Source organism: Canis aureus, chromosome 11, assembly GCF_053574225.1.
Source record: "Canis aureus isolate CA01 chromosome 11, VMU_Caureus_v.1.0, whole genome shotgun sequence".
Classification (NCBI taxonomy): Eukaryota; Metazoa; Chordata; class Mammalia; order Carnivora; family Canidae; genus Canis; species Canis aureus.
Window position 1 is genome coordinate 48,453,024 of NC_135621.1, and position 70,774 is coordinate 48,523,797.

At 52.2% G+C, this 70,774-nt stretch overlaps 2 long non-coding RNA genes and 1 pseudogene across 4 annotated transcripts; 1 reads left to right on the forward strand and 2 right to left on the reverse strand.

Annotated features, from left to right (window-relative positions):
- Positions 1-17,154: 17,154 nt before the first annotated feature.
- LOC144324404 (mitochondrial import inner membrane translocase subunit TIM14 pseudogene) lies at positions 17,155-18,638 on the reverse strand (annotated as a pseudogene).
- On the reverse strand, positions 18,638-24,941 carry LOC144324037 (uncharacterized). Its single transcript, XR_013389412.1, has 2 exons — positions 22,670-24,941; positions 18,638-18,923 (listed from the first exon to the last, which is right to left on the reverse strand). It is a non-coding gene; the product is annotated as an uncharacterized LOC144324037 (long non-coding RNA).
- A 21,531-nt stretch (positions 24,942-46,472) lies between these two features.
- On the forward strand, positions 46,473-55,878 carry LOC144324038 (uncharacterized). 3 transcript variants are annotated; one of them, XR_013389414.1, is made up of 5 exons: positions 46,473-47,594; positions 47,876-47,974; positions 51,139-51,272; positions 52,181-52,295; positions 55,602-55,878. It is a non-coding gene; the product is annotated as an uncharacterized LOC144324038 (long non-coding RNA). The 3 variants fall into 3 exon arrangements; XR_013389413.1 differs by having other exon boundaries at positions 46,473-47,974; XR_013389415.1 differs by lacking the exons at positions 46,473-47,594; positions 47,876-47,974 and adding an exon at positions 49,409-49,518.
- The last annotated feature ends 14,896 nt before the right edge of the window (positions 55,879-70,774 follow it).

The window sequence follows — 70,774 nt, forward strand, 5'->3', positions numbered from 1 at the left end:
CAGTAACTATTGGCAAAATGAATGGCTAAGCAGTAGATGGATACACACACATACAGACATGCACGTGTGCCCAGGCTCTCTTCTTCCTGGAGAACTGCAAAGTCAGAGAATACCTAATTCCACAGCCCAGAGTCTTCACACCGTGAACCACACCTGGTACTGGTTGAGAACACATCATCTGGAACCTGCCAGTGAAGATGGTCATTGTCAGTTCCCAGGAGGCCAAGATAGCCCTTCTTCTAAGGCCTCAGCAGATGCACAAACCCATCCCACCAGCCTTGCTAACCTCAGTCCTAATATGATGTTCTGGCCAAGAAAGCCTGAGGTAGTTATGCCAGGCAAACAGTTTTCCAGGAATGTTTTCTGGGGGCTGCCCCCACTCACCCACAGATGGCTCAACCACAGGTCCTGGTACAGGGTCTTGGGCAATGCCAGCCCCCAGGCTCCGTCTGTCTTTCCTTCAGCCAGTGGCTATGATGCAGGCTATGCAAGGCCTGTGAACGTCTCCCTGGGAGGAGACTGGACCAGGAGGAGGGCAGGTAGGCCGTCAGGGGTGGAAAGCCCAAGAAAGAATTGCTTGACTCTGATCTTTGGATGGGGCACCCAGCAGCACCATGATCCTGACCCTTAAATGTCCCTAAATGCCTCCCCCATAGAGAAGGTGGCCTGCTGTGGTCGAAAGAGCTCTGGGCTGGAGTGAGGCCCTCCTGGGCCCGACAATCCTCCTGGCCACATGCTGCCCGTGTGACTTTGGGCAGGTCGCTAACCAGGAAGCTTGATTTCTGCTGGCATCTTAGGTAAGGCAATCGCATCTTTCCCGCCTGGCTGCCCTAGATCCCACCCTCCTCAGCCCCCAAAGGGGAGCCCACAATGTCCTCTGTAGCATTGTAGGCCTCTTCATGTGACTCTTCAAGGGTCAGAGCCTTCCAGGATGGCTCATCCAGTTCCTCACACCTGGGCGTGTATAAGACCTTCCCAGGAAACTGCATTGGGGAGGCAGGAGGGCACTGGGAGGAGGGACAACTTATTTACTAACACTGCTGTGTCCTGAGGTCTAGCAACTGGGAAGGAAGGACCATAATCTCTCAAAACTCCAAGCCACCCAGCAAGCCCGCTCCTGCCTAGCTACCTGGGATGATCAAGGGCACTTGTCTACAAATACATATGCATGTGAGTGCTTAATTCACAGTACCCCAAACTGGACGACCCAAATATCCACCAATAGGACAATGGGTAAACAGACTGTAGTGTACTCATTTGATGGAACATGTACACGGTGATCAAACACAACAAAGAAGTTCTGCCTCACACAGCAGCATAGACAAATCTCCTAGGCATTGAGTAAAATAAGATGCGAAAAGACTACATGGTACAATTTGTAGAAGGTTAAGAGGAGGCTAATTGAATCTATAGTGATAGAAAGTAGACTACTGGTCACCTCTAGGGGTGGCGTTTACTGAGGAGGGTCACGAGAGAGCTTCCGAGGAGCTGAAATTTCTTGATCTGGTGGTTTGTTTCTTTCTTTCTTTCTTTCTTTCTTTCTTTCTTTCTTTTCTTTCTTTCTTCTTTCTTCAGATTTTATTTATTTATTCATGAGAGACAGAGAGAGAGAGGCAGAGAGAGAAGCAGGCTCCATGCAGGGAGCCTGACGTGGGACTCGATCCCGGGTCTCCAGGATCAGGCCCTGGGCTGAAGGCAGCGCTAAACCGCTGAGCCACCTGGGCTGCCCCAATCTGGTGGTTTCAACATGCGGCAATTCATCCAGCTGTCTCCGTAAGTTCTGTTGACTCTGTCGTACATCAGTTATACTAAGGGAGTGACCCAAATCCAAAAGAGTCTAACCCACAATAGAAGGAGGAGTTCTGAAGGGAGCTCACAGGGTTTGCAGGAGGAAGGTCAGAGAACAGGAATAGTGTGGAGCCAACAGTGGAAAAGAGAAGGCCTAGAGCATTATCCCTGGAGAAGCTGAGGGACTTGACCAAGGACAGTTTGCCATCAAGGAGAGGGTAGGGACCCAACCCTCCATCTGACCCAATATGTGCCAGACCAGGTCAGGTTACCTTGCCATGGGTCTCTGAAAGGGCTAAATGCCAATGCATTTGGCCTGGGCCCAAGGTGGAGGCCAATCTTGGATCATCCATCTTGCCCAGGTTTCTCTCCTTCCCATAGCCTTGGGGCAAGGAAGAAACTAGGAAGCATGCCTGTCTTTTAGCCCCAGTTAATAGCATGGATGAACTCCCCGGATGTGCTTCCATAAAAGGTCTAAGGAAAGAGCTAACTCTTGCTGCCTTGTTTTATCAGAAACTAAACTCCTAGACACAATCTCTCTGTATAAAGCATTTCAGAAAACTGCATGCTGGCCCACCACCCAAGCCTCTTGACAGTCCGTGGATCTGTGAGTGGGCAAGGGTGTACATCTCAGTGTGTGTCTGCCTCTGCATATTGTGTTACCTTGTAAGAGGGTCCTCTGGTTTCCTACACCCCAGCCCCTCCTCGTTCTGCTCTCTTGCTCCTGTTCAGCGTCCCCTGCCCCTCCTTACAGATACCTTAGTCTTCCTGCCCTGGCAATGGGCAGCTGATTATCTTTTCACAATGATATGGAGAGACTAAGTCCTTATTCTTCATGGGCATTTTTTTTTTTTTTTTTAAGGAACCCAGAAAGGGCAAGACTTAACCTTAAGGCACTATTTTCAAGTGTCATAGCAGGCAACTCAAAATCTCTTCACACTTTGGGTCTTGAGGGCTGACCATGGGCAGGCAGCTGGTGGCATTTTCAAAACCTGGGAATCAAAAGGCAAGTCACCCTCCCACCCCTGGAGGCCCAGCATCCATATGAGTCACCTAGTAGGTTCAGTAAAGACAGTCTGCCAAGTCTTGGGCAGCTCTGGACACATGAACCACATCCGACTCTCCAGAATGTTGGAGGACACCAGAGACCAAAGGCTCCAAGCACGGGGGCTCCCTTCCCCCAGGCCCAGCCTCATCCCCTCCTTTCCTGGGGAAGCAGCTGCTCCAGGCAGGCTGGTCTCCTCACGTAGCCCACAGGGGGCCATCCCCATTCTCCCTCAGTCCCCACCCAATTGCAGACGTGTAGTACATGCTTTTTGCAGAGCTCCCTGGTGCTGTGCAAAGTAAGTCAGGTGCTCATGGGGTGGGTGGTGTTACTAGGCTCAGTCCACAGATGAGAAAACTTCTGGTGAGAAATCAAGTGGCTTCCCTGAAGTCACACAGCTGGAAATGGGGGGAGCTAGGATTTGAACCCAGGTAGTCAGACTCCAGAGCTTGGCCCTATGGACCCCTGACTGTTAACTCCTCCCCAGAGCCCAGTCCAGCTCATCCCTTCACAAGAGGCTGTAGAGGATGGTGATCAAGGGCATAGGCCTAAGGAATCTGGCCACCCAGTTTATGTCCCAGCTCCTCCTCATCCTGGGGGGACTCTATAGAGCATGTTACCTCACCCCTCTGTACTTCAGTGCCCTCACCCCTGTCCTCTGGACGGGGATCAGACTGGGTGGGGCCGTTGCTCCTGCCCGCCCAGAGCTCTCACATCAGCTACCTCTCTGAAGGCTGTCTTTGGCTCTGGCCCCACGCTTGGTCTCATCTGTCCAGGCCAAGAGCAAGTCATGGCACAATTCAAGGCAACTACTTGTAGGGCCTACTCCCAAGATAGCCACAGGACCCAGGGTTCTGTAAGAAAACTCAGCCCTCCCAGTGTCGGGGACCCCTCTTCAACACAGTGGGCCAGCAGGTATGAAGCCCTGTGCCAGGGACCCCTGTGTCACTGCCTGTGCTCCTCCAGGCGCTCTGAGTTCCCAGCCCTGCTTCCAGCACCCCCACCACTTGCATCAACCACACATTTGAACACTTCCCAGATCCCACCGTGAATTTTGTCTCCCCAGCTAGTCTGTGAACACCTCAATAGCAAGGATTCGATTTTTCCCAACTTCTATCCCCTGACAGCTCAGATACAGGCCTGTGCAGACACCAGGTCCTCAAAACACACTCAAAATGGATGGAATTGGGTTGAAGATGTAGACACTACAACCTTAGAGTTGCTGGTTAAATATTTAGTCAAACTAGAGGTGGAAAAAGAAACAGCATGGGGTGGGGTGACTATGGACTTAGATGCAAATGAATGCAAATCATTGTGCAATGATACGCAGATGTGCATGTTGGATTTGTGGGAAGGAGTCCCATGACTTCAGAATCTGGTCCTGGTGGGCTTTACCAGCTGAGGGACGCCGTGTCTGCTGCAGATCTTGTGTGACAACACCGGGAGCAGACCCCTGTGCGAGTCTCCAGCACCAGTGGAAACCAGCTAGTGGGCTGCAACCACCCACCAGGAGAGCCTGGCCGGTCGGGGGGTGTGTAATGGCAGAGGCCTGTCCTGGGAAAGAGCTGGAAGTGTAGCCAGAGCTGGGGATCCCTGGGATCTGTGGACACAGCTCTGAGGGAGCACAGAGGGCTGGGCCAGGAAGGAAAGACTAACTTGGTGTCATTTCCAGATTTTTAGACTGTGTCCCCGCTCTCTGCCCTGACCACCACCGGGGAGCCCCTGGCTGCCTGCCACTCGCCACTGTTACTCCCAGCCCTATGCTGGGCTGCCCAGCATCCTCAGCCCATACCCCAAATGAGTTGGCAGGCCAGGGCAACTGGGGCATCTAGGGGCTTCCCAATGCTGATGGGCACCTTCTCTGGCAGGCACTGTGACTATGATTCTCACAATCAAGGGAGCTGAGGCCCAGAGAGGTTGTGAGTTACCCAAGCCACACAGCGGGTCGGGGCAGAACCCACATCTCTCGAGTAGGGGTGACGTGCAATGACAGTCTGCATGGACAGGAGCCCACATGACAACGCAACCCCAGGGGGCCACCTTCTTCAGGTGTGTCTTGGCCAGGAGGCTGAAGGAGAAGGAAAGGATGAGGACAGGGCCAGAGAGAGCCGGGCTGGGTCAGCATCTGCGAATCTTCAGGGGGTTTGCAAGGCAACCCAAAGCCAGGGTTCCCACAGCGGCAGGTGGGCATCCAGCGGGCCAGGCCGAACAGGGCTGGCACCAACTCTAGCGGGGTTGGAGGTGCCAGCTCTCATCCGCCAGCCGGCCTGCCAGCTGGGGAAGCTTAATTAGAATTCCTCAGCCCTCCAACCCATTTCCTTCCTGGTGAACAGGACAGCTAATGGCCCCTGTCGCCTGCTGCCAGGGTGAGGTGGGCCAGGCTGGCAGCTTCAGGCCGGGCTGGGGGTGGGGATGACCTAACAAGCTCAGGAAGCGTGCCTCTCCCAGGCCAGGAGTACAGAGATGTGACCCTCAATTTCCCCGAGTCAGAGACCATCTGCCTGTCTGTCTATCCATCCCCCCGGGGCCCAGGGCACTGGTGAGTGTGGACAGACAGACACAGGCTGTGAGAAGCTTCGGTGATTAATGGGTGATGAAAACCAGACTCCGTCAGGATGGGGGTGGGAACCGAGAGGCAGAGAGAGGCTGTCTGTTTTATGCTTGGCTCAGGGAGGGATGTGGGGGTGGAGGGTGGGGGGGAGGGGGAGAGCAGAGTGGGGAGGGTGGAGGCAGCTGAGGGCAGTGCCTGGCCCCGGCCTCGGCATCCCAGCCGGGGCAGCGGGCCCCACTTCACCCAGGCCCACCTGGCGCATCCTGGGCAGGAAAGCACAAACGTAGTCACCCCATTCCTCCTCCATCCCTTTATCTTCCTCCCTGCAGACCCTGAAGCTCCTCTTATCTCTCACCCCCACCCCCCCACAAACACATGACAACCCCATGCTCTGTTCTCAGGACCTGCTCCGCCCTCGCTATGGAAACTTTGAAAAGTTTCAGTTGAGCAGATTTTCCCCCCAGAGATTCCTTGACAGCAAAACCTACATCTAAGAGGATTTTGATCAAATCTCCAAACTCCAAACATGCAATGGAGAGGAACCAAGCCGGAGGAAGCCTTGCACGGCCACTTCTCACAGTGCCCAGCAGACAGACATCTGGAAGGACCTGGCAACACTTCCACCCCACCCCAAAATGTCCCCTGGCTGCCTGGCTGCCCCGGGCCTGGGATTCCACCATTTAGATCGTCCCCCAAGACGAAGGATTGCCCTCCCTCCCGAATGCTGAACTGTGAGAGTTTTTCAAAGGCTTCCCAGGGTGTCCACCCCCAGGGCCCTGGGATCCGGCCAGGCTGAGCCTGAAAGAAGGAAACGGGATACAGATCGAGGAAGTGGCTTTGAGAAGGTGGAGCACACAGGCCGACTTTGCTGACGGAAGATTTTTGCTGCGGGCCGACCAGGCCTGCCTGTCCTCAGAATAAAAATTATTTTCTAGCTTTCAAAAAATATTTCCAAGGGAGCTGTTGTGTTGCGGTAAGACAGCCTGATAAGGAAAGCAGTGGTGACTCCTCCTTTCTTGCCTACCCGGCACTGCATTTTGGGGGCCCCCCTGCATCTCATAAACTGTCTATCTGAAGAAGCTGAGGCCGAGGAGGTTGCCTGCCCCCACCCTCCCCTCAGGGGGGAAGTGTCAGAACTAAGATCCTGAGTCTACCAGACACAAAACCCCCCACTTTCGAAGCCCCACGCTGCCAGGGGCTGTGGGGAAAGAGCTGGACACCATCTGGGAAGAATCAGAGATTTTTAGAAAAGGCCTCCTGTGGAAATGAGAAAGCCTTCATTAGGGCTTTTTAATTAATAAAGCAGAAACATAACGTCCCTCCTCGCAAATATTTCTGGGCTCCCGGGGGTACCCGATGATGTGTCCAGCAAATGATTAGGAGAGGAAGTATAAAATTTAAAAATCCCCACGACCAAGCAGTCAGAGAATGCTTCTTCTGGGGGTGGGGAAGGACACAGCCAAGCTGTATTGCTCCTTGCCTCCTGGCCCCTGTCTCCTGCCTTGACAGAGCCCAGACTTGTCATCTGAGAAGCAGGGGGAGGGAGAGGTCACTGACTTTCTCTTCTCTCTGCCCAGAGCTCCGCTCTTCTGCAGGGAATGCAGGGCCAGGACAGCTCTGCAGCCTGTGGGCCACATGATAGGAGGCGCTGCTGGGTGATTCTCATAAAGGGAAGTGGAAGACGCAGCTCTCCTCCTCTGCCCTAAGTGAGAAGACAAGACACCACTGGCCAAGGCCGAGTGGCTGGGGTTCAGTCGGGCTCAGGCCTGAGCTCTGGTCTGGACACGTGCAAACAGAGCGGCTCACCCAGCCAGCCCCGTCTGCAAAAGGGGAGTCATCGTACCCTCCTCCCAGACTTTCTTGGATGAAACGAGAAAGGGGGGGTGTATGCATTCTCTATTGCTTCATAGCAAATCATCACACAGCAGCTTAAAACAGCATCTGTTTATTTTCTCACGGTTCTGAAGATTGGAAGTCAAGGTGGGCTCCACTGGATTCTCTGCTCAGGGTCTCACAAAATCAAGGCCTGCGTCTAGAAGCCTTGGGAAAGCATCTGCTCCTGAACTCATTCAGCTTCTAGTAGAACTCTACTCCTGCTAAGTGGGATAGAGGTGCTGTCTCCTTGCTGCTTGTCTCCTGAGCCCCTCTCAGCTCCTAGAAGCTTCTCTCCTCATCCCTTCTCTTCCACATGGCCCCCTGCATCTTCAAGTCATCAGTGTACATAGAACTCTTATGCCCAAAGTCCATGACCTCCTCTCCTGCCACCAGCCAGAGAAAACTCTGTTTCTAAAAGGCTTGTGTGATTAGATTAGGCGTGGGGGGGGTGGGGGGTGGCGGATAATCTCCCTTCTGATTAACCCCAAGTCAAGTGATTCAGAACCTTAATTAGGTCTTTAAATCCCTTTGCCATATACTGTTATAGAATCCGGTGCTTGATATTTCATCATGTTCAGGAATTAGGGTGGAAACCTGGGATAGGGGTCATATTTGTATTTCTCCCTGCCACAGGGCGCAAAAAGCATGTTGGCATTTTTGTCTAAGTGCTGGATGAGACTCTTAGGTCAGGGTTTCCTTTCTTCTGCCCCCGGGGCTCAGAGGAAAGGTGGCACTGGACTGGGTGGCCCTTCCCCCTCCTCCTCTTAGGCCAGCCTCTGGGGCTTTTCCAGATCTGAGGAGGGATTCCTGCTTCAGGATCCCTGGGACTTGGCTGGTGTCCATCACCTCCTCCCTTCTCTCCCTTCATCCACCCTGTGCCTGGGCTCGGCCTTTCCCTTCTCATTGCTGCCCCTCTCTTCCATCCGCATGATCTATGGTGGCATCTACACTTGCCTCCTCTCTGCCCACCAGAATCTGCTGCCTACCACTCCACAGCTCCTAAATCTGCTCTCTCTCCCTCATCCCAGTGGGTACCTTCCAAGCTCTATTTCCCAGGCCCTATTACAAAGGCAGGAGGGAGTATGTGTTATAGCCTTTGCATTTTCAATGCCCAGCCCAACACCAGAGGCATAGCAGATGCTCAGCAAACATTTATTGCAGTTTTTCTGGGTTCAAGTATCTGTAGGGTTCACTTGCTAAGTGCAGCTTTCCCTGCCCCAAACCCAAACACTCCCCGCTGCAGCAAATGAGGCCCCAAGTCCTACTCTCCCTCAGCCCAAGGGCGGTGATCAAAGCGAGGGGCTGAGCATGTGGGACCCTCAGAATGAAATGCCACTGCCAATTCTGTTCTATCTCGCACGCACGCACCAGAAACTCTGCGTCCCCCTTGCCCTGGTCAAGAGTCACCACCACCCACAGGCTTCCAGCCCTCACCAAACCCGGGGCCTCGTCTCGGTGATCTCTCTAGGAGTTTACTTGTGCTGGCTTTAATCTTTTTTCATCCTGCCCCTGAATTTGGGCCTGTGTTCTCATCCCCCAGGGACCCACCCACTTCCTCTTGGGATTCCAGCCGAGGACAGTGTGGTTTGAAGAACGTTCTAATCCCAGCCCCAGAGCTCTGAGAGAAAAAATGACTAAAAGCCCTGGAATGTGGAGCCTGCTGCTTCCTGCAAAGCATTTTGAATGAACCACGTAACCAGCAGCTGCGGCACAGAGAATGGAAACTGAGAGGGACGTCATGGCTCCAGGCCCTCAAATAGCAGGCTTGTGAGCAGAACAAGCTCTCTATTTCGGCCCAGCTCAGATGCCCTCGGCACTGACCCCCTCCCCCTCTCCTTCCAGGAACTAGACCCATCGTGCCAAGGATGTGCTCCTCTTGCTCACTTTTTCTGAAAACCCAAAGTCCCAGATTCTTTGCAGAGGACGGAAGGAACCCCTTCCCACTCAGCAGCCCCCGACGGCACCTAGGACCCCACAGCCCAGCCACTCTGTTCTCTCCAGAGCAGAAGGTTAGCAGTCACCAGCCCAGCCCCATCCTGGAATCAGCCCTAGGCCAAGCATGTTAGTGCTCACCACCTCCTGCGTTATCCAAGGCTGCTGTCAGGGTGGAATCGGGGTGAGGAGGGAAGGACAGATGGTCCCAAGGGGAGTAAAAGTCCTGGGAGTTAGGGAGTTCCTAAAGATTGCTCCTGCAGGAAGGGAGGTGACACTAACATTTTTTCAACTTCTTTGTTGAGATGTAACACACGTACAGCAAAGCATGTTAATCTTAGCGGTGCAGCTCGATGAATCCTCTATGTATGTATATACCGCCTGAATCAAAACACAGAGCTTTTGGAATACTCCAGCAGATTCCCTCAATAGCCGTCCCCCTCAAAGGTAGTCACTCAGAAATTTCTCCCACCAGCAAGATTTGCTCATATTTGGATTTCATTTAAATGAAATCACAAAGAGTATGTGCCCTTGCCCACAGTGTCACATCCGTGAGATCCCCAGGGGGTGGACATGTTAGCAGCCCCATGGCACCTACCATGCTCCAGGCCCTGAATGACTAGATGGCATGTTGACTTTTTGCACCGAGGCCTTGGTCTTGAGTCCATTTTGCTGGTAAGAAAGTTAGTTAAATCAGCAGTTCATTTCCATAGTCAGGACACAGAGAAGCTGGAACCCAAACCCAGAGGCCACTCCCTCCTCTCTTTTCTCTTTACAAAAGTAAGGAGACCTGCTCCTATTACACCAAGAAGTGGGGAAGCATTGCCTTAGAAACCCATGGCCTGGAATGTCCTCACAAAGGAAACTGGTTTCAAGCTTCTGTGCACTCCGTTGCCCAAACGGGAGCCCCATTTTACTTCAGTCCTCCTAGTGCATGAGGATATAGGTAACACAGAGGGGTGAACAGCGGCGGAAGGGCACTCAGAGCACCAGGCCCAAGAGGAGGAAAAGAATGAAGAGGTTCATTTATTTAGCCAGTCAATATTTATTGAGTAGCTACTATATGCCAGATACTACCCTGAGCGGGTACTTTTTGGTTATCTATCGCTATATAACAAACCACCCTAACCTAGTGGCTTAAAATGCACAATAAACACTGATTATCTCTCATGACTGTATATAAGTTGACTGGATCTTCTACTGATTTCACTGGGGGCCTCTCACGCTGTCATAGACAGACGCAGATGGGACTGCAGTCATCTGGGAGCTTGCCTGGGCTGGCTGAGTCAAGATGGCAGATTCTCTTGGCGGCACCAGGGCAAGGACCTCGGAAGACTGAGCGGGGCTGGAGGGCTGCTGGCATTCCCTCTCTCTCCATGTGCTCTCAGAGTCTCTCCTTCTCTGGGTGGCCTTTCCAGTCTTCTCTCCATGTGGATTTCTCCAGCAGGATATCTTGCTTCTCACATGACAGCTCAGGGCTCCCCAAAGTGCAAAAGTGGAAGCCCGTAAGCCTTAGGAAAGCTCAGGCCTGCACTGGCACAGCCTCACTTTGGCCATATTCTGTCGGTTGAGTTACAGTCCCAGACCAGATTCAATGTGGGAGGGCAGTCTGCAAGGGAACAAGTGGCAGGAGGCGTGCTTTCTCGGTGCCATCGTTGAAGACTGGCTACTACCAAAAAAGTTCTTTTTCCTTTATCATGTATTCAACAAATATTCTCTGTCAAGCACACAGTTCCTTCTTGAATAGAGTATACTTAAACTAAATGTCACTGAGAAGCTCCGTGAAGGATAAGTAACATTCAAAAAGTTTACGAGGGGCACCTGGGTGGCTGCCTTCGGCTCAGGTCATGGTCTTGGGGTTCTGGGATCGAGCCCCACATTGGGCTTTCTGCTCAGCAGGGAGTCTGCTTCTCCCTCTCCCTTTGCCCCAGCTCATGCTCTCTCTGACTCTCTCTGTCTCTCTGTCTCTCTCTCAAATAAATAAAATAAAATCTTTTTAAAACAGTGCCTGGCTGCCTCAGTCAGTGGAGCATGCAACTCTTGATCTCAGGGTTGTGGATTTGAGCGTCAAGTTGAGATTACTTAAAAAAATAAAATCTTTAAATAAATGATAGATAGATGATAGATAGATGATAGATAGATAGATAGATAGATAGATAGATAGATAGATAGATAGAGTTTACTACATACCTGACCCCAAGCTTGGGGTCTCCTGAAGCTATAGTCAGGCTGTGACTGAGGTAAATTCTTTGTCACTCAAATATCCGGCACCTGGTCTAGGAGGACTCAAACAAGTGAGGCCAGAAGAGTTGGGGTTCCTTAGGCATCTGTATCTCTATATGGCCTCTCCACATGAATTCTGCAAAATGGCAGCTTCATTGTAGCCAGACTCCTTCCTCCAAGAACTCAGGGATCTTAAGGCATATGTCCTGAGGGACAACAAGAGAGAAGCTGTGTCACCTTTTCTAACCCAGCCTTGGAAGTCATGTAACGTTATTTCTATGATACTCTGTTCGTTAAGGCTGTTACAAAGGCTTACCCAAGTACGGAAGGGAAGACATCCATTCTATGTCTTGATAGGAAATATGTCAACAAATTTGATCCATGTTTAAAACCAGCACACTATATCCTCCGGACATAAATTATCTTCATTTTTCTCACATGCAAAATACGCTCACTCCCTTCCAACAATCCCCAAAAGTCCCATCTATTATGGCATCAGGTTTAAGGGGGAGGGCTGGGATCCCATCATCTAAACCAGTTATGGAAGAGGCTCTTTCAATGCAATTTCTCAGATACAGTTGCTTGAGCACTATTCTTTCTATTTAAAGACTTGTGAACTGGGGCAGCCCGGGTGGCTCAGCGGTTTAGCGCCACCTTCGGCCCAGGGCCTCATCCTGAAGACCCGGGATCAAGTCCCATGTCAGCCCCCCCCCCCCCCCCCCCCCCCCCGTATGGAAACTGCTTCTCCCTCTGCCTGTGTCTCTGCCTCTGTGTGTGTGTGTGTCTCTCACGAATAAATAGATAAAATCCTTTTTTTTTTTTAATTTAAAAAATAAAGACTTGTGAGCTAAGAGAAAAGTTATCTGTTCCACACACACAACCAACACACAATGAGGGGACAGGGCTCAGGATAATCACTATAAACATGTCCATTCAAACGTCTTGAGGGAGGCTCACAGCAGTCACTGGACTATAGTCATTGTGAAATCCAGACAGGTACATATTGCCCATTTCTTGGTTAGGGTTCTGGGAATATTTCCCAATGGCTCTTGGCTCTGTCTCTGGGCTCTCAGTTCCACTTTCTGAATCACCCTTCTTCACTATAAACACCTGCTGATGTTTACAACTGAGTAGCTTTCTCAGCTTGCTTCCTTCTTGGGGGCCCAAAGTCCAAAAATATTATGGAGCTTTTTTCATTTTGTTCTACTCGGTACCTTTCAGGATCAACTGATGATGCTTCTGATAATACAATTCTATTTAATACTTTGTAGGTTTCCTATGGACCCTACTGAGCTTCACTCCATTAACCAAAAGCTGTGCTACAACCCTCATTAAGATCAGCTCTTCTTGGGATCCCTGGGTGGCTCTCCGGTTTGGCGCCTGCCTTGGCCCAGGACGTGATCCTGGAGTCCTAGGATCGAGTCCCACGTCAGGCTCCCTGCATGGGGCCTGCTTCTCCCTCTGCCTGTGTCTCTGCCTCTCTCTTTCTCTCTCTGTGTCTCTCATGAATAAATAAATAAAATCTTAAAAAAAAAAAAAAAAGATCAGCTCTTCTCGACCTTGAGCCTTTGGTGAAGCTGTTGAGGTACAATCCCCTCAAGATTCTTAGAAGCCCAGTTATTTAATAAACAGAATCTGTGAGGCATGCTCTTGAAATACTCAGGGGACCTTTCTCCATCTGAAAGATTTATGAAGCATTTGATCTTTCTGAGGTTTTAGCAAAAGGTCTCATAGGTCCACCTTGGATTTTATCTTTGTCTTGAGACTCTTTCAGACTTTGGGAATCTTTCACCTTTAGGGAGGCTTGAGAATGAGAAACTATATTTACTTTCAAACCCAGAAAATCCCTGGCTTTTAAACATTTTCTATACAATTTTGCTTGAAAATTAAACTTTCCTTTTTAAAAAAAAAATTTTTTTTTTTTTTTTTTTTTTTTTTAGAGAGAAAGAGCATATATGTGTGAGCACAAGTGGGGGGAGGAGCAGAGGGAGAGGGAGACAGAGAATTTTAAGCAGACTCCACACCCAGTGAATGAGCCCAGTGTGGGGCCTGATCTCACGACTCAGAGATCACGACCTGAGCCAAAATCAAGAGTTCGATTCTCAACCGACTGAGCCACCCTGGTGCCCCTAAAATTTCCTCTTTAATTCATCTTGGCTCCAGCTTCCAACATCTTCCTATTTCTTTTGTTGCTCATTTCCAACTTTGTCATCTGTCAGAATGCAAAAAAAAAAAAAATTATCCTTCTATAACCGTTGACAAAAACAAAAAACGTCTTCCTCACCTGCAGCCTCTTCAGGGGCCATCAGGCTTCCCCTTCCAATATCTTCAAAACCCTTACAACTTCTGCCCACCTCCCCATCTGAAGCCACAGATTTAGGTTCTCTTATGGCAGCTACCCATTTCCAGGGAATGAAAAGCCTGGATTAACTGTCTTTTGCATGGTAACAAATCATCTCAAAACAATGGCCTCAAACTAACAACAAAACTTTTATTTTGCTCATGAACTGGGAAGTTGACTGGAAATAATCCAGGCCATTCTCACTCAAGACCTCTCCGTGAGTTTTCAAGCACTTCTGGGGCTCCTAGAGCATCCTCTAGGATGTGAATGAAATCTCTCTACAAGCAATCTCGGGGTGGCTAGATTTCTTTTATGGCCACTGAAGGCTCCCAGCATGAGTGTCCCAAAAGGAGCCATTAGAAGCTATGTGGTCTTATCTACTCCAGCCCTGACAATTACACATGTCACTTTTGCTGCAGTCTCTTTGCCTAGGCACTCTCAAATCTCTACCCAGGTTCAAGGGCCAGGGACAGAGACTCCAGTGACTGGAGTGAGGGGAAGAGAATCAAAGGATTGTGGACATGTTTTGAAACCAACATCAAGAGGTTGAGTAACATATCTAAAGTCACACAGCTGGAAAGTGACAGAGTTGAGGTTTGAACCCAGGCATTTTGATTCCAGACTCATATCCTTAACTGCTAGTCTACACTGCCTGCTATACTTGTAGACATGGCACCAATGGTACAGGCTCCAGGTGGGGGGGTGCCTTCTGTCCTGGGAAAGCTCTTGATTTGCTTTTCTATACTCGACTTGCTCTCAGAGAGGTAGTGGGACTCATAGTAGATGCAGGGGCTGCTGGATATAAAATGAATGAATGAATCAGAGCTAGAGCAGCCTCTTCTGAAAGCATTTTCTCCTTCCTCAAATCGCTTGCTTCCCCATGGCCACCAATGCTTTGGTGTGATTTCCATGTCACTCTTGCCACAGCTCAAGACACCTCACTTGCTCTTGTGCCCTGGATCTTGCTAGGTGTGTTCCCACAGAAGAAGGAGAAGTGTTGCTTGACATTTTAAGAATGTCTGCCAGGCTGTTTGGTGGAAAGCCTGAAGATTACTCACCAGGGATGAGGCTTCTGTTGACTTTACCAGGCCATGGTATTTTCCTAAATTTCCCTTAAAGCCTGACTTTCTTTTTTTTTTTTTTTTTTTTAACTTATTTTATTTATTTATTTATTTATTTATTTATTTATTTATTTATTTGAGAGAGAGAGATAGTGAGAAAGAGCACAAGAAGCAGGGAGGGGAAGAGGGAGAGATAGCAGGCACCCTGCTCAGCAGGGAGCCCAATTCGGGCTCTGTCCTAGGACCCCAGGATCATGGGGGCAGATGAAGGCAGATGCTTAACCAACTGAGCCACCCAGGCACCCCAAGGCTTGACTTTCTACAGATTTCAACACACAAAGATTAAAAATTATATATTTGTGGTCATGAGCATTAAAGTCCTAAATAGGGCTTGTATGATACACCAACATTTCTAATAAATCTTATCTGACATAAGTGCTTGCTTCATAGTCTGAATGACACCTTGGTGCAGAGGACAAATCAGCCAGTATACAAATGGTGGCCCTTGAAACCAGCCCCACATTCCACTGGCCAAACATTTCATCCTGGTGAGGGACTGTATCTTCCTGGAGGAAAAAACAGCTTTTTCTAATTTGTCTGTCCAGAGGGACACCTTTTCCTAACTGAATAAAGGTACCATATGTATTAAAAGCAGCACTAGGGGACAGCTGGAAGATATAATAAGATATTATATTAACCTACTCCACAGGACAAGTAATAGAAATCAACCCTGGCAAACAATAATAAATTTATTAAATTTCAAGAAGGGATTGAAGACCTCAGCCTCAGGACAGGCCAGAGGCAGGACAGTTCCAAGGACCTAAGAGGTTCTAGAATCCATGAACCCCCTCCTTAGAACACTTCCATGAAAGCAGCCCCATTTCCACATCTACCAGTCTCTGCCTCTTGGTTCAAAATCCCAGAATCTTGGGATCCCTGGGTGGCGCAGCGGTTTAGCGCCTGCCTTTGGCCCAGGGCGCAATCCTGGAGACCCAGAATCAAATCCCACGTCAGGCTCCCGGTGCATGGAGCCTGCTTCTCCCTCTGCCTGTGTCTCTGCCTCTCTCTCTCTCTCTCTGTGTGTGTGACTATCATAAATAAATAAAAATTTTTTAAAAAGCCTCAAACTAAATATCTTTTAAAAAAAAAATCCCAGAATCTTGACAGAGAGAATCTGATTGAATCAGCTTGATTCAGATATTCCCTCCATACCTATCAGCTGTGGCCAGGGATGGGAAGAGTCATCCAGTATAGTCTATACCATAGATTGAGTTGCTGAACTCCTCACTATATAAGGGGGTTCCCAGAGCCCAGGCCCTAACCCCTCCCCTTGGAGGGGTCACTTGTAGCAGTTCTGTATAATGACCACCTAGTATCTGCCATCCCCAAGAAGGTCAATAGCTGATCAATTCAACCATTCAGAAAAAAGTTTCCTGTGGCTGTTCACTCTGTACATAGCAGGCAATGGCATAAATAATAAAACGGAGTGGCACTGGCTGGCTCAGTGGATAGAGCACATGAATCTTGATCTTGAGGTCATGAGTTTAAGCCCCACCTTGCGTGTTAAACTTACTTAAAAAACAAACAAACAAACAAAAAACGATTATAATTGAACAGAAACCCACATGGCCATTCCCCAGGTTCAACAGATTTTTTTAAAAATATTTTATTTATTTATTTATGAGAGAAACACAGAGAGAGGCAGAGACATAAGCAGAGGGAGATGCAGGCTACTTACAGGGAGCCCGATGCGGGGCTCGATTCCTGGAGTCCTGGACCCTGGGATCATGACTCGAGCCAAAGGCAGATGCTCAACCACCGAGCCACCCAGGTGCCCCAGTTCAACAGATGTTAACAGATTGCCATTTTCTTCAGATTTCTTTTTCTTTTAAAGAAATAAAACATTTCAGCTACAGCTAAATCCCTGCCCATAGTCCTGCTCCCTCCTGCCCATGAAGATGTGAGTGCCATCCTAAAGTTGGGAGTATCATTTCCTAGAGTGATTTTGGCTTTGACTTTTCATTCTAGCTGGACCTCAGGTGCACAAGTTGAGCCAATCATTCTCTCAATGGCACACTCCCATCCCTGTTCCTTCTGCACAAAGGCCGTCTCTTGTTTTATTTTATCCCTATGATGCTCCTTCACTACCCCAGTGTCCCCCACTCCTAAAGGCAACCACATTAATATGTTTATATGTGTCCCTCTAAAATGTACATTGTCGTTCTATGTACATGTATTTTTAGTTTAGGGTTTTTGTTTTTGTTTTTAGCTTTGAGGCACTTTATTTATATACATATACATAAACTAACAAGAACTCAGAATTCATCATACATTTACTTCATTTTTTAGCTTGACCTTCTAGTAAATCATTAGCTTTATTGATCTGGGCTGAGATCTAAAGAGATCCTCCCTTGTCTGGGTGATTTAAAAGCATCATTTGTCAAGGAGCATCTCATTTTTCCTTTATTGCCAGCAGGGCTTGTGCTCGGTACTAATGCTGCTTCCCGTCTTGTGATGTAGGGTTCAAACCCACCTCTGGAATAGCCACCACTGAAGGTAGATTTTAGCAGATGTTGAGAAACATGTTTTCTCGAGGCTCCACATGCCCCATGGCTTGCAAAACACAACAGCCTGCAAATCCTGCTGCTGCGGTGGTCAGCCCAGCCTCTCCGGCCGCACTGGCTGTGACTCCAGCTCAGCTCCCCAGCCTCCGCCGAGCCCAGCCCAGCGGCCACAGCCACCAAGTCCACAGCTCTACGGCTGCCACCAGCAGGCACTGTGTGTTTTTAGTTCACATAAATGACGTGGTGCCGTAGATTTTATTCTGCTTCTCGCTTTCTCAGTCAGCACTACACTTTTAAGGTCCACCCGTAGCGTCGGGTATACATCTGGTTGCCTGTGCGTCCACCCCATTTGCCTTATCCCATTCCTCTGGTGAGGGGGAGGAAAGAGGAGCAAATTGAGAAGATGGTTAGGACCAGACTTGTCCTCGAGACACTATCCCAGGAGAGAGACGTGTCGATGCCCCTCCATAACCATACATGTGTGCCCACATGTACACACACACACACACACACACACACACACATCCCACTTTAGCTGGGGCCCCGGTGAGCGGAGGTGGGGAAACCAGGCTGGGAGTTCTATCAAAGGAAGACTTGTTTCAGAGCTCTGCTCTTACAGCCAAGTCCTTGCCCCCTCCAGGATGCCTGCCCTGACCACCCCATTCCATATGCAGGCCTCTCCCCATTCTGGGGACTGTGAATCTCATTTAATCATACACTGGTCTGTTCTAGTCTTTCTATTACTATCTTGCTAATTAAACCGAAATCAATCAATCAATCAAACAATAAACCGAAATCCTCTGGACGGAAAGGACTGTCTCTTGTCCTTTTTGTCTCTCTTGCTTAAGGCCCGGCCCTAAAGAAATGAGGGCAGGGAGTGGGAAGCAGAATAGTGACTTCCTTAATTCAGGCTCTGCTCCCTCTGTTTTAGGGACATGCCATCTCTCAGCAAACACTTAGGTGCCAGGCCCTTACAAGTCCAGAGAGAAAACATATGCTGTTCTAGCTCTCAGGGAGCCTTTTATGGGGGATGCAAACACCAGACATGAAGTCATAGGACAGTGTGGAGAAGGCAAAGATGAGCAGATACTTGAGGTGCCAAGGAGGAAATCCCAGCGCAGCTCAGAGGGAGGCTGGGGGTGCTCCTGACATCCAAGCTGCCCCTGAAACCAAAGAGGTCAATTGAGAACTGGAAGCAGGGCAAGGGGATTATGAAATTAGATTGAGTGGGTACAAGGAATACCAGTACTGCAAGCATTCCAGTTATTGTGGCTGCACATCAAACAGCCATTTATTATGTTTGCAGATTCTCCCGGTCAGGAATCCGGACAGGGCACAGCAGGAAGAGCTTGTCTCTGCCCCGTGTTGTCTGGGGCCTCCTCTGGAAGCATCCACGGCTGGGCTTTGGAATCACTGAAGGCTCATTCACTCACAAATCTGGTGGCTGATGCTGACTGGAGGTTGGGTCCCCAGTACTTCTCCATGCGGTTTTCCCCATTGGTCTCTCCAGGTGGGCTGGTTTGGGCTTCTTACAGCATGGTGGCTGGGTTCCCAGGATGAGCAACCCAAAAAAGAGAGAGAGCCAGGTGGAAGTTATATGACTTGTCTTAAATTATTTCTTCTGCTAAATTCTATTGGCCAGAGCAGTCACAACCTCCTGGCCCAGGTTCAATGAGAGGAATCAGACCCCTCTGCTCAGCCGGAGGAAAGTCAATCACATTGCAAGGAGACCACCTGGGCAACGCCTGGGTTAGCTCAGACCCCTCTGCTCAGCGGTTAAGCATCTGCCTTCACACCCAGGGCGTGATCCTGAAGTCCCAAGATCAAGTCCCACATCGGGCTCCCTGCATGGAGCCTGCTTCTCCCTCTGCCTGTGTCTCTGCCTCTCTTTCTGTGTGTGTGTGTGTGTGTGTGTGTGTGTGTGTGTCTCATGAATAAATAAATAAAATCTAATAAAAAAAAAGAGCACATGGGATGGGATATATATTTTGGTGCAGCCACCTTTGGAGAATACAATCACCATGGTATGTATTGATAAGATGGAGGGACAATGGTGGATGGATAGGCATCTAAGATCACTGGAGTATAGTATATAAAATGGAGGCAGGGGATCCCTGGGTGGCGCAGCGGTTTGGCGCCTGCCTTTGGCCCAGGGCGCGATCCTGGAGACCCGGGATCGAATCCCACGTCGGGCTCCCGGTGCATGGAGCCTGCTTCTCCCTCTGCCTATGTCTCTGCCTCTCTCTCTTTCTCTCTCTGTGACTATCATAAATAAATAAAATAAAAAAAAAAAATGGAGGCAGCCAGATACAAGGCTATAAGGCCAGGTTCCAGAGGGTCTTAAAAACCACACCTAGAAAAAAAAATCAAAAAATATAAATAAATAAGTAAGTAAGTAAATAAATAAATAAATAAATACCACACTTAGGAAAACGCTTACAGGCAAAGGTGATTTTGGAGGCCCAAGACTCCTCCCTCCTCAGTCCCATCACCCAACACCTCATCTGTGCTTGATCAGAAAACATCTAAGCTTCAAAAAAAAAAAAAAAAAAAAAGAAAAAGAAAACATCTAAGACTCTCTATGGGTGGCTGAAGCAAAGGGACTCTTGGGATTGGTCTGTGTCCTGGAAGTAAGTGTCAAGGATAGCCAGAAACCAGTTTCTACCTTTGTCACTATGTGTGCATGTGTCCACACCTACCTAGCCAAGCCCAATCTATTGACTCCAGAGTCCCATTGATGCTACTGCTTGGGTCCAGGGGCACCTGGGGGTTCAGAGGAGCATAAGACTCTTTATCTCAGGATTGTGAGTTCAATCCCCACATTGGGTATAGAGATTACTAAAAAATAAGTAAACCTCAAAAAAAAAAAAAAAAAAAAGGAAAAGAGATGCCCTTCCAGGTCCATTCTGAATGGTCCTGGGCAAAGCAAGATCCACTCTCTCCCTCCCTCCCTCTCTCTCTCTCTCTCTCTCTCTCTCACACACACACACACGCACACGCACACACACACACACACAGCAGCACATGTACCCTGGCCCACCAGGTGTAAGCCAAGAAGGCAGCATCATATCAAGGAGAGAGCCCTTGTTTGGTAGTTAGGAGTCCTGGGTAATCATCTGGTCTCTGGCTATGGGCTTTGGGGAGGTCATTTACCACACTGGAACTTACAGGCAAGTGCAAGACTTGGACCAGACAGGAGTTCATCCCAAGTGTGGTCATTGGAGATCAGTAATTAAAATCACCTGGCCTGAAAACAACAATGAGCTCGAGCTATCACCTCACACTCACTGGAATGGCTCAAGTGAAACAGGCAACACCAAGTGCTGATCAACTGGAGACCAACTGGGACGCTCCTACTTTGTTGGTGGGGATGCAAAATTGTACACCCACTTTAGAAAGCAGTTTGGTGGTATCCACTAACGCTAAATACCTTCCCTATGACCCGGCAATTCCACTCCTAGATATTTACCCCAAAGACATAAAACAGATGTCCACAAGAGGGACCTGACTTGTACAAAATGATCATAGCAGCTTTATTTATAACAACTCCAAACTGGAAGCGGTCCAGGTGTCCATCAACAGGTGAACAGATAAATAAAGAGAAACCAAACTACTGATACACACAACATGGGCGGATGTCAAAAACATTTATGCCGAGAGAGGTCAGAAACAAGAGTGAATGCCATATGACTCCACTTATCACAGTCTCTAAACAGGTGGAACTGAACGTGATGCTAAAAGTCAGGCCAGCGGTCCCTTGCCCCGCCGCCCCCCCCCCCACCGCCGGGGCGGGTGGGCGGCGGTAGGTGCTGGAGTGGGGGTGGGGAGGGGAGGCTGGAGAGAGGATCCATGGAACGTTCTCGAATGATAGCACTGCTCTGTAGCTTCATAGGATGTAGGTTACACAGATGTGTAGGTTTGTCAAAAGGCACGAACCCTTACGCGGAAGATGGGGGCAGTTCCCTGTTCTCCTTTCATTTAAAAAAAAAAAAAATACAACCATCCAGGCTGCCTGTTAAGCATGCCGCGGGCACCCCGGAGCGACGGGAGCCAGGGAGCCCTCTGGGGCGGGCCCGGGAATCCGCATTCTCCGGCCCGCAGCTCTGGCCTGAGCGCCTGCATTTGAGACCCAGGTCCCCAGGGGCGCCCCCCCCGCGCCCACGATCCCACCCAAGCCTCCGGCGCTCCCCGAGCCCCCAGCCCGCTGCCCAGTCGCCCCTGGTAACCGAGAAAGGGCCTGAAAACCCTCAAAGTGCAGCCGCCCGGGGAGGGCCGTCCGCGGTGTCAGCGAGACAAGGGCAAACACAAAATGCGGGGTAATTGGCGGTTTTCTGATTCTCGGCCCTTTGTGCGGCGGCGCGGAGCCGGGGCGCGCTCCCAAGCCCGGGCCTTTCAGCCGCCGGGGCCGGGCCTCGCGCTGCCCGCGCTCCGCGGCGCATAATTAATCGGGCTTCACCGGGCCCCGGACAAAGGCGCCCATTCACCCGCCGCTCCTCCCCCCGGGGATATTGTTATTTCTGAAAACTGCAGCCAGCTGGGCCGCCGAGAAACGTCAGCGCTGTGGGAGAGCGAGCGGCCGGCCGGGCGGGCGGAGGAGAGAGGGGGCTCTGTCTCCGCGGCCGAGCGGGCGAGCGAGCGGGATTAGAGGCGGCGCGGGCCGGGCCGGGCAGGGCAGGGCAGGGGCAGGGGCCGGGGCAGGGCAGGGGCCGGGGCAGGGCAGGGGCCTTTCTGAAGTCTGCACAAGGCCTCAGAAAGCCTCGTGATTTCCATGGGGCCCGGGAGGAGAGCGCCATGGCAATGGTAACGGGTGCATTGAGGCTTCCTAGGCAAGGAGAAGGCGCTGCATTCAGGCCACCCTGAGCAGGGCACAGCTCCCGAGTGGGAGGGCCCAGGGCGGCCGGGTGGGAAGCCGGGGTGCCCCCACCCGTGCCAGGCCTTCCCCGACAACCGGCAGGACGACTCAAGGAATGGAGGCCTGGGTCTGGGTCTCTGGAGCCTGGGGTCAATCGAGTTAGAGACCCGGGATGTGAAGACCCCATAGGCACCTGGCTTCTGCTCCAAGGACCACCGGAGGAGCTCATTCCAAACAAACAAACAAACAAACAAAACCTATGCAGAAGCAGGCTCTCAAAGTCTGGGCTGGGGCTCATTTTGTGAAGTCTCCACGCACCCCTGAAGCCCACCCACGTTGGATTCCCTCTCAGCACCGCCCCACCCCCCACCCCATGGTACAAGTGCCCCACTTCCCATTTCACAGAGGAGGAAACGGGCCCAAGGAGGTAAACTGACTTGCCCACGATAACAGAACAGAGCTGGAACTGGGTGTGCTGCTTGTGTGCAAAAGCAGAACAGCAGGAAGAGGCGGCTGGAAAGGGAGGCTTCACCTCCTCCCTGGAGCGTGTCTTGACTGTGCAGGCCCGTCCTGGTGTCTCCTTTCCCTGGCCTCTCCTTGCGTGGGGCTGATGTACCCAGTTAAATGCCTCTAGCATGTTCTGTTTTCACCGGTTCACTGGGGTTTCTCCAACCTGCTCCATCAGAGGCTCGCTTGAGTGCAGGTCCAGAGATCACATTGGTTTTGTGTCAAGGCCAGTGCCGGTGGAGCTCCAGCCAAGGCCCATTGGACGTGAACAGCATCTCATGACTCTGGAGTCCGGCCCTTTACACCGTGCTCCCCTTCAACGCCCAGTACCCTCCCCAGGCCCCACAGAGGGCCTGGTCCCAGGTCAGCAGCACTGGGCTTCACCTTTGCCAGTGAACCTAAAGAAACGGGCACCCGTTCATTCCGCCTTCCAAAGCTGGGAACAGTCATGAACAGCCACCATGGATTTCCAAAGCCTCAGCATCCTGAACACCTCCCAGAACAAGCAGGGGCCTTTCCAGAGCCCTGCCCATCCCAGCCCATCTCGTGGAGACGTTCTGTCCCTCAGCTGTACTCTGGAAAATGTTCCCTCGGTCGATGACTGCCAGTCCTGAGCGGGGCCACTGGCCTGAGAGCCAGACCAAGCCATAGAGCCTCCTCCCACGAATGAGGGAAAGGAAGCCTCCCTGTACTTTCAGAGGAGCCCAGGCTGCCATCCAAGGCCCAGAGAGAGTGAGTGCCCAGCCAGGTTCTCTCCGCTTCCATCAGGCCATGCTGGACACTAGAAAGCCAGTATCATGCAACATCCATATCTGTGGGTGGGAGAATGTACAGAAAATTCAAAACCAAAGTGAAGGGAAAGAGAGCAGTTGAGCCAAGGCCTGGCCAGGGCTCTAACGGGGCAGATTAGCTGTCTGGTTGCAGGCCGACTCAGGCACGGCTACCGACGCCAGGGGAGCCTCCCTGGGGGACCCTGTGACCCAGGCAGCCCCCAACAGCCAGACTGCCAGCATGGCATCAAGCAGAAAAGCAGACTAGCTGTCTGCCATTAAGCAAGTTTTATTTAGGGTTTAGAGTGATCCGATGGTGTCTGGAAATAAGAGGAAGGCTCAGCCATAAGGGAACCGCATGATGTCAAGCAATGCCCTTGAAATGCACACTGAAGTATTTAAGGCAAAGGGGCAAAATGGCTCTAACCTGTTCTCAAAGGATTCCAGATGATGTAAATAACCTTAGAAAAGACGGACAGAAATTACTTGTAATATTCTTATAATTTCTCTGAAGTTCGAGATTAAAAAACCAGGGAGTGCGCACAGGCTCGTGCACACACAGCACAGCATTGATATTCCAAATCCTGTACTCAGGGATGGGACTCAACTCTCCTGCAGTCCCCTACCCCCACTCAAGCAGCTCTCACTATCTTCTGTTACAGCATTTCATGAGCCCAAGTCGGTTTGAAAGTCCTTAAAGGGTAAGGCCTGTGTTGTTTATAATCCTACTGCAGCGAGCACCGTGCTTTGTGAACGGTAAGCATTCAGCCAAACCTGGCGTCCACCCATTTGCCATGGAAGGCTTCCAGCTCTGAGTGAAATGGAAGAAGGAGAAAGAGAGAGGCTGGCCAACGGAAAGAAGGAACCAAGGAAGGTGGTTGAGTCCATACAGACTTCCCAGTCCAGCGTACTCATGTGATTTTTTTTTTTTTCGAGGTTAGAAGTCAGGCCCCCCTAATCTTCCATCCTTCCGTAGAGCTTGGAAAGTGACTCAGCCCCAGTGGGGCTGCCTGGGGAGTGCACCCAGAGCTCTTCAGTCGTGCACGGCCTGGACCTGGCCATGTCCACGTGTGGTTAGCAGAGCCAGTAATGTATCTATTTAAACTGTGTCTGGTTCTCTGAGTGTTTCCTGTAAGTGGATCTTGTCTCTTCTCTCCAGTGAGACACAGGGGGAAGGGCCTGGCCTCCTCCCGTTCCCCCCCTGGGGGGTAGGAACACAGAGTCACATAAGCCCTCCGGCACCTATACCAGGGACTATGTCCGGCTTGCACTCTCCTACACCCCCAGCACTTAGCGTGGTGGATGGCGCAAATTTGGTGCTCAGTAGAGACTCACTAAACACTCAATAAACACAGAGTCTGGTTGAGCTGAATCGAGTTGCCTGCTGTGCCAAGGGCCCACTGAGCAGGCTCTTTGAGAGCTGTATTTCTGGCCTCAGATGCTCACCATCAAGGCAGCAGAGTGTCCCCAGGGGGACCCAGTGACCTAGGCAGCCCTCAACGGCTGCCCTGTGTGCCCGTCCTCGGAGCAGCTCCCTCTGGTTGCTGTTTCTCCCGTGTTCCTGAGGAAGACGGTGGCACCATCTTTGTGGCCAGTGTGTCACAGTCAGTGTTAGGACAGATAGTCTCTGCTTCTGAGTCCTCTCCTCCTGGTTCTGCTGAGTGGAGCCACTTGGGACGAGAAGGCTTGCTCAGCACATTTCCAGTGAGCGCAGGACCTTCTGTGAAGAGAACTCAGCTCACAGTTGATATCCCTCCACCCGGACCCCCTTGCTCCATCCTCACACCCACACCATGGCCAAGGCTCAGTGTGGGGGTAGCTGAGCATAGCACCCTGCAGGTGCCAGAGACGGAGGGGGAACAGCAGGCTTGGTGGGGGCAGGGAGAGGGGGACCAGAATGGTCACCGGAAGCTCCATTCTTCTCCCTGGGACCTGGGGCAGGACACTTGTGATGGGGCAGTGGGAACTACTTGCAGGAGCAGAAAACTCAGGAATGGATATCTTCAGTCAGGTCTCTGGGCCCCTCCTGGGAGCCCCACCCCCGGGCTAGGAGCCTTCTGCCGGATTGTTATTGCTGCTTCAAAGGGCCTGAGCCCCTGGTCAGGCCGGAGGGGGTGGGGTTCATTCCTGGCCTTAGGGCCAGAGAGATCTCTGCACACCTTGGGGGGAGTGGGGAGTTCTTCCTTCAACATCCCCCGGCATGGGGGCTGGGCCAACTTGACAAAGCCTCTCCTGCTGTCTCTGCACCTCTCACCATGTCCCTGCACCCCTTTAGAGGAAACCGCTCTTTGGGCCTTTGGGCCAGGACTGGCCATGCTCCCAGCACACTCAGTGTTTGTTTCCAATCCAAGAAAGAGCTGGAGACTCTGGGACTGGGAACTCATTCTCCCTGCCCCCGTCTTTTCTTTGCTTTTTCTGTCCCCTTCTCTTTACCCCCAACAGCCCTCTCTGCCCCCCAACCTCTCCCCCACCAGCCCCAAGAGCTTCCAAAGTGACAAATGTAGGCCCAAGTCAAACCCTCATCTTCAGGGCTCTGCTGGCATCTCTCCTGGCTCACCCATCTTCCTCCTCCTGCTCTGCAACCCAGCCACTCTCCTCACCCCCACCCCCGCCATTCCTCTTTGTGGACAACTTTCTAAATGCAGCCCAACTTCCCCTTTTCAGTCCATAGGGCCTGTAAAACAGCTGCAAAAAGTCAGCAGCTCTGCAAAAGTTCTCTTGCAAATCGAGCAACACCCCCTGGCTGGAGCCATTGGCTTCCCCTTCCCCGGATCTGGCAGGCCAGCCTCCTCCCCCCTGTATACAGTGGGGAGACCCCTTGGTACTTACTCCCAGGGACACAGTCTCCTCCGCAGACTAATCTGGAGAGAACTCCCTGAAGGGCCCAGCACAGTGTAGTCAGCGGGAGGAGACAGCCCAAAGCCTGACCCGCAGGCCTGACCCTGTGGCCCTGAGGGACCCCGGGAAGTCCACTTACACACCCCCATATACACGTACACACACACAGGCTTCATGTTTATAGAAAGAAAGGATGGATTGGGGGCACCTGGGTGGCTCAGCGGTTGAGCGTTTGCCTTTGGCTCAGGTCATGATCCCAGGGTCCCTGGATCGAGTCCCACGTCGGGCTCCCTGCATGGAGCCTGCTTCTCCCTTTGCCTATGTCTCTCCCTCTCTCTCTGTGTCTCTCATGAATAAATTAATACTTTTTTTAAAAAGAGAGAGAAAGAAGGAATGGATTGGCTGGTTTTCCAAACCCCTTTCAAGACTCAAATTCCCCAGATCTGTCATCTCTCCTTCAGGGGCTCCTGCCCAAGAGAGAAGGGGCTTTGCCTGGGACACTTGGCTGGCCGAGGGTTGTGTGACTGGGCCCCAGCTCCCCTAAACAGCATTCCGTGTTCTCCGTGTGGCGCTCGGCCCTCATAAAACAGTGACTTTCACTCCTGGCCACACGTCAGAATCACCTGGAGAGATTTTACATCCTGTCCATCCCGGGCCGCACTCCAGAACCACGAAATCACAATCTCAGGGTGGGGCCTGGTTATCTGTCTGTTTGGAAGCTTATCCAGGTGATTCTGACTGAGCGGAGTAGAGTCGCTGCGGACAAGGCTTCTAGAAACTGAAGATGCGGCTCCAAGCCAGGCGTGCCTGCCTGCTCCCCACCAGGCCCCCAGAGGCCTCCCACGCACTCCAGGGCACACGACCCCAGGACCGCAGTCCAGGAACTGGAAACCAACCTCAGAAAGAGGCAGGAGGCCTGGGGGCCGCTCCAGCCCTCTGAGGGCTTTGTGTGGATTGAGAAAAGAAAAACAGAGAAGGGAAACTGTAGCAGAGCTGAACGCAGTGAAGGAGAAAAAGACAAGAGAAAGGGGAAGAGCCCTGAGGTCAGAGAGTCATGTGAATGGCATTTAGGGAACAAAGCCCCTCCATTGTACCCCCTGTTCCTCCTTCATCAATCATCGCTGGGCCTGGTAAGAAGCGCTCTTCCGCCAGCGCCCAGGGCAGGGAGGGCACCGCTGCCCACGGAGGCCCAGCACAGGAGGTCCGCAGCCAGGAATTCGCCCGTTCGGAGTCTGCGAGCCCTGCAAGTCCCCTTCCCAGAGGTAGCAAAGCGCCCTCCCTGCACCTCCTCCACTCACCAGAGTCGGGGGCTCCTGTCAGACATTTAAGCAACACCACTTGGCCATTTCTAGACCAGAATAAAGGCTAAATCCAACTCCCAAGACGCTTGGCCTCACATCAAAGTGATCCAGGCGATGCTGCGTGACCTCAAGCGGGCCACCTCCCTCTCCTCCCTGGGCTTTAGCCTGATCTTGTCTGCCTTCCGGCTGAGGCATATCTAGAGGGAAGGGGTATCGCTGGAGGTCAGGGGTCCAGAGCCTGGGCGCTGGGGACAGAGGCCTGCGCTTGTGCCCTGCCTGTGCCACATGCTAGCATTGTGCACCCTGTGCCTGCGAGTCCCCACCTGCACGATGACGGCTGGCAGAGAGAGAGAAGGCCCACAAGACCAAACCAACATGGGCCTGATATCCACAATGCGCGAGGACTGCCCTCTGCTAGTCAGAAGGAGATGGTGACCCCAAGAGAGGTGACCAGAGCTGCAGGAAGAAACACAAACTGGGTCTGTACCCCAGAAAAGATTCTGTCCAGGGAGGATACCAATGAGCAAGGGGGAAAGGGACAGCTGTTCCCAACCTGGGGACGGTGCCCTGCCACCTCCACTAAGGGACATGTGGTGATGTCTGGAGACCTTTCGGATTGTCATGGGGTGGGGGGTGCTCCTGAAAAACGATGAGCGGAAGCCAAGGATGGTGCAAACTACCCTACAAAGCCCGGGACAGGCCCCACAGCAAAGAAGCATCTGGCCCCCGATATCAATAGTGCAGAATGAGAAGCCTGCCCTAGCTAGATGGACAGACAGGCAGGTGAGGGGGCCTGGCCAGGACAGCTCGGGAATGTGCCACCAGCTGCAGCGGCACAGGACCCAGGAACATAAACCAGATAAATGGCAGTCACGTTGGTTCCTAAATGAGTGGCTCGGAGTAGAGCGTTCCGTTGGCGTTCGCTTTCCTGCAGGGATCCAGAGTCCTCGCCTCCTCTGTTTGCTCTGGCAGCGCAGACACAGCAGGGCCCACGGACGGATGGGAGGGATGGGGGGCAGTGGTCGCTGGAGGGGGCCAGGAAGGGAAAGGGAAAAGACGGTGGGAGGGCCTGGGGTGGGGAGCGAAGAGGAAGAGAAACAAGACACTGCAAATTTCGGTGTTTCACAACATCACAGAAATACCCAGAAAGCCAGAGGGGGCCGCAGGGAGAAGTTCAAATTGAGCAATGACTGCAGTTCTCTTCTCAAAGTCCTGGAAAAATCTCCCTTCACACCCTCCGGTTCAGGGAGGCCGGACCTCCCTCACCTCCGCGGTGGCCTAGGAAGGGACGCGTCCCCCAGCCGCCAAGCTTGTGCCACTTCCTCTCCTCCGTGTCCGCCCCGGTGCTTCTCCCACCCACCCTGGCCAGGTCTCCCTCGGCCGCTTTCCAGGATAGAAACTCCCACTCCGGTCCCCCCAGAGCCCTGATGCAGTTGACAACATGCATACGAAATGATAATAATATCTCCTAACAATCCCATCTGTTAGAAACCAGCATCTGGAAAGAAATCGTCTGCCTTGTGTCACAGGTCAAGAGATCGGCGAGGGTAAAGGCTGAGCCCTGAATCTGAGCTTCCTGGAAGCCCGAGGAAAATGAGAACAGGAGTTAGTTTCACGGGTCCCGTTGCCCAGAGGTCAGAAGCCCACTGATTGCTCTGAGGATGCGGAGCTTTGCCAGGAGCTGGAGCCTAAAATATATTTCCTTCTGGGTCTTATAGAGAACGCTGCCTGGGGCAGCAAGTATTAGCAACAGCAGCGTCCCAAAATAAATGCGACAGCCAGACTCCTCCAGTCATTTTCCATAAAGCCCCATCGTAAGGGAGGGACATAATAAAGATTTTGTGGCAGCTAAATCATGTGGTCCAAGAGCAACTCAGCTTCATGAGAGCCCGACTCGCTTCAGGGATAAGTCTCATCTGGAAGAATGGATGGAATGCATGGCCTTTAAATAACCCCCATGAACTTTATTTCTCTCAACTGAGCTTTTGATAAAACTCGGGCAGCGGGAGGCAGTTGTTGGTTGTAACCGCTGACAAGGGTCTGGCAGGCAGAGCTCTGGCGCTGGGCGAGGGTGGGGCTGTCGGGCCCTGGCACCTGCAGAGGCATCATTCACGGATTCAGCTATTCACAGATTCCCCCAAAGGCCCAGAACACGCAGGGCTTTCTCATTTTGCTCTGGCCTGCTGTGGAACTGGACCAAGAGGCTGGTAGGAGTAGGAGCAAGATGTAGAGCCGGAGGGAGGGGACGCCCGCCAGCCCTGAGCTCCAGCCGCCTCATTTTGAGTTATGATTAAGGACAATAATAGCTTGTCTTTATTGTGGGTCTAGGCATTATGTCACTACCTCAATTAATCTTCACCACCGAGCTCCTGGGTAGATACTATGACTGTGCTCATTTTACAGACAAATAAACTGAGGCTCAGAGGGCTTTGCAAGGAAGAGCAGAAGCTGTGATGCCCACTCAAGTCTGTGTGACTCCAGAGTTCACACGTTTTGTAACCGCTACACCATGATCCCCTGCCACACAGGATGAGATATGAAACCTGTGGGAAAAGTGAAAAGGCAGTTAATTTGTGGCATGAGAGCACAGGAAATACATGACTCTCAGAACGTGACTCTGGAGAAAGCCGGAAGCCTGCAGCAATGTGTTGAATGTAAGACCCTCTCAAAATCCAGAGCCTGGGTTGTAAAGATCAGTGGTACCCCAGTTGCTGTTCAAATGTGGGGGCGGCCAGGGGGATTGCACGGAAAGGCCCAGCTTAAACGAAGGCTGCAGGGCCGTGAGGAAAGAGCACACCACAACCAAGCTCAAGGCGTTCCCCCCCAAAAAAGTCACTGGGGATCCCACTCACAAGCCAGTGAGCGAGCAGTGCTGAGCCCAGCATGGTAGGAGCCCAGGGCCCTGCTGCTTGGGGCCCGGGATCCCTGCTGGGCACAGCCATCTGCGTGTCCTGTCGCCTCCTGGGAAATTAGCACGTGGGAACATCCAGGACTGAATAGAACCTGTGAAGTTGGTAGCCCTGTGAGCTCAGGACACGGCAGCCCCATCTCCTTCCATCGGACACACTGCCCTTCTTTAGAAGGTCTCTTTAGATGGGAGTCAGGAGTGTCTAGACCACAGGAAAGCTTTCCACATCAGTGAGCAATATGCTGACAAGCAGGGCTTCGGCTCAGCCCCGTGAAATCTGATGACTCAGGAGGACGTGCAGTCTCTCCACAGACTTGTTTGCCAGGCCCTGGCAATGGGCCCTCCCGTGCCAGGTGTGAGGGTAAGGAGAGAAGTCAGGCCCAGGCCTTGCCCTCAAAGGGTTTACCGTCTAGAAAAGGGCACAGATGTGGAAACACCTCAGTGTGTCTTCATGAGTCCCTTCGAGAAAACTAAAAAAGGAAGGAAGTGAGGTAAGGAGGGATAAACATACAAAATAGATCAAGAATCCAACTACTTCTCCCCTTGCTCCCACTCATTGTTACCACCATCACCTCGGGCCCAGATTATTGCAGTGAGGTCCTGAATATAGTGGGCCTGTTCCTACCACAGGGCCTTTGCACTTGCTGTTCCCTTCCCTTCTACAGGTATCCTTCTGATTCAGCATCTTTGTGTCTTTGCTCATATGTCCCTTCTCAGAGAGGCTTTCACCTCACTAGGGCTGCCCAATTAAAGTTCACAACATTCTTTCTCTGCCAACCCATAAATGCTTTGGTAGGTGCAGAACAGGGGTTTTTGCTCACTAACTCCTCACAACCTGCTCTCCTAAAGAACTCAGGGCAGCTCTCCTGTTGGCGTCCGCTACAGGCTGTTTCCATTGCCCTTAAGAGGACACCCAGTAAGGGCTCTCCCTTGCCAACGGTCAGCCAGTGTACTGGGATCAAGCCTGGCTCCTTCAACTTACTTACCCCAGGGCTGGTTCCCTCCTGTCTGGAGGAAATTCCAGCAGAGCCTGGGTGCTCCCTGGCCTCTTGACCAAGCTGGGGTAGCTGGTCACCACACTCATTTCCTCCTCTTCCTGGGCACCCAGCTGGGCTACATCTCCATCTCCTTTGTCATCAAGGGTCACCAGTAGAGTGTGAGTGGAAGCAATGTGTCTCTCTTCTGGGCTGAGGACATTAAGAAGCAGATGTGTTTCATCCGCCTTTCTTTTCCCTGCTGCTATGACCATGTGCGTGGCCTAGGAGGTGGCAAAGCCCCAGGATAGAAGGAGCCTGGGTGCCCAAATCTCCCCTTGGAGGAAGGCTGCCTGCCAATCCAAGTACCCATCTTGGACTTTAAAAAAAAGATTTTATCTATTTATTCATGAGAGACACAGAAAGAGAGGCAGAGACACAGGCAGAGGGAGAAGCAGGCTCCCCACAGGGAGCCCGATGTGGGACTCTATCCCAGGACCCCGGGATCACGCCCTGAGCCAAAGGCAGATGCTCAGCTCAACCACTGAGCCACCCAGGAGCTCTCCCATCTTGGACTTTATGTGAATACAAACTAAACCTACGACCATCCTGGGTGTTGGAAGTTAGCTACTGTATGGGCTTAGTGTTTAACTGCCTGGGTCTCCACGGACAGACAGTGGGCCTGCCCTCCCTCCCTTGTCCCCTTTCCCCACTGCATTTCCCACCTGAACTTGGTCCTCTCCCCACCCCCATCCCCACACCCCCACACCCCCGCCCAATCCCAGGCCTCCAGTGATGACTGAGCAGCTGATGAGTGAACACTTTGTGTTCTGGGGATCTGCGCGCTGATGTCAAAGGCAGCCTGGCAAAGAGGGAAGGCTCTTCCCACGACCTCTCTGTGAGCCCGCTTCCAACAGTGTGTGACTTTGGGCAGGACTCCAGCCGTACACAGATTCAGCTTCCTCATCCTGAAAATGGGAACAATAGCATCTGGCCATGCCACCTCATGGAGGAAAAGACGGGAAGCACTGAAATGCAGGAGCAGCTGCTCTGAGCTGGGCTCTTACACATCACCTCACGTATAGTACTTATCTCAGGTAGGGAAACTGAGGCATGCAGAGGTTTCAAAGTAACCTGCCTAAATTCACCCGATGAGTTAAATAGTTGCCCCCACTCTTGCCTTGGTCCTGCCCATGTTCTCTCCCTTGTGAGCAGCACCACTACCCACCCACGAGCTCAACTCCGAGAACTCAGGTCATGTCTGACTCCCCCCTCACCCGCATCTCCCGAAGGTCAGTTATTTTACCCTCCTAGAGAGCTGCCCAGTCCAGCCCTTCCCTCCATGTCTGTAGCCACCAGTCTGGTCCAGGCTGTCTGCATGCTTCTCCTGGACTCCTGCGTTAACCCCTCAGTGGTCTCCATGCAGCTCTTCCTCGTTGCAGCAGCCACCAGCACCTTCTGGAAATGCAAATCTGACTGTGGCCAAATCCCAGATTAAGAGATCTCAGTGGCTTCCCACAGCTCTCATGACAAAGCCTTGCCATGGCCCAGCCAGTTTGAGAGATCCAGCCTCATCTTGAACCCCATCCCCTGCCCATCTCCTCCCCTTCCAATCAGGGCAGACTTTTCTTAGTTCCCTGAAGGCTCACCAACTCCCCCCGTGGTGGGTGCATCCTTTGAGCATGCTGTACCTTGTTTGGAACCCTTTTCCTTCCCCCACTTCACCCGGTTTACTTCTTATTAACCCGTCAGGTCTCAGGTCTGGTGTCACTTCATCGAAAACTCGTCCCTGAACTCCTTGACAAGGGGACATCTCCCTATAGCACTCATCACCAATATTATTTTATGTCTACTTGAGTAGTTATTTAGTGAACATGCATTCTCCCTTACATGCTGTTAAGCTCCATGAGGATAGGAATTGTGACTATTGGGGATCCTTGGGTGGCTCAGTGGTTTAGCACCCGCCTTCGACCCAGGGCGTGATCCTGGAGTCCCAGGATCGAGTCCCACGTCGGGCTCCCTGCATGGAGCCTGTTTCTCCCTCTGCCTGTGTCTCTGACTCACTCTCTCTGTGTCTCTCATGAATAAATAAAATTTTAAAAATCTTAAAAAAAAAAAAAAGGAATTGTGACCATTTTGCTCACCAGTGAAACCAGTGCCTGCACAGTGTCTGACACATAGCAGAACTTCAATATTGGCCGAATGGGTCAATTCATGAAAGCTGAAGTAGAAATCCAAGTGTGCACAGCTCCTCACTCACCAATGTCTGCTTAGGCTGCCGTAACAAAAGACCGCAGACCGGGTGGCTTAACCAACAGAAATTTATTTTGTTGTAGTTCTAGAGGCTGGAAGGCCAAAGTCAAGGTGCTGGCAGATGTCATTTCTTGTGAGACCTATCTCCTCGGCTTGCAGGTGCACCTTCTTGCTGTCCCCTCACGTGGCCTTATCTGTGTGCCCACAAGGATAGAGGGACAACTCTGGTGCCTTTTCTTATAAAGACACCAGTACTATTAGAGAATGGTCTAAATGGTGTCTCCCATTTAACCTTAATTATTGCCTTAAAGGGATGCCTGGGTGGCTCAGTGATTGAGCGTCTGCCTTTGGCTCAGGTCATGATCCCAAGGGTCTGGGATCGAGTCCCACATCAGGCTCCCCCACAGGGAGCCTGCTTTTTCCCTCTGCCTATGTCTTTGCCTCTCTCTCTGTGTCTCTCATGAATAAATAAATAAAATCTTTTTTTTTAAATGATTGCCTTAAAGACCCCATCTCTCTTTTTTTTTTTTAATTTTTATTTATTTATGATAGTCATACAGAGAGAGAGAGAGAGAGGCAGAGACATAGGCGGAGGGAGAAGCAGGCTCCATGCACCGGGAGCCCAACGTGGGATTCGATCCTGGGTCTCCAGGATCGCGCCCTGGGCCAAAGGCAGGCGCCAAACCGCTGCGCCACCCAGGGATCCCAAGACCCCATCTCAAACACAGTCACATGGCTGGTGAAGTCTTCAACATTTAGGGGGACACAATTCAATCCACAGCACTCTGTCATCTAGCCCCCAAAATTCACACCAGTCTCACATGTGAAATACATTCACCTCATTCCAACAGCCCCAAAGTTGACCCATCCACCAAGTCCGAGGTCTCCCTAAGTGTCATCTAAATCAGGGATGAAAAAAATAAAAAATAAAAATAAATCAGGGATGAGCGAGACTCGAGGTATGATTCATCCTGAAGCAGAGCTCCTCTCCTGCTGTGAACCTGTGAAACCAGACAAGTTACGTGCTTCCGGATCACAATGGTGGGACAGGCGTAAGACAGACGGTCCCATCCAAAGGGGAGAAATTGGGAAGCAAGAAGGGGTAAGAGTTTCAAGCAAGTCTGAAACAGCCAGGTAAATTCCATCTGATCTTAAGGCTCCAGGTCAATCTTCTTTAGCTCAGTGTTCTGCTCCCAGGCCCACTGGGTGGGGGGTGGGGGGCAACATCACCCCACAGCCCCCAGCAGGGGCTCCGCCCGCTCAACTCTGGGCTGGCATCCTGCACCCCCCATCAAGCCAGGAGGAAACGGTGGTGCCCCCTGGGCCTGGTGCCAGAGGGACAGTCCTGATGATCCCTAATGAATCAACTTCATGGTCACTTTTCCCTCCTCTTGAAGGACAACCATGTTGGAAGCTGGATCTCTAGTGCCCTGAACTGTGGATCCCAGAAATCAGACAGTCTTACTTCATTCCGTTTCCTCTGTCCACAGCCAGCCCGCCCCTGCCCCTGCTCCCGCCGGCAGTGCCTCTCCTGCTATAGCCTCAACTCTATTCCTGGCTCCCGTGGAGGTGGCTGATTAATTTGTGGGTAATCTTTATAGAATGATCCTCCAGCCCCATCCTTGGTGTTTTCTCCGGAACGTGCTTCCTCACGTTTTGCAATATGGATAGGCTTCTTTGGATTTTCCAAATCTTCAAGTTCTGGTTCCCTTTTGCTGAAAAATTCTTTCAATGTCTCTCCCTCTCATCTCTCACATTTTACTATAAGCAGTAAGGAAGGACCGGGCCGCCCTTCCAACACGTTGGTCAAAAGAAATCCTCTGCTATAAATCCAAGGTTGACACTCACAAGATCTGCCTTCCACAGAGCACTAGAACACAAGTCAGCCAAATCCTTTGCTACTTTATAACAAGGATTGCCTTTCCTTCCTCTTCCGATAGCGCCTTGGTCATTTCCACCTGAGATCCTACTAGAAGCACCTCTGCTATTCATATGCTACCACATTCTACCCACCACCATGCTGTATTCTCTGCAACTTTTCCCCTTCCTAAGCTTTCTCCAGGATGGTTTTTTTTTTTTAATTTTTATTTATTTATTTATGATAGTCACACAGTGAGAGAGAGAGAGGCAGAGACACAGGCAGAGGGAGAAGCAGGCTCCATGCACCAGGAGCCCGATGTGGGATTCGATCCTGGGTCTCCAGGATCGCGCCCCAGGGCAAAGGCAGGCGCCAAACCGCTGCGCCACCCAGGGATCCCACCAGGATGGTTTTTGATGTCTATATTCCTACTAACAGTCCCTTCAAGATGATTAGGATTTTTCTAGCATGTACTTCAAAAATCTTCTAGCATCTACTTATTACTGAGGTCCAAAGCCACATCCACATTTTTAGGTATTTGTTATAGCGCCACTCCTTCTTGGTACCACAATCTGTCTTTTCACAATTCTCAAAAACAAAAAAACAAAAAAAACAAAAAAACAAAACCAATAGGATATATCTATATATCTATGTCTACAGATAAAGAAATTTATTATAAGGTATCAGCTTATGCAAATATAGAGACTGGCAAGTCCAGAATCTGCAGAGCTGATGTCCCAGTTCAAGTCTGAATGTTGGCAGGCTGGCACAGAAGCAGGAAGGGCCAATATCTCAGTTCCAAAGCTTTCAGGCAGGAGAATTCTTTCCTACTCTGGGGAAGGTCAGCCTTTTGTTCTATGCAGGTCTTCCACTGATTGGATGAGGCCCACCCCCTACTATGGAGGGCAATCTACTCTACTGGTCTACCAATTTATTTATTATTATTTTAAAGATTGTATTTTTATTTATTCATGAGAGACACAGAGAGAGACAGAGACCTAGGCGGAGGGAGGATCAGGCTTCCCACAGGGAGCCTGATGTGGGACTGGATCCCAGGACTCAGGGATCACACCCTGAGCTAAAGGCAGAAGCTCAAGCACTGAGCCACCCAGGCATCCCTACTGGTCTACCAATTTAAATGTTAATTTCACTCAAACATACTTTCACAGAAACACCCAGAATAATGTTTGACCAACCATCTGGGTACTTCATGACCCAGTCAAGTTGACACATATAATTAATCATCATTGGAACTGCACCGGAAAGTACATATAATCAAGGCTTAATGAGCATGCAGGACCAGTGTAAAGGATTAGTACCAGAGCCAACATTGTGATTTGCTGTTCACTCATTTCATACCCATTTATTATACACCTACTATAAGCATATCAGTTATCTATTGCTATGTAACAAACTACCCCAAAACTTAGTAGCTTTAAACAGCAATAGTTTATTATTTCTCATGATTTTGTGGGTCAGGAATTTGGGCTGGGCTCAGCTGGGTGGTTCTTTTCCAGCACACTCATTCAAATAGGCTAGGCTAGAAAGTTCCAGAAGACCCACTAAAGAGTCTGGTGCCTCAGCTCCTCCACAAGGCTGCTTTCTCTTCAAGTGATGTCCCATCATTTATGCGACATGTCTACCCATGCTTCTTTACAGCCTGGTGGGTAACTTCCCCAAGAGTGTTCCAAGAGAACAAGCCTCCAAAGAGTAGAAGCACTTGACAGATCTATGCCTGCATTGTGCTTCTCATGTCACATGGGCCAAAGCAAGTCACATGCCGAGCCCACATGTGGAGAGGCTCCCAGTGTAACAGTCTACCAACATGTGAGAGGACATTGATCCTGACTCTTGTCCTCAAAGATCTCGCCATCCATCACAGCATATTGTGATGAGTGAGCATGAATTCCTGGCATCTCTGAATAGAGCATCCCATCTTGTAAAGGTGGATTATCATATGATAAGTGCATTCATAGTTTTACCACTTCATACACATTTTCTTCTCCAAATACATTTTAAAGGAAAATACTGCTAGTTTTGTACGTTTGTGGGAGGAGGCTTTATTACATTCCATGACACACTAATGTTGCTAGAAGATAGTTTGGGAAATGCTGGCCTGGTGACTCCTAGTAGGGGGGCCCACAGACACAGGTAGGGGGCCCATGGTGGAGAGGAGATGGCTTGTCTCAGAGGCTAGAAGGCCCAGGTTTTCTGTGGGACCATCTGTTTCACATCTATGGCCATGAGTGATGGAAGGAGGTCAGAGAGCATCGTTCCCATACGACTCAAGTACAGGCTGGGACACATGTCAGGTGACCCCAGCATGTCGCACTGTACCACTCTGTGCCCTCACTACACCTGGCACCAGAGGGGGTCACACGTTTCATACACTGAACAACACCCATCCTATCACATGTGGCCTCACTTCAGAATGACTGAAACATCAGGTGGCAGCTCTCAAGAGCTTGAAAGTTCCATTGCAGAGCCCAGTCTCTGAAGCATGGTGTGTAAGTGAGGTCCTCAGCACCGACCAGAGAAAGCAGGGCCGTTGGCTAGTGGACCGAAGTTGCTCAGAGAAGACTTGTTCAGGTTGTCTGCAACAGAAGCCCCAGAGGCTTCTAGGAGATTCCAGTGTATTCGGTTGGAAGGAAGCCCAGGAATCTGCAATCTTAGCCTCCACCGTGGGTCACAGGGTGCTGGTCCCTCACAGATTTAGAGTTGCCATGTGGTTATTTCTGAAAAGTCCCCACGGAGTGGGGGCAGGAGAGATCCACTAACCCAGAAATGGGGCCCTGGCTGATGTCTGCTGCAGGCAGGACACAGGTGGCCAGCAGCCAGAGATTCAAGCAGCTTCATACGCCAAATGGATTTTTTTATTTTCAGACTCTGGAGATATATATACTTCTCTTGCAAGTTCAGAGACAACTTGCCTCTACAGGTTTCCTTCTCAGAACAATCCCCAGAGATTAAATCTGTTTTGAGTTGTATTTGAAAAAAAAAAAAAAAAAAAGAGGAAATTGGATCCTGGTTCTGGGTGGGGGAGAGGGGGCTGGGAAGGAGGAGGGAAGTTCAGAAAGAAGGCAAAAGGCACAGATTTCCAGAAAGTTCCTCATGCTTCCCCTTCCCCCCAGTCCTGTATTTTTTTCCTATGCACTCCTACCCCATCAAGACAAAACCCATCTCTGGCTTAGACACACCCTCCTCCTTCCAGGCCTCACTCCAAAGGTGCCCACAGCTTGTCTCAGAACTAGGGCCCAATGAAGTCAAGTCACACAGAAAAAGACAAACACACTGGATGGTCTCACTTATGGGTGGAATCTTTAAGAAACAACAACAACAAAAGCCCACCAGAACTCATAGGAACATGGGACAGACTGTGGTTACCAGAGGCAGGGGTGGGGTCAGGGGAGGATTGGGGGAAGGTGGTCAAGAGGTACAAACTTCCAGTTACAAAATAAGTAAGTCCTGGGGATCTAAAGTACAGCATGGTAATTATAGTTACCACTACCATATTGTGTATTTGTTGGTTTTTTTTTTTTTTAAGATTTTGTTTATTTATTCATGAGAGACACAGAGAGAGAAGCAGAGATACAGGCAGAAGGAGAAGCAGGCTCCTTGAGGAAAGCCCAATGCAGGACTTGATCCCCAGACCCCCCAGATCATGCCCTGAGCCAAAGGCAGATGCTCAACCACTGAGCCACCTAGGTGTCCCCATATTGTGTATTTGGAAGTTACTAAGAGGGGCGCCTGGGTGGCTCAGTTGGTTGAGCATCGCCTTCAGCTCAGGGCATGATCCTGGGGTCCTGGGATGGAACCTGGTCCTGGGATCAAGCCCTGAATTGGGCTCCCTGCTCACGCTCAGGGGGAGTCTGCCTCTCCCTCTCCTTCTGCCCTTCCCCCTTTCTCTCTCTCTCTCTCTCTCTCAAATAAATAAATAAATAATATCTTTAGGGGAAAAAAAGTTCTAAGATAGTAATTCTCAAAATTTCTCACCACACGGAGCACCTGGGTGGCTCAGAGGTTGTGTGTCTACGTTTGGCTCAGGGCGTGATCCCGGGGTCCCGGTATCGAGTCCTACATCGGGCTCCCTGCATGGAGCCTGCTTCTCCCTCTGCCTGTGTCTCTGCCTCTCTCATGAATGAATGGATGGGATCTTTAAAAAAAAAAAAAAAAAACTTTAAAAATTCTCGATTGTCACCACAAGAAAAAAAATGTGTACCTATGTAAGTGATGGATGTTAACTAAACCCATTATAATAATCATTTTTGCAATATATCCATATATCAAATCATTGTGTAACCTTAAACTTCGACATTATGAAACTAATACAATTATATCTGACTAAAACTGAAGAAAAGAAAAATAAAAAAAGAAAAGCGTCGATTCACGGGGAGTTCAGGATTAATCCTAGTGTCAAATATGTGGAATGCAGATATTCTGGCTCGGTTCAGCCTTTAACAATCTGTCAGACTGGGGCTCGAGTTGATATCCTATAAGAAGGCATTCTTTATGAATTCCAAACTGTCCTCATTATAATGTCCTAATTCCTCGGACAATATTCTTATCAAGTTGCTCATGGTACTTTCACATCTGCATTTGTGTTTGTATTGTGTGAGTCCTTCCCACGCATTAAAAAAAAAAAAAAAAAAAAGGACCAGGGCCTCCAGCTCCCCAGGTCACCAGCTCTGCCTGCGGCCCTCCCCTCCAGGCCTTCTCTACAGACCCCAGGCCCCAGGGCCCCCCGTCTGACCACACACTCCACTCTATCGGGGGAGGAGGTCAGAAGGTAACACTAACCCAAGAGTTACAAAGTGGCTCAGGCAGTGTGGATGGGAGCACTCTCGGGGGTCTTCCCAGGGGGTCCCGTGGCAGACACAACCTCACAACCTCAGGAAATGTTCATCACATTTCCACCTGCTTTCTCCCCATTCTGACGCTGGCATCTCTACAGGCATTCCTTTAGCTCCTCCAGCTCCAGTCCTCTGACCTGTGAATGGGCATATTAACTAACAGTTGCTACCTGCCAGGTGGCTCAGGGGTTGAATACGATGGTCTCAGCAAAGCGCAGAGCACAGTCCCTGGGGGATAGCTGGTGCTCCATGAGCGCTGGCAGTTGTGACGTGGTTACCACTGCCATCATTTAACATTACCCTTTGGGGTAACATCCAGGGTAACATTCCAGAATCCAGCCATCAGGTAATCTATATTGCTTTAGCCAGGCATGAAAAACAAAAGTCACTGGGAACATGTTCAAGGTTGGTTTTTTTGCTTTTTGCTTGTTTTTTTTTTTTTTTTTTTTTTAGCAGCAGCTTGAGGAGGCACAGTTGGGAGAAAGTTTAGCAGAACTGCCTCAGACATTTGGGGTTCAGGATGAGCACCCAGGTGTAGGATGGCTGGGGCTGCAGCTGAAATTGGCTATGTCCCCACTGTCCTCAGCCAGGGCTCATAATTTGTGCTCAGCGGGAAGGGTGTGTGGTGCATGTTGTGTGTCCTCTGGGTGAGGGTGCCGGGTGTGCTAAGTGCAACAATTTCATCGTGAAAAGTACTGAGGGGGTGCTGTCTGGCTGAGAGGTTTCAAGTTAGGTTTGGTTCCTGCTTGTTCTCATCAAAAATCAAGCCTTTCCCCAATAGGTTTGGATCCCAGTGAGGCAGGTCTGTGAACTCCAAGGAGAGACTTGCTCAGAATGCCCTCTCTCCCCACTAACCAGAGACCTAGAGACCCTATAGGGTTAAAGGGGCTGGAAGGGCTGGCCACTGCTGCTCCCTGTTGAGAACATAAGGCCCCTCCCCGTGCAAGAGCTCTTCAGAAGAGGAAAGCTGCCTCTGCTCAACCTCCAAGGGCTCTGGGTCACCCAAGCCCACCCAGGGAGGGCACAGAGAAGGAGCCCAAAGAGCCTCTAGAGAGGCTAACATCTTGGGACATTCTTAACCCCAAGCAAAGTTGGGGGCACCCTTCCCAGCCTCCACCTCTGCATGGGGGCCTGGCTAACAGCTGTTCCCAGCTGAAGGCTCCACAGGGCCCCCACCCAGTCGGTTCCCAGGGGACATGGAGCAGCTTTGATGAAGCCTATCAAAGCATTCTTGTTCTTACAGCTGTTTCCTGGGAGGGCAATTAGAGCCACAATAACCCCCACATCTGTTCAAGGGGCTGATGGCTGGCATGGGGAAAAGGATGCATGCATAGCTGAGAGGCATGGTTTAGGACCTTTGACCATTAGGACTGAGAGGGAACATCCATCCCCATTTTACAGATGACTAAGCTGAGGCCAAGCTCCCCCCTGCTTCCAAAGGGTTCCCCTACACAGCACCCACTTCCCCATTGGGTCCTCTAGATAAGCCTGGCCCCTCCTCCTCTGGCTAAGGTCAGCCTCCACTTACACAAGACTTGACCAAATATTGGGGGCCGTACAGTTGGACTGGAAAGTAGAGGGGAGGCAGCTCTGTCCCCTTCTCCTGCATGAACCATTACCCCCTTCTTGACCACTATTTTAATACCCAATCTGTGAATTCATTTAAATCAGGATTTCTCAACCTCGACACTATTGACATTTTAGGCTAGGTATTTCTTTGTCGTGGGGCTGTTCTGGGCATTGTAGGATAGTTTGCAGGTCTCTACCCACTAGATGCCAGTGGCACCCTGCTCCAGTCACGACAACCAGAATTATCTCCAGACATTGCCAAATGTCCCCTGGGGGCAAACCCTGCCCAGTTGGGAACCACTGATTTATGTGGACTTAAAGAAGCATATATGGTCTTGCCAGTGGTACAGGGAAAGAGGTGACATGGATGAGGCCTGGAGCTCCTACGGGGCAGATAGAATAACACATGTACCCAGGACAAAGCAAATCGTGCAAAAGATTGACATGGGAGAAAAATCGCTGAGGCTGGGATCCATCCAGGAAGACTTTCCGGGAGAAGGAATGTGATCTAGGCCTTTTAAAGGCAGTCTGGGAAGATCACAGTTTGAAGGAAAAGTCTCAAAAACAGTGAGCAGAGCCCAGGGTGGGGAACAGCAGAGGCTTTCCAGGGAGAGGTGGCCACAGCTGGTTGGCTCTCAATCTAGAGGACTTACGGAGGGCTGCCTTCGTCCAGAGTAGGCCCTGGAGGCGCCACAGGGAAGATGCTGGCGAGGACCCGCAGGGCAGATGGGGGAGACAGTGGCGTGTCTGAGCTCCTGGCGGTCAGTGAGGGGCTTGCTTCTCCCTGAATCACCAGCCCCCATCACAGCATCAGGCTAAAGAAATGCTGAGGGAGCTGCTGCGCTGGGGAGATAAGGGCTGGGGAGAAGGACGGAGGCCTGGGCTCTGAGGTCCAGGAGGGCTGTATCTGGATGGTGAGGGTGCTGAGGAGGGGTCCGGGCCGAGTGCAAGCAGGGGACCTGCCCGCCCCCTCCACTTCCCTTCCCAGTGTCTGCCCTCGCCTAATGTCTCCTTAGAGGGTCCCTGGTTGGGTGGAGGGGGGCCGAGGTAGCCCGAATCAAGGGCTAGCTGCAGGGCTTGGAGCACACCGTTCCTGCTTCCCTTTTTTTTTTTTTTTTTTTTTTAAGATTTTATTTATTTATTCATGACAGACCCAGAGAGAGAGGCAGAGACACAGGCAGAGAGAGAAGCAGGCTCCAGGCAGGGAGCCCGACGTGGGACTCGATCCCGGGAAGGCAGGAGCTAAACCACTAAGCCACCCAGGAGTCCGCATACCTGCTTCCTGCCGGGCTGCAGAGCTTTCTCTCCCAAAGAGATTTCCGTGGCTTTACGGGAGAAGCATGGTGACCCCATTGGCCTAGGAAGGAAGCTCCCATCTCAGACAGAGGTGCTGGCTCCCACCCCTGTCTGGGCTTCCTGAGCCACCGGGGCACACCCCGCCTCACATTGGGCTCCCAAGGGCAGGGCCCCACTTTCCCGGTGGTCACGCTAGGGGAAAGTGAAGCGTGGGGCTGGTGCTGCCCGCAGGGAGCTTCTGGGACGACTCGCCAGCAGGGGGCACTGTGGACTCGGCCCAGGGTTTGGCCTCAGCCAGGCTGGCCGCCGGGCCTGCAGCAGGGGCCCCAGCTCCTCCTGGCTTCTCCCTTCCTCCAGATGAAGGAGAAGGGATTACTCTGCCCAGTTTGCAGATGAGAATGTTGAGTCGTATAGATGCAAAGAAGACTGCAAGGGGCAGCAGCAGGGCGGACTGGACAGTCGTGGCTTTGGAGCCAGAAAACCCAGCGCATTAGCCTGCCAGTTCAGCATCACATTCCCTGTGTGGTTGGGGACAGACTCCGGGACCTGGTTGAACAAACCAGGCAACCGCAGGCCGGGAGGGGAGTGCGGCCGAGGACAGTTCTGACACGAGCATCACAGCCGGGTGTGGACAGCCCTGAGCCGGGCGTGGGAGGGGCTGTCCTGGGAGGAGCGGTGGGCAAGAGGGGACCCACCCGACAGCCTTGCCCAAGACATTGTCCCGGCCAGGCGAGCAGACAGCCAGAAAGGGGGTGAACAGAGAGGTGTCAGAGGAGACCAAGGGGCTGAGCTGAAGAACTCCACGGAAGGGACGAGAAGGCTGAGATGTCAGCACTTTCCCCCGGTCCTGGAGATTAGCAACAGCAGTGGAGACCGTGGGCGCCGTTTGCTACACTGCTGTGGTGTGCAGGCGCTGGTGCAAGCCCTGGGCTGGCTCAGTGACCCATCTTGAGGAGCAGGTAATGGTGTCAGACCATCTGATAGAAAGGGGAAGGAAAGGGGCACCTGGGTGGCTCCGCGGTTGAGCATCTGCCTTTGGCTCAGGTCGTGATCCCCGGGGTCCTGAGATCGAGTCCCTCACCGGGCTCCCTGTGAGGAGCCTGCTTCTCCCTCTGCCTATGTCTCTGCCTATGTCTCTGCCTCTCTCAAGAATAAATAAAATCTTAAAAAAAAAAAAAAAGGAAAGGAAAGTTCAGAGATAAATAACTTGTCTGGGGTCCCCAAGGGGAAGGGGATGACACTGAATACTACCCAGGCCTGCCTGACAAGTGCCCACTGCTCCCTTGGTGGAATCAGGGTCTAGGAGGAGAGAGGATGGAGATGAGTCTACAGCTGGAGAAGCACCACAGGGCAGTGCGCACTCAGTATGCAATGAAGTGTAGAGCCGGCCCTGAGGAAGGAGCAACCCACACAGACATATCCAGCCTGAGAGGCTTCTTGGAGAAGGAGGTTACTGTCTAGGCTGACAGGAGGGGAAGGGCATTCTCAGCTGCCTGAGCAAACCTAAGAGAGCAGCTTCAGCCCAGCTGTTGCCAACATGCCCATGGTCTGTCCCCATCCCGCCGTGCTGGGCCGTAAGGCCAGAGAGGCTGGCAGGAGCCACTGGGAGGAGAGGGTCCCACTGCATCTGCAGAGAGTCCCTGGCAGCCGGGTGGAGGATGGCCCAGCAGGTGTGATTGGTTCTACTGGCTGTTCTTGAATAAAGAGATGAGTATCTAAGTTATTACAGAAATGAGGGCGGGGGGTGGGAGAGGATAAAAACTCGAGATATCAAAGTGTTAGAATCCACTAGATGAGATGGCTAATCAGATGTGGTGGACAGAAGGCAGTGGTCAAGGATGACTCAGCCTCCGGCTTGCGTGATGGGGAGTCTTACCATGAACTGCGATCTAGCACCCATGTGCAGGGAGGGGCTGCTGAGAAAGACAAGTTGTCTGGGATAAATGAGTTTGAGGTCTGGGTGGGCTAGCTATGTAAGTGGAGGTGAGCTTCGGGCTCAGGAGGAAAGGGATTCAAAGGACAGCCAGAATCAGGATGTCCTCTCCAACTAAAGAAAGCAGTCAGGGTTGACTAGAATTTGAGCTCAGTCTGTGGCCTAGGAGGGAAGGACTACAGCAGAACACACTAGACTACACTGAGGACCCTGTGTTCTCAAACTTGAAAAAAGGGTCCGGAAAAAAAAGAAAAGAAAAGAGAAAGAAAAGAAAAGAAAAAAAGAAAAAAAGAAAAGAAAAGAAAAGAAAAGAAAAAGGATCCAGGAGTCTGAGCAGACCACAAGCTAAGTGTTCAACACTGTGCCCATCACTCTCCAGGTGTGCACCTCCCTGACAGCATTAATAAGAACTCAAGGGGCACCTGGGTGGCTCAGATGGTTGAGTGTCTGCCTTTGGCTGGGGGTCATGATCTCAGGGTCCTGAGATCGAGCCCCATATTGGGCTCCCAGCTCAGTGGGGAATCCGCTTCTCCCTCTGCCTCTCCTCCTGTTTGTTCTCTCTCCATATCTTTCTTTCTCAAGTGAATAAATAAGTTTAAAAATCTTAAAAAAAGAAAAGAAAAGAAAAGAACTCAATTCAGGGCTTACGGGGAACCTAAAAACATCCAAGAGCAGATGGAGTCAACTGATTTAATGTTCTTAAATTGCTGAGGTGTGGCCTAAAAGTCTGCCTGACTCCTTTTCCCTTCCCTGCAGAACCCTCCACCCCCACCGGCCACTTGGCTGGCTAGTGAACACTGCTGAGCACTTTCACGTTAATTATCTCACTGGGTCCTCAATGGTTTCCCCCATTTGACAGGTGGGGAGACAGAAGCCCAACGAGACTGGGGTGTGTGGGGCTGAGCGCAGGCTTGCTCCTCTAGGCCTCTCCCTGGGTTCACTCCCTTCTTCCCTGGAACAGCATTCTACAACGTTCCAGGATGCTGAGGCAGCCAGTGTCTGGGTGCAGGGGGGCCGGGCAGACTCTTGGCTTTCTGGCCGCCGGGGTGAGTGGGGGAGAAGTAGCCGTGGCCCCAGGATGCTATCTACTCTCAGGATCTGCTCATTAGCTGCTGGGGGTAATAGGAGTGACCTCAGTGGTGGGTTTTGGGGTTTTTTACTTGTTTGTTTTTTTTCTTTTCCCTTCTAAGAACAATTCATTTTGGTCAAATAGCTAGCATAAAAGTGACTGGTGTTGAGCAACCTCCCCTCCCCCGGCCCTGGCCTCAAGTAGTGATATTTGAGGCACTGTCTCCTGGGGCCACAAGCCCTTGTTGCTTGGGCAGTTCAAAGCCTTGGCTCTCCTACCCCACCCACTTCCCTTCACTGCCTCCCTCCCTCGCTCGCTGGCTTGCTCACCAAGCTTGGGCAGCCTCCCACCAAGGACTGAGGTCCTGCCCCTGTGGCCTGAGCCGAGATCCTCCTGTACCTCTCAAACTCACCCCTCTACTAGCCACCTCGGATGGCAGGCGGGGGCCGGAGTAGGACGGTGTGGGCAGGGGACCCTTCCCTTCTCACCCGTCCTGGAGGCAGAGAAGACCAGGGTGAGGCTGACACGGAGCAGCACATGTCTCTCGTCGTCCCTGCCACTGCTCTGCCAATTCCAGGGCACCTCCCACGTGCCACTGACCACAGGGCCGCACTGAGAAGGCGGACAAGGCAAGGGGAGGCCAGAGGGGACGGTAGGCTGTGGAGGGGGAGGCCAGGCTGAGGCTCCCAGGAGGCAGCCCCCGGGGATGGGATTGGGGGAGCAGGAAGGAAGGAGCTGGGGCCTCTGAGGGAGCTGGGTCCCAGGGCAGAGTGGCTGGATGGGGAGCTGGGGGGAAGGCCAGCAGGGCACCCCAGTCAGAGCCTGGGAGAGCCTGGGAACCCAAAGGCCCATCACAGAGGCTGGGAGGCAGATAGGCCTGCCTGAGACAGAACTTAGAAACACGTGCCTGAGCCAGCAGAGCGCCGGACTTGGGGACCGCACCCCGAGGATGCAGACTCCAGACAGCATTTCCTGGGAGGTAAACTGAGGCCCATGTCCAGTAAGTCAAGAAACTCAGCCAAGCACCTTGAGGCTAACGGCCAAGTGACTGAGGGCCCCAATTTACCTGCCCTGGTAGCTTCTGGCAAGAGACCTCCACCGCCTCCCTTCCAGGACATGCCAGCCTGCAGGCTGCTGTGCCGAGAAGGAGAAGACCAGGCGGTGGTGATGTCAACCAGGGAATTAAGTAAGCAGAGGAGCCGATAACATCACCCCGCAAGGCTTGCTGTGGGCAAGGTGACTCATCAAAGATGGGGCCCCACAATCACAGGGTGATTGTTGTTGTGCCCAGTCCGTAGGATGGGGGAGGAAGAAGGGGGCCGGGACAGGCTCTTCAGCGAGTCCTCTGCTCAGTGGAGAAGCCCCAGAACACAGTGTCCTCTGCCTTCAAAGCTCACAGCTGGCTCAGGAAACAGCCCTCCCTCCCACTGTTGTGATAATCTGTCTACAGCGTTTGGTGTGTGTTTGTGGGGTGCACTGGGGTGGTTTCCCCACCCCCATCCCACTGGGTGCTCCAGGTACCGGAGATCACTAACAGCACAACTGTGGACCACCGTCTGGGGAGGCAGTGCCACCGGATGGCAGACCGCTAACCGCGACCACGTGGCGTCCTCGTGGTGGGTACAGCCTGTTCTCCCGCTGCGGGCCCCTGTAGAGCTGCCTCGACCCATAACTCCCCCACCCCCTTGGGTCTGCTGCTGAGGAGGCCAAAACTTTGTTCTTCCCATCCCCAGGGTCGTCAGGTACGGTTGTCCAAGTTGAGAAGTGAACTAGAGGGATCGCCGCTTACTGTGTGCCAGACCTCATGTCTGTACGTGCTGGCCCTGCCCCTTCTCTTTTCTAAATTACTTCTCACTCCCCTCTTCCACCTAGAATTATCTATTTAGTTTGCCCTTAATAAGCTCATCTTCACACCAAACTTTCCCCCATAAAGCAGAAGCTTCTTTCTTGACCATCTGACTGCATTCATTCATTCATTCCACAGAAATTGTTGAGTTTGTGCCAGGTACGGTTCTATGCCTGGGGACAAGGTAGACCCTCCCTGAGCTCATGAGCCCACATTCTAATTGGGGCAAGGGTGAGGGAACAATAGATAAATAATGTGATGCATAAAACTGCAAGTGACAGTAAGTGCCATGAAGAAAAATAAAGCCAGGCCAGGAGATGGAGGATGATAGGATTCTACTTCAGCGAGAACTGTCCAGAAAGCCTTATCTAAGGAGTTGGCTTCTGAGTGGAGACCTGGAGGCAATAAAGGAAGAAAGCTTCCTGGCAGAGGCCCTCCTGCCAGGCATCCCATGCCAAAAGAAAGTTCCCTAATCCTGCCTGGTCCTGCCAGGAGCCTGGGGCACCGCCTAAGGCACTCACTTCCCAGCTCAGGGTGTCCATTTCCTCCTTGACAAACAAGACACCTGGCTGCACTGGCTCTCCAAGGGCTCCTCCAGCATGAAGTCACTCACCTGGAGACATAAGGAACTTCATGACAGGAGCCTGCCTTGGAAGGCCAGCTTGGTCACCTACAAGCTGTGTGACCTCAGGCAGGTCATTTAGCCTCTCTGAGCTGTTTTCCTTATCCAGAAAATATTCACCTCAGGTTATTGCGAAGGATTAAATGAGCTCGTGGATACGAATCCACCTTGTATATAGTAGGTGCTTAATAGATATCTTCTAGGGCCACACCTGAGAGATGCAAGGTGGTATGGGGAGTAAAGAGGTGCTGTTAACTGCGTGCCTTTCATTAAAGGAATCTGGAGAGGGCAATGCTGACCAGAAGCCACAAAGCCCTGCTGGCTGTCTGGCTGCATAGAGTAGCTCTGGGAGCCCCCAGGCTGGAACCCAGCCTCACAGATCGGGGGCCTGAGGGGTGGGGGCGCAGGCAGGGTCATGCACTCCCCACTGACGTCAGCAGGCAAGGTGGGGTGGGGTGGGGAGCTGTGGTGTGGTGCGGGCCCTTGAACTGTCACATTGTCGTGGCCAGCTTTCAACTTCCTCTGGGGCCCAGGGTGTGCTCAGCCAGTCCTCTCTTCCTTCCTCCTTCTTTTGAGCTCTGTTTGGGGTGAGCACTGTCAGCCCTCTAGCTTCAATCATCATGCTCCCCCCCACTTGTCAGCTCCCAGGACTCCCAGTTCATTCCAGCATGAGCGCCTTCTCCAGGCCTGCCGTGAGTCTGGGTTCCTGGACCACTGCTGGGAGCCCCAGAGCAGCAGGCAGGACCCGCCAGCCTTGGGGTGCAGGCAGGAATAAGAGCTGGGCCCGACTAGCTGCCAAGGCCATGCACTCTTCATCCATGACCTGCCCTGACGTGAATGTCGTGATGGAGGAGTTTTTATACCCTCCCATGCTGGAGGGGCCTGAGGCCCTGGGAAGTAGGAACTGTGGGTGCCCGGGGAGCAGGGTCACCAGGAGCTCCTACCACAGGAGATGGCCTGAGGCACACCCCACAAGGCGGGGGGGTGGGTGCTTGGAGAACAGGGGGTCCACAGTGGACCAGCCCGAGGCTGGGAGACTAGAAGACTCCTGTCCCACCGACGGCTGCAGGCTGAGGGGTGAGCCCCTTCCCCGAGCCCACCTGCGCCCGGCCCTCGGTCTCCGGCAAGCCCCTGGCGGCTCTGGAAGCCGCCGGCTCCGTCTGGGAGGCCAGAACTGGTCGCAAGGCCTGACCCAGGCTGTTCTCAGGCCCTCCTGGCTCGGAGGCAGGAAACCATCAGGGTGACAGCTAACATCGACCGACAGCCTCGCTGCACGGCAGGTGCTGGGCTAAGCACTTTGTGTAGCCCAACCTATTTCATCTTGACAACAGCCCTGCCAGGGAGGAAACGGGGGCACAGAGAGGTGAAGTGACTTGCCCGAGGTCACGCCGAGCTGACACTCAACCCGGGAGGCCTGGTGCCGGGGCAGGCCGCGCTCATCTCCGCCTTGAAGTGGGGTTCCTGGAGCAGGGAAGGCACCACTGGGGGGTCGGGCTGGAGCCGGGGGGCACCGGGAGCTGCGGCAGCCCAGCCAGCCACCGCGGGCAGCGGGCGCCTGAGCCGCAGGGGCGGCGGCTCCACCCCTCCGAGGGCAAGGGCGAGGGCGAGGGCGAGGGCGGAATGCGGCCCCCCCATGGGGATGTGGTTTTGAGGGGAGAAGGCAGAGGAGGGCACTGCTTCCCCCAGAGGACAGAACGGGCAGGTGTGGCTGGGTGGCCCTGCTGGGTGGGCACGAAGCACTAAAGGTGGCATCTCGGGTGCTGCTGGGAAGTTTGCTCGCAGCCTCTTCCCCTGCACCCCCCACCTGCAGCGGGGCTTGGCACAGATGGGTGCCCGGCTCCCGGGCCGGGACCTAAGAGCAGCCAGCCTGGCGGGCGCCCCCTGGCCAACTGCGTGTGCGTGTGTGCGTGCGCGTGATGTGCGTATCAGAAGGCGGGGAGAGGGGGCCTCTGCGGGTGCCAGTTTCCAGGGGAGCCCGTCCCCCACCCCCACCTGCCAAGGAAGCCGCAGAAAACAGGACACTCTGTCTCTAATCTGCACCTCTGGGGCCTCGAAACCGCAGCCACGTCAGCGGGTGGTGGGTGTTGGGGCTGCAGAGGCCGGGTGCGCAGGTGTACGCCAGCATGCATGTGCGGGGGCCCCCGGGGGGTTCCCTGGCCCAGTGCCCCCCCAGGAAGGCGGGTGGGGTGAGGGCGCCGGACCTCCCCCTGCAGCCAGGAGGGCACAGAGTCCAGCCCTCTGACCACAGGCCCCGGCCGGGAGGTGCGGGGGAAGCAGCTATTTCTCCCACAGCCTCCCTCTTCTCTCTGCAGCCCTGCCGACAAGCAGCACAAATGTCTGCGGAGCAGCGAGACCAGCCCCACGTGGATCCAGGCACTTGGGAAATATCGGGGAAGCCCAAAGAGCCCTGCCCTCCCCGGGGCCAACATTCTCCTAGGGGGACACGGTAGACAGAATGGACTGGTGTGTGGGAGGAGGCGAGGGGCCTGATGAGACGTGAGGGAGGCAGAGCTGGGTCAGGAGAGGGCACGGCCGAGTGGGCGAGGGGGCGTATGGGGCTGTGTGCATGCACACCGGTCACAGGAGTTTTCTAAAAAATTTTTTAAAGATTTTATTTATTTATTCATGAGAGACACAGAGAAAGGCAGAGACACAGGCAGAGGGAGAAGCAGGTTCACTGCGGGGGAGCTGGATGTGGACTCGATCCCAAGACCCTGGGATCACGACCTGAGCCAAAGGCAGACGCTCAACCACTGAGCCACCCAGGTGCCCACGAGCAGTAGTGTTAAATTGGGTGGACCAGGTCGGCCCCATTGGGAAGATGATAGGTTGACAAGTGCTCGGAGAGGAAGGAGCCGAGAAGGGTCTGAGGAAGAACACTGCAGAGGATAGGACTCGAACAAAGGCTCCAAAGCTGGAGTGTGCCTGGCCAGGCTAGAGGGAAGGGCAGGCCAACCAGGAGGATAGACCGAAGTGACCCCATGCCTCCAGGCACCTCCTCACCTTGCTCCAAGCAAAGGTCTAATTTCCAGGGAGTTAAAGAAAAGGGATCCTCTGGTACCTGTAGGGGAGGCCTAAGGGCTCTCTTGGAGGAACCAGTGTCTGGAGAAAGGGAGGAGAAGGGAAAAGGTTGAGACTGGAAGGAGCCTATTAGTACTCAGGAGGAGGCCTGAGGTCTGGTGGCTCCTAAAGAGAGAGTGGGGGTAGGAGGCCAAGTGTGGGGCCAAGCTGCACTAGGGCCCACGGGCCTGCCTAAGTGGGGACAAGTCTCTGGGGTCCCCAGGCCCCCATCCCAACATGGGGACCTGGGAGCTCACAGAGAGAATGCAGTGTGGACTTCTGTTCTCCTGCCAGGAGGCTCAGCTGACCACCCTTGGGGAGGAAGGAAGCCTGAGGGTGCAACCACTCTCTGCCCCACCTGCCTCAGCCTGCTGGAGGCCACCAGAACTGCCTGCCAGACCCTTCTGAGGTCAGTGGCCTTCTCTCCCTCCAGTAAAGAAACCTGTAGGGGAGGCAGAGGGTGGGGCCCATTGACCTCAGGAGATGTGGCTGAAAGTTGACCCAGGGTGGGGTGTGCCCCACGGCAACCCCCTGCACAGGCCCACCCTGCCCTGCAGGCTAGGAAATGGATTCCCCTCTAAAGCAGCCAGACCACCAGCAAAGGACGGGAGGCCAGCCCGTGTGTGGCTCTGACAGATGGGGCATGGAGGTCAGGAATCAGAGAAGGGAAGAGGTGGGCTTGGCCTGGGTTTTTTAGGATGGCAGCACATCTGAATGGGTAGAGGGGAGAGAGAACACCTCCACGCACTCACACGTTTGCAGACACACACACACACACACACACACACACACACACCCTTCATGTGCTCATGCATGTTCAGGCCCTTAAGCCCTCACACGTGTAGGTTCTCACAGGGACTCCCACGTGCACCCTGACACGGCCAATGTAACACTCAGACCCGGGAGTCATGCACATTCACATAAGGCATGTGCACATGACAAGAGTCACACACCTACTTACACACTCATAGACATAGATTGGTTCCCCTGGGCACCAGAAATGCATGGGGTATGTCTACAAGACTTAAGGACAACAGAGGATGGAATGTGGCAGTGGGTCCCAGATGGAGATGAGAGGCCAAGTAAGAAGACCCAGAGAGGGGCACCTGGGTGACTCCGTTGGCTAAGGGACTGACTCTGGATTTCGGCTCAGGTCATGATCTCGGGGTCGTGAGATGGAGCCCTGCAGCCAGGCTCTGCGCTGGGCACAGAGCTTGCTTAAGAGTCTCTCTCTCTCTCTCTGCCCCTCCCCTTCTTTCTGCCTCTTCCCTCTCCCCCACCTAAGCATGCTCTCTCTCTCTCTCTTTCTCTCTCTTTCTCTCTCTCTCTAAAAGAAAATAAAAGGGCGCTGAGGAGGGCACTTGATGGGATGAGCCCTGGGTGTTGTTATACTATATGTTGGCAAATTGAATTTAATTTTTTTTAATGTAAAAAAAAAAAAAAAGACCCAGAGAAGGCACGTCATAGACACACCCATACACAGACCACACACATCCCACTACGAGTCAGCCTCAGACAGATCCCACAGCCTTCCCACCTGCCCAGGAACCACTTAGCAGCTTAGCACTTTGCGCAAGTCACTCAAAAGATTTTCTCTTCCATAAAATGAAAGTTTGATAATACCTGCTTTCCGGGCAGCCCCGGTGGTGCAGCGCTGCCTGCAGCCCTGGGTGTGATCCTGGGGACCCGGGATCGAGTCCCGCATCAGGCTTCCAGCATGAAGCCTGCTTCTCCCCCCTCTGCCTGTGTCTCTGCTCTCTCTCTGAATAAATAAATAAATAAATCTTATAAAAAAAAAAAAAAAACCTGCTTTCCATGCTAGGTTGATTTACTGAGAGTTGATAGGTAAATCCCATCTGCTGACCTCCAAGAAACCATTCAGAATCCAGGCACTTTTCCCACCTCTCCCTTGACCACCCTGGCCAGACCACCGGCCCCCCTCCCCCTCTCTGACTCCCCACTGCAACCCACTGAGCCCTCCTCCAAACCTGCCCCTGTGTTTTTATCTCCTGCACAGTAAGAGGCAAAAATCCTCCCAAAGGCCCTCTCCTGTGGTTCTCATCTCCAGCCACCCTGGGCCCTATCTGTTCCACAAACACCCCGGCCATCTCCTCTCAGAGTCTCTGCGCTGGCCCTTCCCTCGGCCTGGAATATCCTCATGGCTCTGCCTTCAGGATGGACTCAGAGGACCCGGCCACACACTACAGCCCCTCCTCAGCACTCCCTAGCCACTCTTAGCATCTCTCACCATCCAAAACACCACTTATTTGATAACTTTTATCTCTATCCAAATGTAAACTCCATGGACACAGGGACTTTTGTCTGTTGTATCCTCTACATCTAGGGTAGTACCTGGGTCACAGGCCTCAGGAGATACTAAACGAATGAATGGATGGATGGGATGAGATAGTAAATAGGTCAGCATTTATAAAGCCAGATCAAAGGGGAGCAGCCAATCTTGAATGCTCTATGGGCCATGTTCGGAGATGTGCAACCACAATACCCCTTTATTCTCAAATGACCCTGGGAAATAAATAGAATTCTTCTTGTACTACAGATGAGAAGCCTGAAGAGGAGAAAGGTTTTGACCAATGGTTGTTGAATTTTGCCCTCAAGAATGGCCACCAACAATCCCTCTCATCTCTGTATCAAATACTCCCTTCAAGGCTTGGCGTGAGCAAACCTGCTGCTCCACCATTTGTTTACAGAACAGCGCACACTGCTTCCGTGACATGTTTCATATACTTTTTTTAAAATTTTTATTTATTTATGATAGTCACAGAGAGAGAGAGAGAGAGGCAGAGAAACAGGCAGAGGGAGAAGCAGGCTCCATGCACCGGCAGCCCGATTCGGGATTCGATCCCGGGTCTCCAGGATCGCGCCCTGGGCCAAAGGCAGGCACCAAACCGCTGTGCCACCCAGGGATCCCCATGTTTCATATACTTGAGGGCTTTTCACATATGCATATCCAGGATGGCCTGGGCAGTTTCCCGGGTGTTCTTAAAGGAAACATAAAGATTTGACACTCTCAATTTACATGATTTCGTGGGGTTTTCTGGATCAAGCGAGTAGCAAACCATTTTAAGAGAAGAAAGGATCTATGTAGGGACAAGGAAGCAAAGAACAGGGTGGACCATGCTAACTGTACAGGTCCCCTCTGCTCATGCACATGCTCCATTGTCCCATCTGACTTCACTTCCAAAACACAACACTTTGTGGAGAACAAACCAGCTGTCCCACCGAGCCCGGCCCACATTTTGGAACTATGAGTAAATAAACATTTACTGATTTGAGCCACTGAGTTTTGTGGGGGCTTGTTACCCAGCGGCTGTTGACTGATACCATGGTGGAGATCACACGGTTAGTGTGAGACCAGACTGTGGTTGAACCCACACTGGTCTGCTTCTCGAGTCCACATTCTTCCGCGTCCCACCCAGGCTTCTTTGCAAACGTTTCATAATATAACTCCTATTTTTCTCCTTGGAGAGTTTAGAGTTGAGCTGGGGGCAAAGGTTACTTAACCGCAACAAATCAAAATTATTATTAGAGCTTGGAAGAAGCCACATCTGGACTCGATATGGGGAACAGGGAATTGGTGTGTGGGTCAGGACTGAGAACAGGCCCAGCCTCTGTCCACGGCCCAGTGGGGTGCCTGTACATCTGTTTTCCATTCTGATTCAGTAAATAAAGCCGCTTTCCTCTGCTGACCCTACAGGAAATGGGAGTCAGAAGTTCAGCTGGCCAGGAGTGGACCTCTCCTCTGATAGAAGCCCTCCCACACGCCTGGACACAATGCAGAGCACGGGGCCTCTGAGCCAACAGGGCAAGAAATTCCTAGGGCCTGCCATGGTCAAGGAATCAGATTTTCCTCATTTAACCAATGGCTGTTGTCCCTGCCATCAGCTATTAGCATGTCAGATTATTATGTCAGGTGTTTATTCTTTTGATCCCATGGTTCATGTGCCAGTAAAGATGTCTTTAGTGGTCAGAAACAGAGAATTTCTATTCCGTTGGCTTAGACAATAAGGAAAGTATATTATCTCACAGAACAAAAAGTCCAGAGGAAGGGTAGCTTCAGCAGAGGTTAATCCTGTAACTCAATATCAGCATCAAGGACTCAGGCTATTTCCTCTTTTCCTTCCCCTCTGCCATTCTCAGCATATTGCCTTGTCCTTGGCTAGCTTTCCTCATGGTCACAAGATGGCTGCTTCTACGCCAGACATCACATTGTCACACAATAATGGCCATAACAGCAAAACAAAACAACAACAACAACAACAACAACAACAAACAGGAAATACTTCATCCTATGTCCCCGGTTAAGACCAGGGAAATTTTTTCCTTGAAGCTCCTAAGAGACTCTTCCTCACTGCTCGTTGGCCAGACTTGAGCCCCATCCCATGCCCAACTCTATCCCAAGCAAGGGGGATAGTTGCATTACTGCTGCCACAGTACTAACCCTGAGTCCAGAAGGAGGACAGACACCTAGAACAAACCTGGGTTCAGTGGATACTGAGGGGACAGGTAGTGGGAGGAGGGGCTGCGGGGGGAGGCCACTGCAACCAAGCATGAGTGCTGCAGCTCACTGGTTTAGACCTGAAGTTTTTCCCTGGTGGGGGAAGAGGAGGAAGGATTGCTATTTACAAAGTGAGCCAGGACCCCAGATTCTATTACTTGACCAAACTGCCTTACAAAGTTCTTACAGGAGTGTATTTTACTTCAAGCACTCATGGGAAGCATATAAAAACTCAGGGATTGAGGCAGAGACATCGGTCCCTCATCTGACCATCTGTTTAGGTTCTTAGGAGCCTCATTTTTGGAGTTAGGCCCAGGTTTAAATTCTGGCCCTGTCCCCTTCAGCTTTCTGATCTTGTACGAATGACTTCATCGCCCTGTATGTGTGCCCTTCCTCTATGTGTACCATGAGGATAACAATACCCACCCCCAGACTGTTCAAGTAACCAATACACCATGTGGCAGATACAAAAAGGTCAAAAAAGGGATCCCTGGGTGGCTCAGCGGTTTAGTGCCTGCCTTCAGCCCAGAGCATGATCCTGGAGTCCCAGGATCGAGTCCCGCATCGGGCTCCCTGCATGGAGCCTGCTTCTCCCTCTGCTTGTGTCTCTGCCCCTCTCTCTCTCTCTGTGTGTCTCTCATGAATAAATAAATAAAATATTTAAAAAAAAAAAAAAGGTCAAAAAATATTGTGGGGCAGACAGATGGAACCATGTGACCCAGCTTGGCTGCTTCCTTCTACAAATGTCCCTCCTTGAGCTCGTCGCCCTCCTCCCAGCCTGTCCTCAGGCTCCAGGCTCTCTCTCTCACATCCCTACTGCCCTCACCCACAGCACTTCCTGCCTGGGCTGCCCCACCTGATGCCGGAACAGGGACGTCCCATGCACATTCCTGATATGGAAGCTGGATTCCTCCCTGGCTGCCAGCCCCACAGAACTGAGTCCCAATGTGTTCACACTCTAGGCCCCAGGGCCCCCCGTTCCCACCATCCTGACTTCTCTGTATTTACTGGTCAGGGCTCCTGGTTGCAAGCAACAGAAAGCTCACGGCTGCCTGGAGCAGGCTGCAGAGGCAGGTGCAGGAGCCAGGGAGGACCCACCGCAGCCAGAACCTCAGCCCAGATCACACATCCAGGCCAGAGCGGGAGCACCACAAGGCAACTGGCCCTGCAGCTCCACTGTCCCCTTGAAAACTCTTCCTGCTGCTGCTGCCGCCCCCACTTCTGATACATCCCTTCTCTGCTGCTTTGCAGCACCTGCTGGGGGGCAGTGTGGAGTCAGAGTTCATGGGAGGGTACATCCGATTGGCTGAGCCAGGTCACATGCCTGCAGTGCAGCTGCAAAGGAGGCTGGAAAAGCGGGGTCTGGTTTCTGGGCTGGGAGGAGGGCCCTGCCTCAGTGTGAGACTCACAAGGCAAGGGATGCTCCAAACAGATGCTGGAGAGGCACAGAAAGGGTGACGTGCACTCTGCTGGGTGAGAGACCATTTGCTCCCGGAGGGTCAGGGCCTCTGGCTGCCCATCCGTGCCCGCTCCCAGCGATGGGAGCAGCAGTGCTCTCAGCTGGGCTTCAGGGAAAGTCTCTGGCATCTGACTCATCTGGAACCAGGGACCATTAGTCCCCGGGGTGGGGGGGGCCACACCTGGGGATCCCTGCAAAAGAAGTTGAAGGACTAGCAGAAGATCACCTGCTTCTTATTTTGCCAAGCAAGAATCTCAAAAGCAAATAACAACTACCCCACTGTCTGCTGTCACCATCATTAAGAGGGGACAGCCTAAGCCCCAGTAAAGCCAAAACGGTAGGGGAGGGCATGATTTTAGAGTAAGCGCAATCCTTAAAGCCAAATACATGTTAGCTTTAAGAAAACCTCATCCAGATTTTTCTACTTTGGCTGGAGACATGAAAAGGTCTGACACAACTGACTTTGAACATAGACTGCGTGGACAAGGATAACAGTATTGTATCAATGCTAAGTTTCCTGATTTTGTTAACGGCAGGGGTTATGTAAGTCCTACGCTGTAAGAGAACGTCCTTATTCTTGGGAAATACACCCTGAAGCATTCACTGAGAGGTAAAAGGTCATAAGGCCTGCACTTTACTCTCACATAGTTTGGGAAGATATTGATTTTTCTTTTTTTGGGGGGGGGAGATATTGTATACACACACACACTCACACACACACACACACAGGTATTCAGAGAGAGAAAGAACAATAAATGGATAAAAGTGAACAAGTGCTAAATCTGAAGGAAAGGTTTACCAGGATCTTTGTACTATCCTTGTGACTATTTATACATTTGAAATTATATCAGAATTAGGGACGCCTGGCTGGCTCAGCGGTTAAGCATCTGCCATTGGCTCAGGGCGTGATCCCAGAGTCCCAGGATCGAGTCCCACATCAGGCTCTTCCCAAGGAGCCTGCTTCTCCCTCTCTGTCCGTGTCTCTGTGTCTCTCATGAATAAATAAATAAAATAAAAATAAAATAAAACACAAATGATGGGAATTAAACAGAAAAAGGAAAGGCATGACAGACTCAGTGCAGCATTTCAACACTCTCTGATCGGGCCTGAGCACCCATTCTACAGCAGAGGAAATTGAGGGCCAGACAGGAGCTGTGGCTTGCTTAGTAATGCATCGTGGGTATCATCAGAGGCAGGACTTGACCAGGGTTCCTCCTCCCCCAACAGGTTCCTTCCATTCCAGGATACTGCCCCCTACGCTAAGGAAAGACCTGAAACGCAGGGCAGAGCACAACTGGGCAGGACGCGGGGATTTGCACCCTCTGAGAATGCTGCATCCCATAAGGAAGAATTCCTTCAAACTTTTATCCCCATGAGCTTCCTTTAAGCCAAGGAGGGTAATCAAGAATTGCTGCCTACACGTTTACTCATTTCTTAGGTGGGGAAACTGAGACCCAGAAAAATTCTGGAACTTGCCCAAGATCATACAGCAAGTTCCAAACTCTGTAGTCGAGGGACAGAGTAATTGGCCACATTTGGCTGAGTCACCTTAAACTCAAATAAGAGAGGAACAAAGGAAGGGAGGGGCCTTAGGAATTGGAGGGGGAAAAGGGGAAGGAAACCCGTTGTAGTGTCCGGATTCCCCATCCCTTTCCTCTCCCACCCTCAGTGTGGTTTCTGTTCCCCCGAGTTTGAAAGAAGAAACAGTGTTCTGCAGGTATGCCAAGTCCTGCGACTTCAGGAGGCATTACTCACATGCCAGTCTTTGAAAATATCTCCTCCTGGAGTTGTGCAGTAGACAGCCTACCCAACTGCACCCAGCAGCCCTGAGAGAGTCATTTGCTGTTGTTGTTGTTGGGTGGCAAGGAGGTATTTGGGGAAGGGACAGGAGTGACTAACGTTATGGTCTGGATTAACCAATGAGTGATTCCATCAATTCAGTCAACCACTATTTATTGCCACAGATTATATGCCAGGCATCATACTAAGGGCTGGGACTTCCTGGGCTTGAAATAGTTGTACTCTCTAGGGAGGAGCTGGGGAAAGCGACAGGGATGGAGAGGCAGCCCCCCCAGGACGAAAGCCAAATTACTCCCACCTCCTCCCCATCTGCCCAACCTTCTCCAGCCTTCAGGCCCTCCCCCACTTCCCTCAGCAGAATAGACTGGGGCTTTCTGCCTTTTCTGTGAGTCTCCTCCACTGGGTGGCCAAAGTCCCTTGGGCTCCAGGTTGCAGTGCGATTTCTTCCTCCACATGACCTAGAATGCATTCATTTATGAATTTGTTTTACTTCATTTATTCCCCAGGCATTTGTCTGTAAACTAGATTTTTTTTAAGCCTTTATTTTTTTTATTCATGAGAGACACAGAGAGAGAGGCAGAGACACAGGTCAGGGAGAAGCAGGCTCCATGTGGGGAGCCCGAAGTGGGACTTGATCTCAGGACCCCAGGATCACACCCTGAACCAAAGGCAGACACTCAAGCACTGAGCCACCCCGGTGCCCTGATTTTTTTTTTTTTAATGAAAAAAGAAATATACTGATTTTTAAAAAATGGAATGTAGGCGTGCCTGGCTGGATGGAGGGTGGAGCATGCAACTCTTGATCTTGGGGTTGTGAGTTCCAGTCCCACGTTGGGTATAGAGACGTAGGGCTCAAACTCACAACTCCAGATCAAGAGTCACATGCTCTGCTAACTGAGCCAGCCAGGTACCCCCAAAATAAAATCTTTAAAAAAAATCAAACATAGCAAAAGCAAAAACCAATTCTTCCTCCATCCTCCCAGGTCCCCTCTAGGAAAGAATCACTCTTCCCAACCTCTAAGTCTCCTTCCAATGATTGCTAGGTGCTTCCTAGTGTATAAACACACACAAGTGTATGTGCATGTATATTATTTGCCTTTTTCACACATAAAAATAATGCATTTATGCACTGTTCTTCACCTTGATTTCTTTTCGCTCAACATTGTGCTGAGGCATTTGTTCTGTATCAACACTTGCATGCACTCTTCCATGGCTATACACGGTTCCAGAGTGGAGCTGTCCTATCATTTTTTAAAAAGATTTTATTTATTTACTTGAGAAAGAAAATGAGCACCAGAGAGATCATGAGGGGCAGAGGGAGGAAGGATAGAGGGAGGGGGAGAACTCCTCAGTGGGGAGCAGGAAACCTGACTTAGAGCTCAATCTTAGGGCCCCGGGATCATGATTGAGCTAAAGGCAGATGCTTAACCAACTGGGCCACCCAGGTGCCCCTGTCCCACCATTTTATCAGTCCTCTGTTAGTCAACATCTAGACCATTCCCAATCTTTCAGGGCCAAGAAAGTATTTCCCCATATATCTTTGTATATTTGTAGGAGCCTAGATTCCTTGAAGTGTAATTGCTGGGCAAAGGGGATGTGCACTTTGCATTTTAATAGATATCATCCCATGGTCCTCAAAAAAATCGCACCAATTTATATGAAAAAACACTCTTTGATGGGGCACCTGGCTGGCTCAGTCAGTAGAGTATATGACTCATTTTTGCTGTTCTTTTTTAAGTTTTATTTTATTTATTCATGAGAGAGACACAGTGAGAGAGACAGAGACACAGGCAGAAGGAGAAGCAGGTTCCTCACAGGGAGCCCGACGTGGGACTCGATTCTGGGACCCAGGATCCCTCCCTGAGCTGAAGGCAGATGCTCAACCACTGAGCCACCCAGCCATCCCAAGCACATGACTCTTGATCTCAGGGTTGTAGATTTAAGCCCAACGTTGTGTATAGAGATTACTTTATAGTAAAATCTGAAAAAATCAACAACACTGCTTTTTGGTCTTTGTCAATCTGAAAGATGAAAATAGTAGTATCTCTTTTGAATTTGCAGTCTTCGTTTTGTTTCCAAGCCATTGTATTCCTTTCTCTTACCTCTCTCCAACAGTATTTAAGAAACCAGTGTGCACCAGGCTGCTCATTCTTGCAGTGTCCTAAGCAAGGTGTCTGGGACCTACAAAATGTTTAAGGGCCTACAAAAAGATTTGAGATCCAGGGTGAGGGGATGTATTGGCTTCAAACTATTTTTTAAAGGCTAGAAATTGGAAATTCTTATTTTTTTAAAGATTTTTTTTATTTATGAAAGACACACAGAGAGAGAAACATAGGCAGAGGATTAAGCCCACTCCAGGAAGCCTGATGTGGGACTCGATCCCAGGATTCCAGGATCATGCCCTGAGCCAAAGACAGACGCTCAACCACTGAGCCAGCCACCCAGACATCCCAAAAATGGAAATTCTAATGATGTTATTTGATGGCAACCAAACAAAATCTTTTTTTTTAAGATTTTATTTATTTATTCATGAGAGACACAGAGAGAGAACCAGAGACACAGACAGAGGGAGAAGCAGGCTCCCTGTGGGGATCCCAGAACCCTTGGATCACACCCTGAGCCAAAGGCAGATGCTCAACCACTGAGCCCCCCAGGAATCCCCCTACCAAAAATCTTATGGCAAAGCTTGTTAGCTGGAAAGCCTGGATCTCAGGAACATTTCATGATACTTGAAAGCAATTCGTTGGTTTAGATATTCTCATTACAAAAAGTTTCCAAGTATATGTGATGCTTTTCAAGAACTTAGAGTTGGTTTTAAGTCAAATGCATTAACTGTATAGTTGGATAATTTCACAATCGTAATTATTGAAAATCCCTTTCTAAAAAAAATGCCCATAAAATTATATTCAGTGTAGGATCACAGTGAGGCTTAGTATGTTTTGTGTGAATTCACTGGGGCCTCCAGAAGGAAGTGAAGGTGGTTTGCATTTAAAGAGCCTGTAAACCTGTGAACCAGACCAACAAGGTCTCTGTCCTCATGGATCTTATGATACAAGAACAAGCTAGACTTCTCAGCAAAAATTGGAAGACCGTGAAGGGGATCTGATCTGAGTCTTGAGCTAGCCCAAATCCCCTGCCCTCTCTCCCAGATCCCTGACTGTCCTGAAGACACTGTCTCCTGTGTCACCCCTGCCCAGGCCTAGGAGCTCAGCACTAGACACGGGATTGTGGGAAGTCTAAGGGGTAGTGGACCCAAGGTAGGGAATGGGAGGGGTGAAAGTGATTCTATCTGTGATCTCAGGACCAGCCTGGGGTGGAGGGATGGAGGGACAGAGATACGGAGAAAAAGGGACAAATTGTCCCTAAATGACATCTTGAGACATCGGAACAAAATGTGTTTTTCTCTTTCCTACTCTTGCCTCCTTTTAAAGGGAAATAGGGCTCATTCCTTAAAAGGAACCGACTAGGGTCTAAGTCACAAGTGTGAAGGTTTTAAGACTGGGAGGTGAGCAATTCAGCACCTCTCCCCTCCTTCCCGTCTGCACCTCGTGCTCCTGTTTCTGTGTGTCCCCTCCCCTGATACTGTCTCCAGCTGCTGCCGTAGGATTTGGTGCTGTGACGCTCAGTGAGGACCTGTTACATCCAGTCGAGCCGAATGGCACAGTGGAGACAGATGAGTCGTTCTGAATCCCACTTGTCCTCTTTGCCTGAGCAAACTACTGCCCTCCTCTGAACCGGCTCCTCTTTTGTCCAGAGAGCGCAGGAAAACCCAGCTCCCAGGGCCCAGACGCAGATGGGGTGAAATGAAGTCAATCAGGCATTGGTTCTGGACGCAGCCTTTTTATTCCTGCCCTTTAGCTGCCCTAGAGGGAAAGCAGCTTGCACAGAAGCCGGAGGCAGAGCAGGAGCAAGTGTCTGCCCGGTTGAGAGGGTGTTGCTGGGGAGTCCGAGATGGTAGTAGTGCACAGAGACTGCACAGCAGCCTGGGAGGGCTTTGAGCTTGCCCCGGTAAATGCCTGTAGGGAGCCACGGAAGGTTCTGCAGCAAGGTGTGCATGGAGGTGGCACAAGGGGAGAATGAGGAGTCAGAGGCAGGGGCAGGGGCACACAGGCAGCCCAGCAGCTTCTGCCTCTCTGGACCTTCCACCTGCAGCCAGGAAAGAAGTCCCTTGGAAAGAAGAGGTGTTAGGGGGCCCAGCCTGGCCAGGGCGACTGGGCAGGGGCATGGTGGGCCAGCAGCGTCCTGGAGGTTTCCAGAGCTGGACCTCCTTCAAAGAGCCAGGGGTGGGGGGATGGCATTCCTGGGAGCTGGGAAGTAGGGCCACAGGTGTAGGGCTTGGGAGATGCGATGCCCCATTGATTGTCAGGGCCCCAGGCCCAGGCCACCGTGTTGAACTAGAGGCCAGAGGCTGCTGGATTTGCAGTGTGGGCCTGTGTGTCAGAGAGCCTGTGGTGCTGGCTGAGACAGGTTTGCTCCCCAGCAGACCAGCTGGGCCCTCCCCAGCGGCTGGGCACCTGAGCAGGTGTGCAGAGGGATCTATAGGCTGTCACTTCTAAAATTAGAGCCCCACAGCCTGGGAGCCAGCCAGGTGTGGCTGCCACATAAGCCTCCCAAACTGGCTGGTGTGCATGTGCACACCAGTTTAGGGCCTGCACAGACACAGCCAGCTGCCTAGCCCAGACCCTGAGGGACCCACAGATACCCCCGAAGGCACACGCTCAAGTTCACACGCACACGTACTTGCTTGGGCCTGACCCTGCTCACGCATAGGCCCCTTATACACACCCACACACGTTCTCGCCACACTCACGCCCCCAGCACTCACTGACACCCACCCAGCAGCTCCTGGGTCTCCCCCTCTAGAACACCAGCCTCCTGAGGGCAGTGCCCCTGTTGGTCTTGCCCACTGCTCTTTCTTCAATGCCTGCAGCAGTGCCTGGCATATACCTGGAGCCCAGGAGATGTTTGCTCTCTATGGATGCACACGTGTACGCACACACACATGCACACACATTTTATAATGCATAAGCCCCCCCTTCACCCCATCCCCCTGCAGTACTCTAGTTCTACCAGGTCCTGGAGAGTGCAGCACCAAGATGCTGGTCCTTCTCTGGCCTGGCCAATGTCCCCACACCCACAGTCCAGGCCAGGGGGAGAACTTGGGTGGGGGGCAGGGAAGCAGCAGCCTAAAGCCTGGAGAGTGTGAGAATCCCCATCTTCTGCAGGAGAAACCTCCCTGGGGGAGCCATAGCACTGTGCTGGGGTTCTGGATTGGGAAGGATTAGCTAAACCACACCCAGGGCAATCCCGGGGCAGGGACATGTGTCCTACCTCATGGTGCTCCCCCAGCCCCAGGGAGCTCCCCATTTGAGGTGGCCCCTCTCTACCTAGGAGGGCTCAGCCCTGCTCCACAGGGCTCCAGCCGGGCTTCCCATGGCCTGTACACGGCTGCAGCAGAGTGAGGCTGGAGGAAACAGGAGCTGAGCAGGGTGACTCCCTGGAGGAGAGAAGCCTCCTATGGGCCACAGACAGGAGGACCCTCTGGGAAGAGGACTGGTGAAAGGGTGGGGTGGCGGGGAGGAGGCATCTGCGCTTCTTTGATTCCAGGACCTGTGAGGAAGTGCCATGTCTGTGTGGGACCTCATGACCCCCCCACAGGCTGTGCACCAGGGATGAGGAGGGTGTGCTGTGACCCCAGGAGCTATCAAAGGTCAAGGCGAGGCTTACCTGCCTCTGAGGAATTGCAAATGAGTTGCCTGAGGGAGGCAGGCTGATTTGAGAAGAGAACCAAAAACACACAGGTGGGCAGTGGGTGAACAAATGGACAGATTAGCCCTTGCACCGAAGGACACAGGAGGATGGATGGACTAATGGAAAGACGGTGGGTGGCCACTGGACATCTCTAAGTCTCTCTGTGAAGCCCCAAAAGAGTCCACCCCAGACCCCAACCGGACTCCCCCTTTCCCCATCTACTTCCCAGGCCGGGCTCTTATGGAGGCCAGCACCTGCTTGGCTGGATGCCCAGAGACACACCTTCTAGCCAGATACAAGCCCAGATGTGGAATCACGTCCAGGTGTTCTCACCTGAACAGGTGTGCATAGGGTGAGGTAGGGGTGGAGGCCATATCTACCAGTGAACACCTCCAAAAATAGCCCCCCAGCTTCTGGATAGTCCCTCAATCATGGCACACACACACACACACACACACACTCGCAGCCATTGGCTGTATCGCACCTCACAGGCACTTGCTGACACAGGCACAGGTGAGCACCCTTCGCTGACACCCAAAGCAGGGACCACAGGGCCCATCCCATTCTCACCCTGCAACCCTGCGTCCTGCCCGCCTCCTCCCATTTGCCTTCTGTCCAGCCACGTTTCACACCTCAGGTGGGCTCTCTCTTTCCCATACACCTTGGTCCACACTATTCTCGCATACAGGAACCCCTTTCCTATCTCAATCCTGGACCCCATGTACGAGTCATACCATCCGAGACAGAGATCTCTGTAACCCTGAAGTTTACTAGTGTGACACACAACAGGGCCCTGAGAAGCATTGCTGACTGACAGCCCAACTGCGTAGCTGGATGAAATCATCAGGAATATAAGGCAGCTAAGAATTATTGCCAGATGGGCTGGTGTGGACTTGCTGGTATGGAATTCCAGTCAGAGGAGGGGAGCACCCGTGGGCTGGAGGACTGGGAGCCCCCAGAAGCATGTATTTGTCACTACAGCCCCCATGGAGTGAGCCCTGAACCCCTGCATCTCCCTTCCCATAGACGGGATGCACCACAGACCTGTCAGCCAGGCCCAGCCCTACAGCGAGGCCAGGACAGGTCAGCACACCAGGGAAGGAGTCTTCAGCCACGGCCAGGGCTCAGTCCTCTGTCCCCTCCACCCATTGACACCTTGGGAAGCCCAGGCCCTCCTCTAGGTCTTTCTTCAGGGCCAGGGAGTGCCAGGGCAGGCTCCCTGCCAGCTCAGCAGGTCTGGGGACTTTGGATGTGCTGACACTTGCAGCCCTGCCACACCCCATGTGGGCCCAGATGGTTAGAGCTCAGCCCTGGCCTGGGTCTGGGCCTGGCACTGCTGGGTTGGCATGGGGTTTCAGGCCTTTGGCAAGGGCCAAACCTATTCACGTGTGCGCTGGGTGTAAGGCCGATTTCGAAGCACCCTATTAATATTTATATTTGCTCCCTGACCTCTGAGATGAGGTAAGATATAATTCTGATACCCATTTTACAGTTGTGGAAACAGAGACATAGAGGCAGATAGACCAACTTACCTGAAGTCTTAGCAGCTTGGCGTGTGTAGAGTAGTCCTGGTTCAAACCCTGGCTCTCTGGTCCAGGCCACACTTGCACCACTGTGCTATACTGTTTCCTTTTAAACTTTTTTTTTAAAAAATTTATTTATTTACTTGAGAGAGAGAGCATGTGCACAAGTGGGGAGTGTGGCAGAGGGAGAGACTCCCTACTGAGTAGGGGATGGGAAGATGCACGAAGACGCATGGGGCTCGATCCCAGGACTCTAGGATCATGACTGAGCATCCGTGGTGCCCCTAAACTTACTGTTTTTAATTTATTTAACAGAGGGATCCCTGGATGACTCAGTGGTTAAGTGTCTGCCTTCAGCTCAGGGCGTGATCCTGGGGTCCCTGGATCGAGTCCCACATCAGGCTCCCTGTATGGAGCCTGCTTCTCCCTCTGCCTGTGTCTCTGCCTCCCTTTCTGTGTGTCTCTCATGAATAAATAAATAAAATCTTTAAAAAAAAAATCATTTGACAGAGATAGAGCACAAGAGGAGGGAGGGGCAGCGGGAGAGGGACAGGTAGGCTCCCACACGTGGCTCAATCCCAGGATCCTGAGATTACGACCTAAACCAAAGGCAGACACAAGCGATGGAGCCACCCAGGTGCCCCCCTAAACTTATTTAAAAAAAAAAAACAAAAGATGGTAGCGTGCCTGACTGGCTCAATCAGTAGAGCATGTAAACCTTGATTTTAGAATTGTGAGTTTGAGCCCCACATTGGGAGTAGTTTACTTAAAAAAATAAATAAAATAAGATTTTTTAAAAAAGAAAAGATGAGATTACTTGGTCCAGGAGGCCTTTGGCATTAGGGGCATGAACACGTGACATTCCAGGTCATTCCCAGTCCTGCCTGTCTCTCTCTCTCCCCCCTCCCCTTCATCTCTCTCTCTCTCTCTCTCTCTCTCTCTCACACACACACACACACACACACACACACACACACAGGCTGCCTTGTCCTGGTGCCACCAGGCACATCCCTATGACCTCCTGTTTCCTCCACGGCCAGGCTTCAGGCCTGTGGGAACACTATGCTCTCGGGTTTGGGTCCAAGTCTATTCTGGAACATACCACCCCACGCCCCTCCTCTCCTCATCACCCCAGTTCCACCCCAGGACAGCATTCCTGGAAAGCTCCAAGACGGCTTCTTTGAGGGGAGATTTTTCCACGGGGCTTCTGCAGCTGGAACTGGGATAAGCTGAGAAGGGCCCCCCTGGCAGCCTACAGAGCCTGCACCTTGGGGCCAGAAAGGCTGGAGTCCGCTGGCGCATCAGGGCTACTCCTCGCCCCACGTGCGGGGCCGGGGCTTTGGCAGGCGGGGGATACACGCGGTGCCCTCCCCCATCCCTGTGTGTCTACTGGGCTTGCTTCCGGACTCCCAGAGGGGCTCGGGCCTTCAGCACCCGGCTTTCACCAGCTCTAGCTCTGCTCAGCCTCACCCATTAGCAGAGTGTGCTCCTGTGTGCCCAGCCCGGAGCCGGGGCGGGGAGCTGCCGGCCTCAGCATCGCGGCTGCAGCAAATCCCCGGCGTAGGCCGTCAGCCCTGGATTCGCTTCCAGAACGTCCTTCTGCCACGCAGGGGCCCCGGATCCCGTCCTAGCTGTGTCCTGACCCCCGGCCCCTGCCCTGGCTATTGCTTCAGGTGCAGGAAAGCCCAGCGACGCTGCCCCGACCCCCTCAGCCTGGGGCTCTGTGGGGCCGGGCCACCGAGCAGATGGCTAAAAGGGCTCCTCCTTGGCCCGCACGTCCAGCCCCACCCCCTCGCCTGAGTCAGAGGCCTGTCAGCTCCCGCCGCCCGAAGGCCCAGCAGGTTTGTGTGGGAAGGAGCTACCTGGATGCCAAGGTCTGAGGACACGGGCCAGGCCCTCAATCCTCACTGACCTGACCTTTAGCAGGACCTTCTAAGCATTCTTTGATCTGGAAATCCCACATGTACACACACACACACCCCCAGCCACACTGTGACCAAAGATGCAACAGTGCAGGTGTGAGGCTGAGGCAGGCCAGTGAGCACAGGGTTAGGCCGGCCCGGTAGAGGCCTGAGGGCCTCCTGGTATGGAGAGCAGAGGCACAGCATGGGAAAGAGGCCCATGCTCCTTGATCCCTCCCTAGTATGCGCACAGGTTCTTGCTGCCTGGAGGCCTTGCTCTGTAGCATATGCCCCCAACCCTACAGTTCTCTCTCTCTGTCCACCCTCCTCTGCAAACCCTCTCCCCAACACTAGCCTCATAGAAAGAGTATCCAAGGGCAGCCTGGGTGGCTCAGTGGTTTAGCGCCGCCTTCAGCTCAGGGCATGGTCCTGGAGACCCAGGATCAAGTCCCACGTCCGGCTCCCTGCATGGAGCCTGCTTCTCCCTCTGCCTGCATCTCTCTCTCTCTCTCTCTCTCTCTCTCTCTCTCTGTCTCTCATGAACAAATAAATAAAATCTTAAAAAAAAAAAAGAGTATCCAAGCCCCACAAAGCCATGCCTGCCTCAAGCCCTGGAAGCTGAGACCAGGCCTCCTGGTCCAGTCTCTGGGGATCCCCCCACCCCAGGCCTGCCCCACTGGCCCCACTGGCCCTAAGCAATTGCTGCAGTAGCCAGGCCCATGGCTTCACCGTGTCCACTCCTGCCTAGCACGAAGGTCCATGTGCGACTCCTTAGGCTTGGGACCTTTGGTTCTCTTTTGATTTTGCCGCCTGCCCCCCGCCCCCCAACCATGAACATGCCCAAATGCCCTCCCTGTTTATCCTTCTGATCATAAAGTCAGCAGTCAACACTTAAGTACTAGCCAGGCCCTGTTGTAAGAGGTTTCTGTCTGTTCATTCACTTGACACTACCGAGAAAGTACCGTTGGCTATACCCATTGTTCAGACGAGGAAACTGAGGCTGAGAGAGGTTGAAGAATGCAGCATTCTCAGCCATCTTTCAACGCCCTCCTTGGGTAGCTTCCCCTGTCCTCCTCACCACACCCCAGGCAGGAGCCACTGCCCCTGTAGTGATTTCTGTGGGGGCTGTTATTCCAGCCTTTCTTCTCTGCCCTGGCCCCCGTGAGGGTGTCAGCCAACGCCCTGCCTCGCCACCCAGCACTGAGCCTGATGACCTGGCAGCCCGGGCAGCTCTCGGCTGCCTGGAGGAATGGGCCATCTCTCTCCAACTCACCCATTCCCCAGCCACTGTCCCCCCATCCTCACCCCTGCATCTATCCAGGCACTTCTCCCACCAGTTTCTAGGGGAAATCGTGGGTCCCTGCCCTGTTCTCAGGCTGGGCTTTGCTGGTGGGAAGCAGAATCTGTATGGGGCTGAGCTGGGGAGGGCGGTGGGACCTGACCCCTGGGAGCTCAGCACTTGTGTCACCTCTGGGGCAGGGCCACTTGGGGTGTGTGTGTGTGTGTGTGTGTGTGTGTGTGTGTGGAGGGGAGGGAGGGCAGGGGAGGGGAGGGAGCGCAATGAACCATTGGCCCCAAAGCCACATTTATTTAAGGGGCACCAAGTTAAAAATAGACCCCGAGTGCCCCAAAGCAGGCAGCAGGCGTGCTGGCCTCTGGCTCAGAGACGGAGACGGATTCCAGGAGCCCTGAGAACTGTCCACAACTTGCAGCCCTCCGCACAGATTCCTGCTCCTGCAGATGGATTTGCCATTCTGTCAAGCGTCACGCACACCCCAGCGTTGCTGGGTGGCACCAGTGACGTTTCGTGTGCTTTACAGATTACAGTGTTTTGTAGCAGAAGAGAATGAACTTTAGACCGAGATGGGACCCCTGAGGGGGACTACTGGGTAGTGTCCCCCTTCCTACTCCCCACTTTACAGAGGGGACAGATGAGTT